The sequence below is a fragment of the Budorcas taxicolor genome, chromosome 15 (assembly GCF_023091745.1).
Source record: "Budorcas taxicolor isolate Tak-1 chromosome 15, Takin1.1, whole genome shotgun sequence".
NCBI classification, from domain to species: Eukaryota; Metazoa; Chordata; class Mammalia; order Artiodactyla; family Bovidae; genus Budorcas; species Budorcas taxicolor.
Window position 1 is genome coordinate 68605275 of NC_068924.1, and position 72089 is coordinate 68677363.

Sequence of the window (72089 nt, forward strand, 5' to 3'; positions counted from 1 at the left end):
AAGCAGAGACATTACTTTCCCAACCAAGGTCCATCTAGTCAAAGCTATGGTTTTCCCAGTGATCATGTATGGATGTGAGAGTTGGACCATAAAGAAATATGACCACTGAAGAATTGATGCTTTTGAACTGTGGTGTGGACAAGATTCTTGAGAGTCCCACGGACTGCAAGGAGATCCAACCAGTCCATCCTAAAGGAGATCAGTCCTGGGTGTTCATTGGAAGGACTGATGCTGAAGCTGAAGTTCCAATACTTTGGCCACCATGAAGAACTGACTCTTTGGATAAGACCCTGATGCTAGCAAAGATTGAAGGAAGGAGGAGAAGGAGACAACAGAGGATGAGATGGTTAGATGGTACCACTGACTCGATGGACATGAGTCTGAGTGAACCCTGGGAGTTGGTGATGGACAGGGAAGCCTGGCATGCTACAGTCCATGGGTCGCAAAGAGTCAGACACAAGTGAGTGACTGAACTGAATTGAAACAACATTCTCAGATATTAACTGTATCATTTATAGAAAGTGGAATCTGGCTCTCCATTTCTTTACTCTTTTGACTTCTAGAACATCACTGTTTCCCCTCAACTTTTTAAGCTAAAATAAAAGTTGCAAGAAAGCAGTTAGTGGTACCTGGAACTTACCTTATCAAAATTTCTCCACAGGTCCTGATCTTCCTGAGAAAATCCAAAAAGGTTAAAGAAGTTTTCTGGATTTCTGTAGATAATGTTTCTTTTATACCTGGAGGAAGATAACATAAATATCATATGTTTAAGTCATACTGTGAAATTGAGAACAAATTGAGGGTTACATATGCCAGCTTGTCATACTCCCCCAATATAATTTATTTCATCATTCATCTTTTTAATATAGATAGACATTGATATAAACGTCAACATATAGATGCAGATACAGTACTGTAGCCCACCAGGCTCCTCCGTCCATGGGATTTTCCAGGCAAAAGTACTGGAATGGGTTGCCATTTCCTTCTCCAGGGGATGTTTCCAACCCTGGGATCAAATCCAGTTCTCCTGCATTGCGGGCAGAGACTTTACCACCTACGTCACCAGAGAAGGGTCCTTGCATTGTATTATTGAAGTGTGTTACCTATCATATGTATTTCATTGAAGAAGTTTTCTATCTATGAATAAATTTTTGTACATAAATCTTGAGAAACTTCTTACTTAAAAAAATGTATGTATTTATTTATTTCCCTTTGCTGGATCTTAGCTGTAGATGCAAGTTCTTTGATCTCTGTTGCTGCATATGAGATCTTTGATTGTGGCATGCAAACTCTTAGTTGTAGCATGTGAGATCTAGTTTCCTGACAAGTGATCAAATCCAAGCCCCCTGTTTTAGGGGTGCAGAGTCTTAGCCACTGGACCACCAGGGATGTCCCAAGAGACTTCTTACTCTTACCTCATCCCCTGTCATGAGCTCAGAACAACAGAGATGATTATCTGTTTATTTTAACCCTAATAGCCAAATGGACATTAAAAAAAAAAGCCTAGAAAATACACACTGTAATTTACAGATTTCTGTTTGATATATCAAAGAAAATAAGTAAATATGGGTGTTGGAGTAATAATCAGGACTAGATTCAATTCATAACCCTACTATAATTAGCTAGGAAATTTTGGGCAAGTATCCAAACCTCTCTGAGTCTTTATCTTTCCATGTATAAAATTAGGAGCTTCGTGCAGAACTGCCTCCAAGTCCTCTCCCATCTTTCAAATCCTGTGATAATTTTCCTTGAGGATCTGGTGTGATGTAGGTAGAATGATCAGAAAGAATTTATGGTTCCAAACCCCTCATGTTTAGATAAAGCCTGAATTTTTCAAAAATTTATTCCAGGTACTCAATTCCTGACTTCTATCTCTGCTGGACAATTAGTTACTTGTAAGTAAATGATACAAAGTTGACTGTAATAAATTATTTTCAGGTTTTTCTATTGAGTAAATCAACAGTGTATCTCATGGAGCTTAACAAAATTGAAATTTTAATTCACAGGATTCATAATCCTCTGGGGCCAGTGACTTAGCTGTCTGTCTTCCTGCTATTCTAACATTGAGAGAAAGAAATCTGAATTCTCTAGAAACTGGGAAGACTAAAGGCTACTTATAAAATCGCTTACATAATTTGACATTATATTACGTGTTCCCTCCATTCCTGTCAGATATCTTCCAAAGGAAAAAATATTTTGGGGAGAAATATTCATATTTAATTGATGTTTCATGTATCATTGTCCTGCAAAAACAATAATTACTAAAACTGAGAATTAAGTAATAACTGAAATTACTATTTATAAGGATAATTTTAAAACTAACCCATGAACATTTTTTGTTGTCATTATTAAAATAATGGATATTAATTTAAAGTCTTTATTTTATAGATTAAGCCTTACAAGTACCCTATGTATCCTGAAATTTTTGATTTATGATTCTCATTTTATAGGTGAAAAAACTGAGGCATGAGTCAATTGCACAAAAAGAGATGATAAGTGGCAGTTAGCAGGCCTGTGTGATCCCAGTGCCTATAGTCCTTACTATGCTATGTACTGTAGTTCTGCGAGCTTGCTGGCTACCCCTAGGCCACCAGATATTTAATTTGAGTAGGTTGTCTCAGTCTGTTATTATCTGAATGCACTGCTAATATTCATCTTTTGACATATGGAGGTCTTATCTGATTTCTCTCTAGGACTATGGTTTTTGTATTTCATTTCTATGTTCATGGGAAAAAAATGCTGCTTTCTCCATCTTGGCCTAAATTTTCTGCCTGGCATTTAGCAGGTTTCAAAGAAATGTGTTGCAAGCAGAATGTTTACTTTGTATGCATGTGACTATAGAGAACTGATCTAGGTGGGGCTGCCTGTAAGGGCAGAGGCATCAGATGTGAAGAAACTCTGGAGTGGGTGTTTGTGAAGAGAAGAACCAGGCAGAGGGTTTGTTGATCAGAAGAAAATGAATCATATCATTACACAAATTCACAGAACGTGGGGCTAGAAGAGGCCTCACTAATCAATCAGTTCAAATTTCATAGTGTGTAGGTGAAGGAAATAAGATACAAGGTGCTTAGGAACTAGGAACCAGGCTTCTGGATTTCTTCCATCCCCCGAACTTCTCCATTGTGACACCAAATCCTTAATTACACATTCATATGCATCTCTTCAAAAAGAAATCCATTATTCTAGGTCTGTATGTATCAGTCCCGCTGTGTGATTTAAGATTCAGCACACTGCTTATGAAAGACTTTGAGGTGAAACCAACATGACCCCTAGGGCCACCCACATCCCTTCCTGTTTGTGGAACTAGAGGAAAGTGACATTCTCTTTCTGGGACAGTTTCCTAATCTGTAAAATAGGGTAAAGAGAGAAGCTCCCTCTCTGTGCTGCTTTGGGGACTAAGTGACAAATTGTTCTGAGACTTTTTTTATCAGGATCTAGCACAGAGCAAGAAAGTATATATAAAAATTTTCATCATCATTGTCATCAGCAGCATTATTTCTCTTACGTGGTGTCTTAAGACATCCTTTGAAAAATGTGTTTTCCTTTTAAATAAAGAAACATCACAATGAAAGGGAACTCTGGATGAAGAACTAAGAAAATTGACTGAAATCACCAGCATGATCAGACTTTAAGTTTCTCATCAGTGAAATGGAAAAGACACTGATCTCCATATATATTTGATATTACATGTGCAATATTCTGAAATAATAGATTCAGAATTTGATCTTTTTGCTGAGGACTGTCCAAATCAGTTGCACTCAAAGCCAGAGGTTCTCATATAAGCTAGACCTTATAACTAAAACAAATGATCTTACATGAGAAAACAAGAGAGAGAAAAAGAGAAAGCCTTATTTTTTTTCTTAATTATAAGTTGGTGTGAAGAGATGTCCATTTGGATTCTGCTGCTACACAGCTCAGTTATGCAATATTCATACAAAAATAGTTCCAAATCAATACAACATGTTTTAAATTTACATTAACATTTAAATTAATGAGAAGCTCAATGCGAATTATGGAGTTTTAGCTGTTTAGGACTATGTTCTTTCTTGCCAACTTGGAACAGGGTCTATTGACTCACCTTCTGAGTCTCATAAACAGCTTCCAGACTTTATATGTTTTCAGTGCCAGAGGACTTTCAGGCTGGTGAAAGCTGCCATATTGACATCACCAGGGAATGAAATTGGCCCTCTCCACCAAAGACAAAAAATGCTTCCAGCAACTACACACACTTTCCCTGAAAGGAAGATTGCCATACATAGTTGTCAAGTCTGGGAATGCCCTAAGATCGGAGCTTACTCCACATCCCCTGGTCTCCATTCATTTATTGACAGATATTTCTAGACCGCCAACAATGGACATAGAACTGCTAAAACAATACAGATTCTTCTTCAAGGAACTCATATTCTATTGAAGGATACAGTCACCTATATAAATATATAAACATTTTTAGGATAATCTGCCATCTTCTATGATAAAAGAAGGTACATAGTGGGTGCAATTAGAGGCATTTGAATTAGATTGGAGGAGAATGAAGAACAGCTTTCTGAAGAAACAAGACTTGAAAGACAGGTTAGAATTAGACAAAAAAAAAAAAAAAGGAGATTATCTAGAAAAGACCTCAAGACTTTGCTTCAATGAACAAGAAGTTCTGAATGATTAGCAAGAAATGTAGGGCAAGGTTGTGTCTGTATGTGTGTGTGTGTGTGTGTGTACACATGCACACAAAGAACTGTGGGTGTCGGAGATTAGCATGCATGGTTAAACATGGACAAGCTCATGAGGTATCTCACATGCCACACTGAGCAGTAGGAACACAATTCTTAAAATGATATAGATGTGGATGGTCTGTTGTATTCTTCTTCTGATAAGCTTGTAGAGAAGTTTCAAGCTCACACAAAAATTGAATGAAAAATACAGAGTTCCCCTATTTTTCCTATCCCTAAACATAAAAATTCATTGGAAGGACTGATGCTGAAGCTGAAACTCCAATACCTTGGCCACCTGATGCAAAGAACTTACTCATTTGAAAAGACCCTGATGATGGGAAAGATCGAAGGCAGTTTGAGAAGGGGAAGACAGAGGATGAGATTGTTGGATGGCATCGCCGACTCAATGGGCATGAGTTTGGGTGAACTCCGGGAGTTGGTGATGGACAGGGAGGCCTGGAGGGCTGTGGTCCATGGGGTCACAAAGTGTGGGACACGACTGAGCGACTGAACTGACTGAAACAGGAAAAACCTCCCACACTATGGACATCCCCCAGAACAGTGATACATTAGTTACAATTAATGACCCTACATCAACACATCTTTATCACTCAAAGCTTATAGTTTGCATTAGAGTTCACTCTTGGTATTGTCTATTTTATGGGTTTGGACAAAAGTGCACTGACACGTGGAGCTTCCCAGGTGGCACAGTGGTAAAGAATCTGTCTGCCAGTGCAGAAGAAGCAGGAGATCTGGGTTCAATACCTAAGTCAGGAACATCCCCTCGAGCAGGAAACAGCAATGCACTGCAGGATTCCTGCCTGGAAAATTCCATGGACAGAGGAGCCTGGCAAGCTACACTCCATAGGGTCTCAAAGAGTTGGACACGAAGCAACTGCACATACACACACATACTGACTTGTATCAACCATTATAGTATCATACAGAGTGGTTTCAGTTCAGTCGCTTAGTCATGTCTGACTCTTTGCGACCCCATGAATCACAGCAGGCCAGGCCTCCCTGTCTATCACCAACTCCTGGAGTTCACTCAAACTCATGTCCATCGAGTCACTGATGCCATCCAGCCATCTCATCCTCTGTCATCCCCTTCTCCTCCTGCCCCCAATCCCTCCCAGCATCAGGGTCTTTGCCAATGAGTCAACTCTTCACATGAGGTGGCCAAAGTACTGGAGTTTCAGCCTCAGCACCAGTCCTTGCAATGAACACCCAGGAATGATCTCCTTCAGAATGGACTGGTTGGATCCCTTGCAGTCCAAGGGACTCTCAGAGTCTTCCCCAACACCACAGTTCAAACGCATCAATTCCTCGGTGCTCAGCCTTCTTTATAGTCCAACTCTCACATCCATACATGACCACTGGAACAACCATAGATGTTTGGCAAAGTAGATGGACCTTTGTTGGCAAAGTAATGTCTTTGCTTTTGAATATGCTATCTAGGTTGGTCATAACTTTCTTTCCAAGGAGTAAGCGTCTTGACTAGATGGACCTTTGTTGGCAAAGTAAAGTCTCTGCTTTTGAATATGCTATCTAGGTTGGTCATAACTTTCTTTCCAAGGAGTAAGTGTCTTAATTTCATGGCTGCAGTCACCATTTGCAGTGATTTTGGAGCCCCCAAAAATAAAGTCTGACACTGTTTCTACTATGTCCCCATCTATTTCCCATGAAGTGATGGGACCAGATGCCATGATCATAGTTTTCTGAATGTTGAGCTTTAAGCCAACTTTTTCATTCTCCTCTTTCACTTTCTTCAAGGGGCTTTTGAGTTCCTCTTTACTTTCTGCTATAAGGGTGGTGTCATCTGCATATCTGAGGCTATTGATATTTCTCCCGGCAATCTTGATTCCAGCTTCTGCTTCTTCCAGCCCAGCGTTTCTCATGATGTACTCTGCATATAAGTTAAATAAGCAGGGTGACAATATACAGCCCTGACATACTCTTTTTCCTATTTGGAACCAGTCTGTTGTTCCATGTCCAGTTCTAACTGTTGCTTCCTGACCTGCATACAGGTTTCTCAAGAGGCAGGTCAGGTGGTCTGGTATTCCCATCTCTTTCAGAATTTTCCACAGTTTATTGTGATCCACACAGTCAAAGGCTTTGGCATAGTCAATAAAGCAGAAATAGATGTTTTTCTGGAACTCTCTTGCTTTTTCCATGATCCAGCGGATGTTGGCAATTGGATCTCTTGTTCCTCTGCCTTTTCTAAATCCAGCTTGAACATCAGGAAGTTCATGGTTCATGTACTGCTGAAGCCTGGCTTGGAGAATTTTGAGCATTACTTTACTAGCATGTGAGATGAGTGCAATTGTGCAGTAGTTTAAACATTCTTTGGCATTGCCTTTCTTTGGGATTGGAATGGAAACTGACCTTTTCCAGTCCTGTGGCCACTGCTGAGCTTTCCAAATTTGCTGGCATATTGAGTGCAGCACTTTCACAGCATTATCTTTCAGGATTTGAAATAGCTCAACTGGAATGCCATCAGCTCCACTAGCTTTGTTTGTAGTGATGCTTTCTAAGGCCCACTTGACTTCACATTCCAGGATGTCTGGCTCTAGGTGAGTGATCACACCATCGTGATTATCTGGGTTGTGAAGCTCTTTTTCGTACAGTTCTGTGTATTCTTGCTACCTCCTCCTAATATCTTCTGCTTCTGTTAGGTCCATACCATTTCTGTCCTTTATCAAGCTCATCTTTACATGAAATATTCCCTTGGTATCTATAATTTTCTTGAAGAGATCTCTATTCTTTCCCATTCTGTTGTTTTCCTGTATTTCTTTGCATTGATTGCTGAGGAAGGCTTTCTTATCTCTCCTTGCTATTCTTTGGAACTCTGCATTCAGATGCTTATATCTTTCCTTTTCTCCTTTGCTTTTCACTTCTCTTCTTTTCACAGCTATTTGTAAGGCCTCCCTGGACAGCTATTTTGCTTTTTTGCATTTCTTTTCCATGGGGTGTTCTTGATCCCTGTCTCCTGTACAATGTCACGAACCTCCATCCATAGTTCTTCAGGTACTCTGTCTATCAGATCTAGTCCCTTAAACCTATTTCTCACTTCCACTGTATAATCATAAGGGATTTGGTTTAGGTCATACCTGAATGGTCTAGTGGTTTCCCTACTTTCTTCAATTTAAGTCTGAATTTGGCAATAAGGAGTTCATGATCTGAGCCACAGTCAGCTCCCAGTCTTGTTTTTGTTGACTATATAGAGCTTCTCCATCTGTGGCTGCAAAGAATATAATTAATCTGATTTCAGTGTTGACCATCTGATGACGTCCATGTGTAGAGTCTTCTCTTGTCTGGTTGGAAGAGGGTGTTTGCTATGACCGGTGTGTTTCCTTGGCAAAACTCTATTAGCCTTTGCCCTGCTTCATTCTGTATTCCAAGGCCAAATTTGCCTATTACCCCAGGTGTTTCTTGACTTCCTACTTCTGCATTCCAGTCCCCTATAATAAAAAGGACATCTTTTTTGGGTGTTAGTTCTAAAAGGTCTTGTAGGTCTTCATAGAACTGTTCAACGTCAGCTTCTTCAGCGTTACTGGTTGGGGCATAGACTAGGATTACTGTGATATTGATTGGTTTGCCTTGGAAACAAACAGAGATCATTCTGTCATTTTTGAGATTGCATCCAAGTACTGCATTTCGGACTCTTGTTGACCATAATGGCTACTCCATTTCTTCTAAGGGATTCCTGCCCGCAGTAGTAGATATAATGGTCATCTGAGTTAAATTCACTCATTCTAGTCCATCTTAGTTCACTGATTCCTAGAATGTCCATGTTCACTCTTTCCATCTCCTGTTTGACCACTTCCAATTTACCTTGATTCATGGACCTGATATTCCAGTTTCCTATGCAATATTGCTCTTTACAGCATTGGACCTTGCTTCTATCACCAGTCACATCCACAACTGGGTATTGTTTTTGCTTTGGCTCCATCCCTTCATTCTTTCTGGAGTTATTTCTCCACTGATCTCCAGTAGCATATTGGGCACCTACCGACCTGGGGAGTTCCCCTTTCATATCCTACCATTTTGCCTTTTCATACTGTTCATGGGGTTCTCAAGGCAAGAAAGTAGTTTAACTACCCTAAAAATCTTTTGTGCTCCATCTATTCATCCCTTTCCCCTCCCCACTGACCCAGGGCAACAAATGACATTTTTTATTGTCTCCTTTGTTTTGACTTTTCCAGAACTTCAAATAGTTGGAATCATATAGTACATAGTCTTTTAAGACTGGCTTCTTTCCCTTAATAATATGCATTCAAATTTCTCCATGTTTTATTTCTGGCTTGATAAGTCATTTCTTTTTAGTGCTGAATAATATTCCATTGTGTAGATGTACAACAGTTTATTTACATATTCACCTATTGAAGGGCATCTTGGTTGCCTCCAAGTTTTGGCAATTATGAGTAAATCTTCTATAAACATCCATGTGCAAGTGTTTGCAGACATAAGTTTTCAACTCCTTTGGGTGAATACCAAGAAGCTTAATTGCTGAATCATATGATAAGAGTATATTCAGTTTCAAAAGAAATCACCAAACTGTCTTTCAAAGTACATGTAAAATTTTGCATTCTCATCAGCAATGAATGAGATTTCTTATTGCTCCACATCCTCACCAACATTTGCTGTTGTCAGTATTTTTAATTTTGGAAATTCTGATAGGTGTGTAGTGGTGTGTTATTGCTGTTTTCATTTGAATTCCTTAATGACATATGATATGGAACATCTGTTCATATATTTATTCATTATTTATATATCTTCTTTGGTATAGTGTCTATTGGGTCTTTGCCCTATTTTTGAATGGGGTTACTTGTTTTCATATTGTTGAAGTTTACATGTTAACCATTTTAGATAACTGTCCATTATCAGATGTGTCTTTTGCAAACATTTTCTCCCCTTCCTTGCATTCTTGACAGTGTCTTTCACAGAGCAGAATTTTTAAAATTTTAATAAACTTTATCAACTATTTCATTCATGGATTATACCTTTGGTGGCATGACTAAATACTCATTGCCATAGCCAATGTCATCTGGAATTTCCTGTATATTAGCAGTTTTATACTTTTGCATTTTATATTTAGGTCTATGGTGCATTTTGAGTTAAATTTTGTGAAAGGTATAAGGTTTGTGTCTAGATTTTTTTTCTTTTTCTACATTGTGAATGTCTACTTGTTTTAGCATGATTTGTTGAAAAGACTTTGCTCCATTGTATTGCCTTTGCTTCTTTGTCAAGACTATGTGAGTCTTTTTCTAGACTCTTTATTCTGTTGCAGTGATATATTTGTCCATTCTTTCACCAATAGCTTCACTGTCATAATTACTGTAGCTGTACGGTAAGTCTTGAAGTCTAGTATTGTCAGTCCTCTGACTTTGTCTCCTTCAATATTTTGCCCCTCCGTGTAAATTTTAGAGGGACTTCTCAGTGGCTCTCCTGCAATGCAGGACATGCAGGTTTGATCCCTGGTTTGGGAAGATCCCCTGGAGAATGAAACAGCAATCCACTCCAGTATTCTTGCTTGTGAAATCCCATGGAATAGAGGAGCCTGGTGGGCTATAGTCCATGTGGTCACAAGAGTCAGACACATCTTAGGGACTAGTGAAATTGGAAGTTGCTCAATCATGTCTGACTCTTTGTGACTCAAATTCTTGAGGCTAGAATACTGGAGTGGGTAGAGGTTCCTTCTCCAGGGGATCGTCCTGACCCAAGGATAGAAACAGTGTCTCCTGCATTACAGGTGGATTTTTTTTTACCAGCTGACCTACCAGGAAAGCCCTTAGAGCAAAAACAAGTAAACGTTATGATTGTTTGTCATTTAACTTGCTGGTATATTTTTTAAATCAGAATTGTCACTGAATCTATAGATTAAATTGGGAAGAATTGACATCTTGACATTACTGAATCTTCTATTCATGAATGTGAAATATTTCTCCATATGTTTACTTCTTCCTTGATAATTTTTACCAAAATTTTGTAGTTCTCCTCATGTACATCTTATACACATTCTGTTAGATTTAAATGTATTTAATTTTTTGTGGTGCTAATATTGGGTTGACCAAAAAGTCCATTCAGGTTTTTCCATAACATATTACAAAAAACCTGAATGGATTTTTGGCTGACCCAGTATAAATAGCAACATGTTGTTAACATCAAATTTTATTTGTTTATTGCTTATATATGGGAAAGAGACTAACTTTTGTGTATTAACTTTATATCCTGCAACTTTGTTATGCTCACTTATTCTAGTAGCTTTTAGTTGATTCTTACAGATTTTCTATACAAACAATGATGTCATTTATGAACAAAAGTTTTATTTCTTTCTCCCTAATCTGTATACCTTTTATTTATGTTTTCTTCTCTTATTGAATTATATAGGATTCTGATGTGTTTAAGTGGGCTTGGTTTAAGAACTATTGCTCCAGCAATATTGCAGAGATGGATGGAAGGTAGCAGTTCCTTCTCCACAACAGATGTCAAAATAGGCCCCAGCAAGTCCTTGACTGAGTTCAAGTGATACCAGATGCAAGACAGGTAGTTGGGATTGTCAGAAAGACTCAGCAATGCCAACCTTCATGGCTTTCTTTTGACTCTGGAGTGATATGGGTCAAGGAGAGAGAGAGAGAGGGAATTTGCAATCCTTTCCTCATGTTCTACCACTCTTATTCATTTTTGCAAAACTATATTTGTTGAACACCAACTATGTTCTAGGATATGTATTAGATTCTGTGATAGAATAATGAGTAAGCCAGCCATTATCATTTGCCCTGAAGAAATTATATTTTGGTGAGAGATGAGAAAAAAAGAGTTAAATGAAAACATTTACAGATTATGGAAAAACTATTAAGAAATAAACAGAATGATGTTATCATACTAGGATGGGGTCAGACAGTGTTTCTTAACTGTCAATAGGGTGAACATTGGACTGAGACTCAATAGATTCAAAGCCCACCTCTGCCACTTCCTCAGTATGTTCTGCTGGCAAGAGTCTTTGTTTCATTTCCTCATCTGTAAAATGAAGGTAAATATTCTAATCCACAGGCTTTCTCTGAGGATTAAATTAGAGAATAAATGGACAGTGATTAGCTTAGTATTTGACAAATAGAAATGCTCAGAATTATTTTAGTTGTGTATATCATTACTGTTCTATGCTTACTGTTACTAATTCTTTGGATAGCTTGGTCAGAAAAAGACTCTTTGAAAGGGTGACATTTGGGCTTTAGCCTGAAGGATGATAAGAGCTGGTATGTGTAGAGCTTTAGGAAGGGTGTTTTTTAATACCATTTCCTAGATAGCGACAACAACACTTAGAAAACTCTTGAAATAATGTTAAAATGTTTTCAAATAACAGATATTACTTCAGTGTTGATAGTATGATATTATATGTTTCAGTTCCTTAAAATTTGACTCCAGGAATAAAAGGGGCTATCTGTTTCAATCAGTAACCCATAATCCAAATGTTATCAGCTAGAATTATATGAGAAATTTCACATTCCAAAGATAGCTACCAAAACTTTCTTTTTTTAAATCTCTTTGTCAACACAAGATCATCAGCTAATTATCACAATTATTAGAAATAAGTAAACTGGTCTGGATACTTGGCATTATAAATGTCTTGATACTTGGCATTAAAATTTATGGAAATGGACCTTTACTGGTGAAATTAAGGATATTCATGATATGTAGGTTGACCTACATATTTGGGGGACACTCCTCATCCATTTTTAAAACTTTGTCTTTATTATTATGGTTTCATAATTGAATGAGACATGAAACTTACATTCTTATGTCAGATTATATACCTGAGGATTGATGCATAAATCATTCACTGCTAAGGCATGAGTTAGAACATTTCACTGGCTGATTCAACTAAAAGGATGTACTGACTCTACCTCTGAAATGCTATCTGCTGAAAGGTGGCATTCAGAGCACCTAAAAGAACAAAAGGTGGAACTTAGTAGCATTTTTAGAACTCTTTTGTGCTTACTTCTTTCTCCCTAATCTATATACCTTTTATTTATGTTTTCTTCTCTTATTGAATTATATAGGATTCTGATGTGTTTAAGTGGGCTTGGTTTAAGAACTATTGCTCCAGCAATATTGCAGAGATGGATGGAAGGTAGCAGTTCCTTCTCCACAACAGATGTCAAAATAGGCCCCAGCAAGTCCTTGGCTGAGTTCAAGTGATACCAGATGCAAGACAGGTAGTTGGGACTGTCAGAAAGACTCAGCAATGCCAACCTTCATGGCTTTCTTTTGACTCTGGAGTGACTCAAGCACGCACATCTAACAAACATTTGCTTGCTTGGCAAAATCAGGTCAGTGACTTTGATTTGCTGTTACTTAGTACTGAAAGGATAGCTAATCCTTATTCAGCTCAGGCTTCTTTGCCTTCTACTATCTCTCAAAGCAAGAAATCCAGTGCCTATATGTTGCTCAGGACCAAAACAACTTAGATCAATTTGCAACACTCAGCCTGTCCAAGGAAAAAAAACAAGAAACTGTTGCATTCTGAGTGTGATAAGAAAGATACTGTTAGAAACTGACATTGGAGAGGTAAACAAGAAGGAAAAATGCAGGGACTTTTAGGTTTTTGGATGATATTTTTGGATTGAATTCTCAGTGTAATAGAGAACATGTAAGATATATAAGAGAGTCTGATCTGCTTTGCATTTTTAAAGATGATATTAAGCAATGTGTAGAAAATAGATTGTGAAGATATGCTTGGGTACAGGGAGGGAAGTTGAGGAACACTGCAAAAATCCAGGCAAGATGGATAAAGGTTTAGATTCAGTGATAGAAATGGGTGTGAGAAATGTGGATGGACTGGGAGACTCTTTTTTTGAAAGGAAGCTAAGTAGGATTTGTATGTGGATTGGAAGTGACAAATAGGACAAGGAAACACTTCCAGATTTGAGGCAGCTGGTGAGAAATCTTCAATGCTGAATGTGGCTACTGGAGAAGGTCTATGCTGGAGGTCAGCTTTGTTGCCAAGGGGTGTCTATAGCAACAGCAGAGGGAAACATATCATAAGCCTTCTGCTGACTTTCACATTACTTTGCTAGTGTGTGAGATGAGTGCTATTGTGCTGTAGTTTGAACATTCTTTGGCATTGCCTTTCTTTGGGATTGGAATGAAAACTGATCTTTTCCAGTCCTGTGGTCACTGCTGAGTTTTCCAAATTTGCTGGCATATTGAGTGCAGCACTTTAATAACAACATCTTTTAGGATTTGAACTAGCTCAACAGGAATTCCATCACCTCCACTAGCTTTGTTTGTAGTGATACTTCCTAAAGCCCACTTGACTTCACATTTCAGGATGTCTGGCTCTAGGTGAGTGATCACACCATCTTGGTTATTTGGGTCATTAAGATCTTTTTTGTACAGTTCTTCTGTGTATTCTTGCCACCTCTTAATATCTTCTGCTTCTGTTAAGTCTGTACCATTTCTGTCCTTTATTGTGCCTATCTTTGCATGGAATATTCCCTTGGTATCTCTAATTTTTTTGAAGAGATCTCTAGTCTTTCCCATTCTGTTGTTTTCCTCTATTTCTTTTGACTGATCCCTGAGGAAGGCTCTCTTATCTCTCTTTGCTATTCTTTGGAACTCTGCATTCAGATGGGTATATCTTTCCTTTACTCCTTTGCCTTTTGCTTCTTTTCTTTCCTCAGCTATTTGTAAGGCCTCCTCAGACAACCATTTTGCCTTTTTTCCATTTCTTTTTCTTCAGGATGGTCCTGATCACCACCTCCTGTACAATGTCATGAAACTCCATCCATAAATCTTCAGGCACTCTGTCTATCAAATCTAATCCCTGGAATCTATTTGTCACTTCCACTGTACAATCGTAAGGTATTTGATTTAAGTCATACCTGAAAGGTCTAGTGGTTTCCCCTACTTTCTTCAATCTAAGTCTGAATTTTGCAATAAGGAATTCATGGTCTGAACCACAGTAAGCTCCAAGTCTTGTTTTTGCTGACTTATAGAGCTTCTCCATCTTTGGCTGCAAAAAATATAATCAATCTGATTTGGCATTGACCATCATGTGATGTCCAGGTGTAGAGTTTTCTTTTGTGTTGTTGGAAGAGGGTGTTTGCTATGACCAGTGTATTCTCTTGATAAAACTCTGTTAACCTTTGCTGTGCTTCATTTTGTACCACAAGGCCAAACTTGCCTGTTACTCCAGGTATCTCTTGACTTCCTACTTTTGCATTCCAATCCCCTACGACGAAATGGACATTTTTTTTTTTTTTTTGGTGTTAGTTCTAGAAGGTCTTAGACAGCATATTAAAAAATAGAGACACTACTCTGCTCACAAACATCCATCTAGTCAAAGCTATGGTTTTTCCAGCAGTCATGTATGGATGTGAGAGTTGGACCATAAAGAAAGCTGAGTGCCAAAGAATTGATGCTTTTGAACTGTGATGTTGGAGAAGACTCTTGAGAGTCCCTTAGACTGCAAAGAGATCAAACCACTCCATCCTCAAGGAAATCAGACCTGAATATTCATTGGAAGGACTGATGCTGAAGCTGAAGCTCCAATATTTTGGCCACCTGATGCAAAGAACTGACTTATTGGAAAAAGCCCTGATGCTGGGAAAGATTGAAGGCAGGAGGAGAAGGGGACGACAGAGGATGAGATGGTTGGATGGTATCACCGACTCAATTGACATGAGTTTGAGTAAGCTCTGGGAGTTGGTGATGGACAGGGAAGCCTGGTGTGCTGCAGTCCATGGGGTCGCAAAAAGTGGGACATGACTGAGTGACTGAACTGCACTGAACTGAACTGACTTCCACATGGATCCATGCAGAAAGTCACTGATTTCTACCACGGGACTTTCAACACAGATCGTTTGTGGAGGTCACATGCCCTATGGGCTCATGTGAGGTGTCTTGTTCACACAGGAAGAACTCTTCTTCATGTCTTTGTAGAAAGAACCAAATGAAAAGTGTCAGTGTTTCAGATTTATTCCAAATTCATTGAGCTTTAGTGTTCTCTGGGAGAAAATGAATGATCAAGAAGAGAGCTTCTATCTTCATTTGCCATCATTAAGAAGATAATATTCATCAAAAACTATACAGCTTCAACATAATTCTTAGCTTAGTTCAGTGTGTGAGTATGTTTTAGTAGTCATTGATTTAGTCAGTCAGTCCATCTGTCAGTTTGCTAGTCAGAGATTCACTGAATAAACACTTCCTATAAATTAGCCACGCACAGGCCAAGTATTGGCGATGAATCTTACATAACTTCCCCTTGGTCTGTATATCTCCTAGATATTTAGTCTGCTAAGCACCAACAAAAAATATCTCAAATGCACTTTATTTATTTTAATTTTTATTAGCATGTAGTTGATTTACAATGTTGTGTTAATTTCAGTTGTATAGCAAAGTGAATCTCTTATATGTGTACATATATTCACTCTTTTTTAGATTCTTTTCCCATATAGGCCATTACAGAGTAGAGAATTTCCTGTGCTATATAGGGGGTCCCTATTAGTTATTTATTATATATATATATTAGTTACAAAAATGTATATATTATTATATATTAGTGTGTATAGGTCAATTGCAATCTTCCAATTTGTCCCTCCCTTCCCTTCCCTTCTGTTAATCATAATTTTCTTTTTTACATCTATCACTCAATATTTGTTTTATAGATAAGTTCATTTGTACCCCCGCTTTTAAAGATTGCTCATACAAGTAACATCATATGATGTTTGTCTTTCTCAGTACTCAGCCAGAAATAAAAGATGAAATAAAGCCATTTGCAGCAACATCGATGGACCTAGAGATTGTCACACTGACTGAAGTAAGTCAGACAAGGCAAGTCAAATGTAATTTAGAAAACTGACTTCACTGCACTGTATATTGACTTTGGTACTACTGTAAAAATTAAGAATTAAACAAACAATAAACTTGACTGTTTCTATATTTGATATATGAAATCTTCACATCCTTTAGAAAATCAGATTTTATTTCATTTTATACTTCCAATTTCTAACTGTGGATATCTTTGAGGGTCTTCTTTTTAAATAATGTGATCAATGCATACATATATACATATATAAGCAATTTCATGATCTTTATACATGTTGATAGGCATGTAATGTAGATATTAACTGGACTTATACACAGACTACTCAAATTGAAATATTTTCACATATATCTTAAAATAAATTAGCTTGCATAGTAAGAATTAACATGAGGCCATTTACACTCAAACTTGATACTTTACTTTTCCGTGGCCTTTATAGCTTTGAAAAGAGACCTTTCAATGCTCTGTGTCATAGTATTTCATCTAAAGTGGAGCTAATACCCTATAGCCACTTTAAAACTATTCTTATTTAACAAGAGAATCAAGACCTGGTGTCCAAGAACTTTTCTAAGCTTTTTGGTTTTCAATCTCAAAATAAACAGAGCATATCATTACTATTATCTATATTAAATAGGTTAAGAAAGCAAGAGGTGAACTGCCGAAAAGAATACATTCACGTTGTTATCAGTTCAGTGACATAGGACAAGAAATCTACATATTGCAGTTTTTTTCTTTTTTTTTTTTTTTAACTGTTGGAGACAACTAAAGTAGTTGACAAGCTACATGTATTTATCAAGCCGTGAAATCACATTTTTTCTTGTACTTCTCTAAGGCAGGCAATAAGAGTCAACTACTGGATTAACATTTAAAAATTGGACATTTTCTGCTGATTCATGACAAGACTGAAAAACCCGGTAGTCTCCAGAACTCCTAAGCAGGAACTCCTTGTTTAAAAATAAATCTTTTAGTTTATTTGTTTCACCAGAGATTAATAAACATAATGATTATTTCTGTCATAAATGAAGGATAGGAGAGAAGTTATATCATTCAAATATGGACTATTTTATAGGCTCTTTAGCTTTTGGAGGGCTTGGAAGAGTAGTAGTTTTAATTTAGACAGTTCACAAATATGAAAGAGGTTACTGGGTAGCACCATGAGGGGGAAACCCCCAAAACTTTCTGTACTAAATTTTGCTTCTTTGCATTCATAGATCTTAATGAATTTTAAGACTTTTCCATAACTCAAAAATAATGAACATTGTTACAAATATGCCTCTTTGTCGGCAAAGAGAAATTAAGACTTCTATGATGAGCCTAAAAGTAAGCTCAGTGAAAAGAGACCGTGGATGATAACAAAATGCTACTCTGTGAGTGAGGCTGATTCTGTCCTCCATACACTCTCATGCTGTATTCTGCTAATGGCACAAGGAAGTGAAAATAACAGTTCTGTAAGAGCTGGGTGCAACATTAAGATTTAATTAAGCCTTGTTTTACTTGGGCAAACTAGTCATACCGTGATTTCATGAGGAACACAGCCCACACTGTGCTGACTAGCAGCAAAAAGGCATGGAGCTGAAATGCCACTGCACACAGTTAATGTAAACAAGATGAGGGAAGCAACTGAAACAGGCCTGTCAACTGAAACCATGTCACATGAGCCACGCTCTAAGAGTATGGAGTCTGCAGAAAGCAAATAGACTTGCAGGATACTGGCCAGGAATCAGGATCCCTGGCTTCTTCTGGTAAAGTGCAATGAAATCTATTTGGTGTGTCCCAAGGCACAGAAAAAACAAGAACCCTATTTGGTAATGACAGGAAATGCAATTTCAGCTTAACGTACGAACAAGTGTCAAGGCCATCAAAACTATCCAAGGGTGGAATAGATTCCTTTGAAATTAGTGAGCTTATTATCATTTGAGTATTCAAGTATAGAGTATACAGTCACTTGGTAGTTACTTTCTTCTTAATATAGTGTCATTCTCTGAATCCAGTGAGTTAGGACAGTTTGGTATTAATAGAAGAGGCAGTTGAATTATGAACATATATGAATTGCCATTGATTGTGTAGTAGAGTTGAAGATGGGATTATCAGCATTGGCCAAGTGCCTTAACTTGTGTACGAACATTGGAGAATTTTTTCTGTTTTTAAAAATTACTTATTTGCCTGTGCCAAGTCTTAGTTGCTGCACATGGCATTTAGTTTCCTGATCAGGGGTCAAACTCTGACTCTCTGCTTTGGGAGCACAGTCTTAGCCACTGGATCACCAGGGAAATTCCCAGAGAAGTTTTTCTAATGAAGTTTTCTCTACATATGTGGCCTTTAAAAATAAAATGCACTTGAGCAGGGTATTAGTTTCCTGGGACTACTATTACAAAGTACCATTAAAAAGGTTGGATTTAACTGACTGAAATTTTTTTTCTCACAGTTATGGAAGTTAGAAGCTCAAAATCAAGATGTGGGGAGTGATGTAACATCAACAAAATGGCAATGAGATGTTTCTCACACATATTCTCCCCTTAGCAACAATAATTTGGCATCCATCCACAGACAAAAGTGCCTTCAAGGGAGCTCTGGGACTCAGGAGGAGATTGTGAAACCCCTAAAGTCCAAGACCATGAAGAGCCAGTCAGATTTGCAAAAAGTTAACTATGATCCTTTGAAACTGACTGCGATCCTGGATGCAAAAACACAAATGTCTCAGGACCCCTGAGAACTTAGCAATAGCTTGGGGTCTGTCGCCATCCCCATGCACCAAGAGACCTGGAAAAGACCATGTCCACCTTTGCAGTGGGAAACAGACGTATGGACACTTAGTCCTGACCACGGACCCTGAAGTGTCCCGCAAACCAACTTCAGACCTTCTTGGCCTCTATCTGTTGAGTCTCTGAAAGTGGGCCCACCAAATTCAGTCAATCTGTCAGTTCTGAAAGTATCTTGTAACCAAGCTCCAGCCTGTCCCAGCCACAGTCTATGAATATTCTAGGTGACACAGGGACTTTGTAAGAAACACTCCTGCAAAGATCCTGAATTAGTCTTCTACTCAGCATCAGCTCCTGCTGAACAGCAGCCTCATGAGCTAGAAAATAGACACAGGATCAAACAAGAGAACCTCCCATGTATCTCTCAAGATCCTAAAAGGCCCCTATATGCTTATCCAGTTTCCTCATAGCCACAGTCAGCCAGTCCAGCAGCAGGAGTTATTCTCCTCTGTGCTCTTGGAGAGCCTGGGTCCTATACTCAGCTTCAACCCCTCCAGCCATTTCCAGAGATCAGTCCAGTTGACCTAGGGCCCTGGCAGGAGACATTACAACTGATCCTACATAAATAGGAAGGACTTAGCAACTCAACAAGAACAACAACATAAAGACACTGGTCATTGAATTTAGAGCCCACCCTAACCCAATGGGACTTCAGCTTAACGTAATCACAGTTGCAAAGTACTATTTCCAAATAAAATCACATTCACAGCTATCAGGGGATAAGATTCCAACATGTGTTTCTGGGAAATACAATTCATACTACAACAAGAAATTTAACATCTTTTACATCAGCAGCACTTATGTGTGAATTAAAGTATCTGATTTTTCCTTTTAATGGTCTCCCTTTCCAGGGATTCAATTTCCAAAATCTTATCACTTTTACTTTACAGTTTAACAAAACTGAAGCACATCTCATTCCTTGAAAATATCATTTTCTTTCATATCACTGTTCATGGACTAGAGTTTCCTGCTCTGTCCACCTGACAACTCTCTTCTTCTTGTTCAGTTGCTTACTCATGTCTGACTCTTTGCAACCCCATGGACCACAGCTCGCCAGGCTGTCCTGTCCTTCACTGTCTCCAGGAACTTGCTCAAACTCATGTCCATTGAGTCAGTGATGTCATCCAACCATCTCATCCTCTGTAGCCTCTGCTCCTCCTGCCCTCAATCTTTCCCAGCATCAGGGTCTTTTCCAACGAGTCACTTCACATCAGGTGGCCAAATATTGGAGCTTCAGCATCAGTCCTTCCAGTGAATATTCAAGGCTGATTTCCTTTAGGATTGACTGGTTTAATCTCCTTTCTGTCCAAGGGACTCTCAAGACTCCTCCAGCTTGAGTTTGAAAGCATCAATTCTTCAGCACTCATTATGGCCCAACTCTCACATCCATAAATGACTACTGGAAAAACCATAGCTTTGAATATATGGACTGTTGTCGTCAAAGTGATGTGTCTGATTCTTAATACACTATCTAGGTTTGTTGTAAGTATTCTTATAAGGAGCTAGCTTCTTTTAATTTCATGGCACTGCTGAATTTCCACATTTGCAGGTATACTGAGTGCAGTACTTAATAGAATAATCTTCTGGATTTGAAATAGCTGGAATTCCATCACCTCCACTAGCTTTGTTCATAGTAATGTTTGCTAAGGCCCACTTGACCTCACACTCCATGATATCTGGCTCTAGGTGAGTGAGCATAGCATCTTGTGGTCAACTTTCTAGTTGTTCTTTAAATTTTAGCACCATCTTCACTTTTTTATATCAGCTGGGAAAAATTGAATGTTCTTCTCGTTGTTTCTAATATACCATATACATATATTTCCACTAAACCAATCATCAGACCATATTATGAACATTTCTTTATATATACATATTTCTTCATATATTATATATATATATATATTACATATATCAGTTCAATTCAGTTCAGTCACTCTGTCGTGTCTGACTCTTTGACTCTATGTGAGCCCATGGATTACAGCTTGCCAGGCTTCCCTGTCCATCACCAACTCCGGGAGCTTACTCAAATTCATGTCCATCGAGTTGGTGATGCCATCCAAACATCTCGTACTCTGGCATCCCCTTCTCCTCCTGCTTTTAATCTTTCCCAGAATCAGGGTTTTTTCAAATGAGTCAGTTCTTCACATTAGGTGGCCAAAGTACTGGAGTTTCAGCTTCAGCATCAGTCCTTCCAATGGATATTCAGGACTGATTTCCTTTAGGATGGACAGGTAAGATCTCCTTGCAGTTCAAAAGCATCAATTCTTCTATGCTCAGCTATCTTTATAGTCCAAGTCTCACATCCATATGTAACTACTGGAAAAACCATAGCTTTTACCAGAAGGTCCTTTGATGGTGAAGTAATGTTTCTGCTTTTTAATATGCTGTCTAGGCTTGTCATAACTTTTCTCCCAAGGAGAAAGTGTCTTTTAATTTCACAGGTGCAGTCATCATCTGCAGTGATTTTGTAGCCCCCCAGAATAAAGTTTGTCACTGTTTCCATTGTTTCTTCATCTGTTTGCCATGAAGTAATGGGACCAGATGCCATGATCTTAGTTTTCTGAATGTTGAGTTTAAAGCTAACTTTTTCACTTTCCTCTTTCACTTTCATCAAAAAGCTCTTCAGTTCTTTGCTTTCTGCCATAAGCGTGGTGTCATCTGCACATCTGAGGTTATTGATCTTTTTCCCGGCAATCTTGATTCCAGCTTGTGCTTCTTCCAGCCCAGCATTTCTCATAATGTACTCTGCATATAAGTTAAATAAGCAGGGTGACAATATATAGCCTTGAAGTACTCCTTTCCGATTTAGAACCAGCTTATTGTTCCATGTCCATTTCTAACTGTTGCTTCTTGACCTGCATACAGATTTTTCAGGAGGCAGATCAGGTGGTCTGGTATTCCCATCTTTTTAAGAATTTTCCACATTTTGTGCTGATCCACACAGTCAAAGTCTTTGGCATAGTCAATAAAGCAGAAGTAGATATATAAAACCATGTATATTTATTTATAAAATAAGCCAAAAATTGCTTTTTTATGTAGTTACTGCAGGCTTGGTGCTCAAGTTGAAAAAGACTAACAGCATTTGGGCACATTCTGTTTTAGTGTGTACAGAGAAAATTCCCCAGGGGATCTTGTTTCATTTTCTATGGAGGGACACCTATCATGCTTTTAAAAGTATTTGAAGAAGATCCTTACATGAGTTCTAAATATCAAGTTTGTACCTACTTTGAACCTTCACTTATTAAGGAAGAGCATACTATCGGGTACCTTTTTCCATATAGATAATAGGATAGAGTTTAGGAATAAGTTGAGGACATAATTAAATATTTTAAAAGCAGCTGGTATCAGTGCTTCCCAGTAATATACCACAAAATATGGGTAGTGAAGGAAGGTGGCGACATTTTATTTGGCTACCTACATGCTATCTCACTGGGAGTATGCACTCATAACTGGTTACTTGCAAGAATCCAGCATTATAAGCATATTAATTAATGAGCAAAGCATTAAGCAGAATACTGAAATCACCAGATATATACAAATATACATATACTACTCACAGGTGTAAACATATGTAAATAATATAGCCAGCCAGTCAGCAGTTATGAAAAAGCATTGACATAGTCAGCCGCTATGGGAAACAGTATGGAGTTTCCTTAAAAAACTAAAGATAAAGCTACCATATTATCCTGCAATCCCAATCCTGGGCTTATATCTGGAGAAAACCATAATTTGAAAAGCTATCTGTACGTATGTTCACTGCAGCACTATTTACAATAGGTAAGACATGGAAACAAGCGAAATGTCCATTAACAGATGAATGGATAAAGATATGGAATATATACACAAAGGAATATTACATAGCCTTACAAAAGGATGAAAGTATGCCATGGGCAGCAACACAGATAGACCTAGAGATTATCATACCAAGTGACGTAAGCCACAGACAAATATCATGATATCACTTACATGTGGAATCTAAAAAAATGATACAAATGAACTTACATATCAAACAGAAACAGACCAACCAACATATAAAACAAACATGGTTATCACAGGGGAAAGGAGGATGGGATAAATTGGGAGATTGGGATTAACATATACACAGTACTATACATAAAATAAATAACCAACGTGGACCTACTACAGAGCACAGGGAAATCTACTCGGTATTTTGTAATAACCTATACGAAAAAAGAATCTGAAAAAATAGACATATATATGTATGTATAACTGAATCACTTTGCTGTAAACCTGAAAGTAACACAAAATTGGAAATCAAACGATACTCCAATTTTAAAAAAATTAGAATTATCTATCACAAGTTTTTACTTTATTTCTTTTTATCATTCTCTATCTCTCCCTCACTGCTTTCATTTCTTCCCTTTTTTAAAAAATTTCATTATTTTCTCTGTAACAGATCACCAGCTTTAACTCAAGAAAATATAATGTGAAAGCCTTGTCGAAAACATTTGCTCTGAGCTCACTCTTCAGTATTATGGCTACTTTCAAAAATGGTAATTATATCTTGGCTATGACAATACTTGGAAAATACTAGTGAAAGTAGTTTTCATCCTCGCCTAATTTTGAAAGAATTAGATCTTTTCTCAGATGCAAGACTTTCAGAAAAGTCAATACTAGTGACATATAGTTTAATGATCCTAAGTCCTTCTACATTTCATATCCCAAGCAAAATTATGAGAGAAAATCAGCAAGAATAAAACAAAAAATCAAAATGACAAGAATTAGGATAACAATGATTTGGCCACTGGAAATCATTGAGATCACAGACACCATTAAATACTGGTAATTATCAATGTTTTTTGAGAATTGTTAGTTAATGTATATCTGGTTGATCCATAAAATCCTATGTATCCGTAACTTTTAAAATAACTAGGCAACTATAGACTTTTCATTCATAAATATTGTGTTTTATACTACTTTTTAAATATACAGGAAATATCTAGGGACCTTATGAATGGAAAAGTTTTATACATTGTAGTGTCTTAGAATTATTCTGGTTTCCTAAGTTACATTTTTGGTGCAGAAACCATTACCATAAACAGAGAAGTTACAATGTGAACTGCGTCTGTTCTGGAAGAAAGATTACTGTACACATATTTATACTATGTAAAGAAGGAGATGGGTTTTTGTGAATGACATTTAAAGGCATATCACAAAAATAGTTTTCTGAATTAGAATTTAGGCTTAACATTTTTCCTTCAGTCTATAAACCACATACATAAGTCTTCTATTATTAGGATGTAAAACAGAAGGTGAACTTTCTCATTAAAGGGTTTCCAAGCAACATTCCCAGTAAAATAGCAAAAAAAGAAAAATAAAAGATAAGAAAAATAAAGGAATTAAGATTTTTAATAAAAATGGAATGGATTCCAAGTGCATTTACTTTGCTACAGCATGAAATGTATTACCAGAGCAGGATGGGGAAACAGAGAATCTTAGATTGAACTTGGGATAATCACTGAATGTGCCTAGTTCAGTTCAGTTCAGTTCAGTCTCTCAGTCATGTCCGACTTTTTGCGACCCCATGAACCACAGCACACCAGGCCTCCCTGTCCATCACCAGCTCCTGGAGTTTGCCTAGCTCAGATGTCTACATAGAGAGGAATATCTTTTTCATTCTTCTTATGTGATGCCATTCTGCCTCAGAATATATTGGCAGCAAGGAAAAACTTACCTTTTATGAGGGTGCCCAACCTAGACAGAATGGACTTCCTAAACTTTTGGAAATTTCTTGCTAGTGTAGTTATTCATTCAATAAATAACTAGAGTATCACTGTTTAAAGCAGTTAAGAACATGAGCTCAAGAGCCAGATAAACTGAATTCATGTCTCTTCTCTGACTTTCACTATCTCTATAACCTCAGGAAACACTGTCTCTGTGTCCATAAAATATGATAATAATGATACCTACCATAGCTGGTCATTTTGCAAACTCATACTGACATGAGTGTGATATTTTTTATTATATTTATTTACTTTTAGTTGAGTATGTACAGTAAATCAGGCACTGTCCTAGGTGATGGGGATACTATTGTGTAGTGTAGTTGCTAGGTTGTGTCCAACTCTTTTGTGACCGCATGTACTGTAGCCCCCCAGGCTCTTCTGTCCATGGGATTTTCCAAGCAAGAATACTGCAGTGGGTTGCCATTTCCTTCTCCAGGGGATATTCCCGATCCAGGGGTCAAACTCACATCTCCTGCACTAGCAGTTGGATTATTTACCACTGAACCACCTGGGAAGCCTGATAAGGATATACTAGTATTCAGACTATAATCATGTCTTATGAAATTTACCTTCTAATTTGAGCAATGTGGCAGAATCTAGGTAGTTATTTGCCAAACCTCTTTATTCTTCCTTCTTTAAATAATTAATTAATCTATTTGAGATATAATTAACATATTAGCTTCAGGAGTACAACATAATTTTATATATATATATATATATATATATATATAGTGAAATGATCACTACAATAAATCTACTTAACAGCCATAACCATATAGTTACAATTTTTTTTTTCTGCTTTCACTGACAGCTGAACCATATTTACTTATCTTTCCAATGGTGATGTGTGTCCCTAGGACTAAGTTCTAGCAAAAGGAATGTGGAAGGCAGTGATATATACTGTTTTAAGGTCTGGTTCATCAATATTTTCCATATACCATCCCTTCTCTTCCATTGCCTGTTGGTTACAATGAAGATTCAGGATGAACTTGAGAGCAATGGGTCGAATGTGTCCATCTTCATTCTCAAATGACTTTGGGCACACCCTGAGTTCCATCTCCCTGCTGCCAATGACATTCAAATTTGTACAAACAGGAAAATGATATGCTACTGTATCACAAGATTTATCTCTTGTAGCATTATTATTTCCATTAATATGAAGAGAATAGAAACAAATATAGGCATACCTCATTTTATTGCATTTTGTTTTACTGTGTTTCACAGATATTGCTTTTTTTTCCTCCAGAAATTGAAGGTTGGTGGCAACCCGGGAGTCAAGTAAGTTGGCACTTTTTTCCCAACAGCATTTGCTCACTTCATGTCTCTCTGTCACATTTTGATAATTCTCTCACTAATTCAAAATTTTTGTTCTTATTATATTTACTATAGTGATCTGTAATCAGTGATCCTTGATGTTCACAATATGACTTGCTGAGGGTTCAGTATAATAGCATTTTTTAGCAATAAAAATATTTTAAAATAAAATATATTTTAAATAAGATATATTTCAATTACAATATGTACATTTTTTAAGATATAATACTACTGCACAATTAATGTGCTCAGTAGTTCAGTCATGTCTGACTCTTTGAAGTCCTCATGGCCTGTAGCCTGCCAGACTCCTCTGTTCATAGGATTTTCCAGGCAAGAATACTGGAGTGGGTTGCCAGTTCCTACTCCAGGGGATCTTCCCGACCCAGGGATCGAACTCACCTTTCTTGTGTCTTCTTTTTTTTTTAATATAAATTTATTTATTTTAATTAGAGGTTAATTACTTTACAATATTGTATTGGTTTTGCCATACATCAACATGAATCTGTGGCAGGTATACACGTGTTCCCCATCCTGAACCCCTCTCCCTCCTCCCTCCCCGTACCATCCCTCTGGGTCGTCCCAGTGCACCAGCCCCAAGCATCCAGTATCATGCATCGAACCTGGACTGGCAATTCGTTTCATATATGATATTATACATGTAGGCAGTTTCTTTGCCACCAGTGCCACCTGGGAACCCCCACACCCTTAATAGGTGACAGTATAGTGTAAACATAACTTTCATATGCAGTGGGAAGCCACCAATTTGTGTGACTCACTTTAATATGATATTCCCTGCACAGTGGTGATCTGAAACCAAACCACACAGCTCAGGTATGCCTGCAAAGGTAAAACATCAATCAGCTAGGACTCAGTGTTTGGTAGAAAAGATGCACAGTGAGTGAGTAGAGGGCAGAGCAAATTGGTCAGGGAAGTTCTCATTTAGAAGACATCTGCAGAGGTCTTGAGTAAATGAAGGCATGAAACACAAGCACAGCTACTGAATAAAGCCCTGCAGGCAATGGAAATTCTAAGATCAAAGACTCTGATGTAGGAGTGTGCTTAGGGTTTTGGAACCTTCATGAGAAAATCTGTGTGGGCTGGAGTCAAATATGAAATGGGTTCAGGAGCAACCAGGGGACACATTAGTCATAGTTTACAGATCATGGTTAGGACTGTGGGTTTTCAATATGGAGGTGATACAGCACCATTTGCATTTTAAAATAATCACTCTAGCATTTGTGTAAAGGCTGAGTTAGGGGAAGACTGAAAGCTGACGTATCAGCTATGGAGCCATTAGAGCAGCATTGAAGACAGCAAAAATGACAGCCCTCAGCCTCCTCATGTCAATGTTTTTGATCCCTAGATGTTTCTGTCCATTCGTCATATAACAAAACTTACAGGTCATTCACCATCCTGTTTATTCCTCCCCTGGAAGCTCCTGAATTTGACACTATCTTTCTTAAATTCACCCAGAATTAAGTCATTCTCCACATATCCTCCACAACTCAGACCTGCCTAGAGCTGGACATTGCACTGCTGAATAAGTTATCAAACAATAAAATTTTGTTTTACATTTTCTTTCCTTAAACATTATCACATTCATTTTATATTTCTGCAATTGATATTATTTTAAAAGCTTTAATTAAAAAAAACAGAGCTAGTGCAGCTTAGTTATTAACTATAATTTCCATATGAACATGTGGATATTTAGGAACTTAGCTTGACTTCTTTGTGTCATAAAAATTTAGCTGAGGCCTTCAAAGAAACATGTTCTAATAGGAGTGCGTAAGTTTGATATGAAGAAAAGGGCCTCCAATTATAGAATCATTGCCCTATCAAAAGTTCATCAGATCCCATTTTAAGGGCAGTTTGGAGGATTTAAACCCTGATTTTATGCACCATGACCCTTTATGAGGGGAGATAACATGTGGAGAATTTATCAAGCTTAACTGATTACAGAAGCCCCTCTTCTCCCTTTTTATAGAACATTTCAAAGAACCAATTTTACTGAATACATGCTACTGACTTTTAGAAGACAGTCTAATGTTACACAAAATTTAATTTACAGTTGTCTAATAGCGGCCAATGTGATCCAAATCATCACTGAAATGAAGTAAGAATTAGCACTTAGCCTGCACATCCAATACTAACCATTCTTCAGAAGATGTGACAATATCGCCATGATGAAACCATTTGGAAAATGATTTTTAAAATGAAAATGACTCTAGTTAAGTAAATATCACCTAAACTTTCTCCAGAGATCTGTATAGAATGTACATAAATCTCACTCATTCAGAGTTATTTTCATTATAAATAAAAGTATGTGGAGCCTGACAGAAGAAAAACCTTGATACTATTTCGAGCCACCAAATTATAAGGAGAGAAAGAGGCTCCTGTTGTTACAGGGTTGCTACAGAGCAGAGGTATGACTCATCCAGTAACTGAAGGGGCTGCAGAAAGCTGTGAACAAATATTCCTCGCTTGGCATTCATATTCATCCTGTTCTTATTCTTGTTTCAAGAGGTGTAACTAGTTACGAAGGACCAAAGGGTGTTTTTGCACCTTTTCCTCCTCTTGATTAAGGTAGACTTCACAGCCCAGTGTCACGGGTAGTGTTTCCGTACTGGAGTCCTCACAGGAACATATTATCTATCTCTGTAGGAGCTGGAGGCTTTAGATTGGTTCGGGGTTGACACACACTACTTTGCCATCCACTTTCTTTGTACCCAGAAAAGAAAGTGGTGTCAAGTGTGTAATATTTTTTTTGGATGGTCAATAGGAGTTGTCTCAAACTACAGAACACCATACCTTTCAAAAATACAATGGAAATAGCCTGGGTTTTAGAATAAAAACACTTCAATTTCACATCTGTTAGTTGGAAAAAGTGCTCAATGTATGTGAGCCTGTTTTGTAATATTTAAAGTGGTTTAAAAAAAATCAACTCATTTCATGGAGCTGTCATGTGAATTAATATGCTTTAATATTCTACAATATAAATCTGGAAAAGCAGGTACCTTAACTATATTTTCTCTCTCTCACTCCAATGTCCTAGAACAGCATTCTGAATAAAATTGGCACTTAATATATTTTTTAAATTGTACTGATTGAACATATTCATAATACTGCACAGTTTTAAACCCAGGTCCCAACAAAAACAGAATCACACAGAGATACAATCTGGTTTTGGGCAAAACCTTTTTATTCATCATAAAGTAGTACTTTTAATATTGGAAGTACTTAAGGTAAACCAGCTGGAGAGTTGAAAAGAGCTTATCAATTGTAATTCTATTCATTTATTCTCCTCCATTTTTATGAACATTTTCTATAGAACAAGTAAAGAATAACTCCACGGTTTTGAATGATTATAAAATATAAAGGTAATTTTAATACTTTGATTATAAAAAAACAAAAACTAGTATTTACTAAGAAATTTGGCACACATGGTTCCAGGACAGTAAAACCTAAGGACTTTGAGGATGTATGACTTTTGTCACTCTTTCCTGCTATGTTTTAAAATGAATAACTGAAAATTTTATTTGATAAACATTCATTAATACTTCTTATATATATTTTTTCTTTTAACTGATTTTTGGTTTCATATCATTGTTTGGAAATGATGGTTGGATATAATTTAACTCTTCTTGAATTTATTGAGACATTTTGTGTGGCATAACATGTGATCTATTCTGGAGAATGTTTCATATGCACTTGAGAAGAATGTTTTTTTCTGCTTTAGCGTGGAATATTCTGTATATATCTTTTAAGTGTGTACAGTATCAGTTCAGTTCAGTTCAGTCACTCAGTCGTGTCCGACTCTTTGCAACCCCATGGACTGCAGCACACCAGGCTTCCCTGTCCATCACCAACTCCCAGAGCTTGCCTAAACTCACATCCATTGAGTTGGTGATGCCATCTAATCATCTCATCCTCTGTCATCTCCTTCTCCTCCTGCCTTAATCTTTCCCAGCATCAGGGTCTTTTCTAAGGAGTCAGTCCTTTGCATCAGGTGGCCAAAGTACTGGGGCTTCAGCTTCAGCATCAGACCTTCCAATGAATATTCAGGACTGATCTCCTTTAGGATGGACTGGTTGGATCTCCTTGCTGTCCAAGGGACTCTCAAGTCTTCTCCAACACCACAGTTCAAAAGCATCAATTCTTTGACACTCAGCTTTTTTATTGTCCAACTCTCACATCCATACATGACTACTGGAAAAACCAGAGCTTTGACTAGATAGACCTTTGCTGGCAAAGTAATGTCTTCATTTTTTAATATGCTGTCCAGGTTGGTTATAGCTTTTCTTCCAAGGAGCAAGGATCTTTTAATTTCATGGCTGCAGTCATTATCTGCAGTGATTTTGGAGCCTCCAAAAAAGTCTGTCAGTGTTTCCATTGTTTCCCCATCTATTTGACATGAAATGATGGTATAATATATAGTTAAAAGCTGCCACCTATTTACTGATTTTCTGTCTAGATGATATACCTGCTGATGTAAATGAAGTTTTAAATTCCCCTAATATTATTGTATTACTGTCAATTATCCCCTTTAGGTCTATTAATTATTGCTTTGTATATTTAGGTACTCCTATATTAGATGCACATATGTTTACAAATGTTATATCCTCTTCTTGGATTAAACTTGTTATCATTATATAATGCCTTTCTTTGTCTTTGTTACAGTCTTTGTTTTGAAGCATATATATATATATATATATATATATATATATATTTAATTATACAGTTCAGTTCAGTTCAGTTGCTCAGTCATGTCCGACTCTTTGCGACCCCATGAATCACAGCACACCAGGCCTCCCTGTCCATCACCAACTCCCGGAGTTCACTCAGACTCATATCCTTCGAGTCCGTGATGCCATCCAGCCATCTCATCCTCGGTCGTCCCCTTCTCCTCCTGCCCCCAGTCCCTCCCAGCATCAGAGTCTTTTCCAATGAGTCAGCTTTTCGCATGAGGTGGCTAAAGTACTGGAGCTTCAGCTTTAGCATCATTCCTTCCAAAGAAATCCCAGGGTTGATCTCCTTCAGAATGGACTGGTTGGATCTCCTTGCAGTCCAAGGGACCCTCAAGAGTATTCTCCAACACCACAGTTCAAATGCATCAATTCTTTGGCGCTCAGCCTTCTTCAAAGTCCAACTCTCACATCCATACATGACCACAAGAGAAACCATAGCCTTGACTAGACGGACCTTAGTCGGCCAAGTAATGTCTCTGCTTTTGAATATACTATCTAGGTTGATCATAACTTTTCTTCCAAGGAGTAAGTGTCTTTTAATTTCATGGCTGCAGTCACCGTCTGCAGTGATTTTGGAGCCCAAAAAAATAAAGTCTGACACTGTTTCTACTGTTTTCCCATCTATTTCCCATGAAGTGATGGGATGGGATGCCATGATCTTCGTTTTCTGACTGTTGAGCTTTAAGCCAACTTTTTCGCTCTCTTCTTTCACTTTCATCACGAGGCTTTTTAGCTCCTCTTCACCTTCTGCCATAATTATACAAGCCTTCCTTTTTGTTTCCATTTTCATGGAATATCTCCATTGTTTCATTTTTAGTCTGCCTGTATCCTTATTTCTTCAGTGAGTTTCTTGTAGATGAGTCCTTTCTTTTTTAGTTTATTCAGCAACTCAGTCTTTTCATTTGGAGAATTTAGTCCATCTACATTTAAAGTAATTATTGATAGATAAGTATTTACTGTCATTTTGTTAATTTTTTTACTGGCTGTTAGTTCCTTTCTGTTCCTTTCTGAGAGAAGCCATAATTTTTATTGACTGATTACCTTGTGCAAATACTCTGACCAAAGTGCATTGCAACACTCTCTTACTTATTTTTCTCAGTGTCACAATATAAAAAATTTTAACTTTATTTTACAAAAAAAAAAAAAAAGTATATTATAGATGAGAGAAGTTAAGCCAGTTGTTTAATATTGTGATGCTAAAGCATAGCAGATGTGAGGTAAGTCTCTGGTCTGTTTATTCTGGCTCCCCTTCACTAAGGACAAATGTGAGTCATTTTTCGTAAACACAAAGAAAAGGAATAAAATTGCAAAAGCCTAAAATTAAGCCTGTATGATGACTTATCTATGGTGAGAGAAGATTTAAAGATGGAAATTCTATCACTAGAGATAAATTCACAATTTTCTATACTCCTGTTGAAGAAGTAACATTTCAATGGTTGACACAGCATAAAACAAACTAATAAAACCTTGAAGCTTCCATGGATCCGTTGCAAGTTGTCTGTTAGTGTCATAGAATTAAAGGCTGCTGGGAGGAAGATCAACAGTTGAAAACCCTAAAAAAAAGTGATAGCTGATGTTTCTCATTTCTTTCTTCAACTTAAGTATATGAATTTTAAAAAACTTTTAAATTTATATTAATTTGGTTGCCTTATCTTCTTACAGTGTTCAAAAGACAGAAGCAAAGACAGACATCACAGTTGATACATCACTTTTCATATTTTGTCTTTTCTTTGCCTGAGTGGCAAGGTTAGAGTCAATTGCAAAAAGAAATATAAATTGATGTTCCTTGTGTTTGGAAAATATTGGAATGTCATTGAATATTTGAACCTTAATATGGAGTCTTTTCTGAGGTTTTCTTCAAAAATCATAGCTCAGTATTAAGCTTTGGGTTCTGCTATAGAATATGTTATGGTATCTTTAAAGCAGGACCATTAAATCATTCTAAAAGCAAATACATAGCAGAACTTGTCTGTATCTAAGACATATATTTGGAAAATTCAAGAGCATTATTATGCAAAATTAACAACACTCGGATTTATCCATAATATATTAGTGCATATGGTTGGAGCAATTTTAATTCTTGAAAATTCAATTTAAGCACTCTAAAAAGTAAAGGGTCATATGTTATAAATCAGTGAAGGAAATACTTGTGACTCAATGGAAAAATGGGTGAAGAAAATGGAGAACCATTTGATAAATAAATACAAAGTTTTCAAAAACCCATGAAAAACTATATAGCATCACTATTTCAAAGAATTAATTGATAAATGAAATACTAGCTTCATTTATAAGTTTTGTAACTTTCTTTTGGATATGATCATTAAAGTCTCAGTTAAAACCAGCTCTTCAAAGAGTTGGCCTCCCTGGTGGCTCAGAGGTTAAAGCATCTGCCTCCAATGCAGGAGACCTGGGTTCAGTCCCTGGGTTGGGAAGATGCCCTGAAGAAGAGAATGGTAACCCACTCCAGTATTCTTGCCTGGAGAATCCCATGGACGGAGAAGCCTAGTAGGCTACAGTTCACCGGGTCACAAAAAGTCGGACACAACTGAGCAACTTCAACTTCACCTTCAAAAAGACTAGTTGTATTTAAAATGGCTCCTTTTCCAAGTTACTTTGTTACCTTATCTATATATTAATATTGCTCATCATATGGCATAATTCCCCTTTTATATCTATCTATTCTTCATCATCTGCCCATCCATCTACCTTTTTATCTCTCCATGTCTCCATTTATCCATCTATTTTTTGGTGCTACGTATCTTTTGTCGGGCAGAGTGTGGGTTCCATTCATCCTGCATGTTTGCCTTACTTGCTGCCTCATCCCCTGCCTAGCATAGTGCCTTAAACTTAACTGGTGCTCAGCAAGTGGTCACTGGAGCAATGAGTACACGCTACAGAGTAAAAAGCTGTGTAAGTAAACAGACTCACCACTCTTAGAAATGAATTAATAAAGCCTGATATATTTTGGCAGAGGTGCACAGCAGTGAAGTTTTGTATATAGAGGAACACGTAATGCAGTAATATTTGTGGCAGTGAAATTTGGAGTTAACCTAAATTTGTTAGTAGGAAGGTGGCAGAGCAAATTTCTTGGTATGACAAGGATACTAATAACTATTAAAACCAATATGGTTGTTTATATAAGATGATATCTGAAACACTCTAAGTTTTATTTCTCATTATTAGAAGGCTAGATGTAGCACAGTTTGTCTGTAATACTTTTTTGTTTAAAACTTTTACATATGTGGGTAACATTTTATATATACACACGTGTATAGATAGATACCTATAAGATATCTATAAGAATTGGAATTTTCTGGAAGGAAAATTTATATATAATAGTTACATTTGGAAAGTGTGAGTTTGGGGAAGGGATGGAAAAGACACTCTTCATTCTAGATTTTTTTTTTAGCACTGTTTAAGTGTATTATTATGTTTATATGTTTTTCTAATGGTAATGCTGATGATAGCAATAAAATAACATCTGAAAAAAGTATGATATAGACCTACATCTGCTATTTAAAATGGTATTGTAACATAAGAATTTAAGTAAAAATCAAGTTGTAGAAAAAATTCAGTTAAGCAAAAGGATGCCAGAAACCAAAAGTAAGAAAGAACTCATATGCATAAGACAGAAATGTCTATTTAGAGATATATACTGAAATCTATCAGTCCTAGAAGACTGCTCATCAAGAGTTAACCACAATACATTTTGGAAAATTGGTTGTAAGTGAGGAGGATGGAGAAATTTTTATGTTGTCTTTATACTATACCTGCTTGAATGTTTTGATAGGGAGGATGTATACATACATTACTTTGTAACTAAAAAGAAAAAAATATAAAGGGAGGGATTAAAGTCTTAATTATATATAAAAACCAGATATTAACAGATTTTCAGTGTGCTATTTCTTTTTTGGAAATAAAAAGAAGCTACTTAAGGCAAGGTAAATTGAGAGGTAAATATTAAATGAAACATGGGGTCAGAAGTTCAAATTTAGTACTTTGATGGCTTCAGCCAGAAGTGAACAGTCTACTCATGTCAGATTACTTCCTATTAAACTAGGCTCTTGGGATTTACACTTAGCTAGTCTACCTAGAATTTCCATACTTCCTTTTATATTAGCACTAAGATGTCTCTATCTGATAGTTCTGATAGATGTCTCTTGGTTGGTAGATAATGTCTCTACCAACAAAGGTCCCTCTAGTCAGAGCTATGGTTTTTAGATCAGTCATGTATGGATGTGAGAGTTGGACTATAAAGAAGAATTGATATTTTTGAACTGTGTTGAAGACTCTTGAGAGTTCATTGGACTGCAAGGAGATCCAACTAGTCCATCCTAAAGGAAATCAGTCCTGAATATTCATTGGAAGGACTGATGCTGAAGCTGAAACTCCAATACTTGGGCCACCTGATGCAAAGAAATGACTCATTGGAAAAGATTCTGATGCTGGGAAAGGTTGAAGGTGGGAGGAGACAGGGACGACAGAGGATGAGATGGTTGGATGGCATTCCTACGCAGTGGACACTAGTTTGAGTAAGTTCTGGGAGTTGGTGATGGACAGGGAAGCCTGGCATGCTGCAGTCTATGGGGTCGCAGAGATTCAGACACAACTGAGCAAATGAACTGAGCTGAACTGAACTGATCTGATAATCTCTAACATTTCAGGGAAGAATTACTCATTCCATATTCTGGATTACTCCAGTATTTATTACAGTTATCTATGCATGACCCTTTAGCTTTATGGTCTCTGAGTCTTTTGAAGTCAAGGACTATATGAGGAATCTCCTGAAATCCCCAGCTCCCTGCAAAGTCTCATATATAAGTTCTCAATATTTATTTGGTTATGTTGTATCTGATTCTTGACCTTAGAAAGTGAAGACTACCACGTGAGTGTAGCAGCCGTGCTCTCTGCTCACAGTATTGACCTGCTATTACTTGTATACCACTTCCTAGTTCGTACTTCTTACATTCCATTATCATTTTCAAGTATCATCTCAAGCCAGAAAAATAGGTATTACCACTCTTCACATTCTAGTGTTGAGGAAACAGACAGCATATTTATTTTCCCACCGGCCCCACAGCTCACAAGTGGCAAAGCTGAACCTGGCTCTCAGGTCATTTAAATCCAAAACCAACAACTGACTAATGTAAAGTGGGTGGTGAGATGACAGTGCCCTGGAGCTGATGTACTTTTGGGAGCTGAGACACAGCAGTCTTGTGCAGACATAAGTAAAGGTTGGTAAGAGCTCTCTACCGCTGCCACTCCTCTCTTACAGACTTTTTTTCCTTTGCAGCAGGGATGGGGACATTGCTACAAATGGCATGTCTACCCCAGCTCCCAACAGCTTAGACTACAGCCAGTGTTAAACTATACTGCTTCCTCCCTCCACTGAACCTTTTGCATACTGAAGAGACTTGGTGATCCAAATTTGTAGCTAATGATTTCAATGTATTGTGTGAATAATAATACTGCTACTGCTGCTGCTAAGTCACTTCAGTCGTGTTCGACTCTGTGCTACCCCATAGACGGCAGCCCACCAGGCTCCCCCGTCCCTGGGATTCTCCAGGCAAGAACACTGGAGTGGGTTGCCATTTCCTTCTCCAGTGCATGAAAGTGAAAAGTAAAAGTGAAGACATTCAGTCCTATCCAACTCTTAGCGACCCCGTGGACTGCAGCCTACCAGGCTCCTCCGTCCATGGGATTTTCCAGGCAAGAGTACTGGAGTGGGTTGCCATTGCCTTCTCTGAGTTGGCCAAAAAGTTTGTTTGGGTTTCTGTATGATGTTACAGAAAAACTCGAATGAACTTTTTGGCCAACTCAATAATAACAATAATGATAATATAGTTCCTGCCTATACACCCAAGGTCACAACCTGAGATTAAGGGAGAAATGGGGAGAAGAGAGAAAGAGGAAGATAGCAGTGCAGTGAGGGAGGTGCCTTTCTCAATGTTAAGCATAGCTGACACTTTTGAGCATTTAATATGCAGTGTTTAAAAGACATCGTATCATAATACAGAGGTTAAGTGAAGAAACTGAGAAGTCAGACGGCATGGGTCTGAATGTCACCTCTGGCACTCACTATAACTCTTATTTTTCCAGTGTCTTAGCTGTCCACTGGAGTTGACTCTAGCAGCCCCTGCCTCACAGGGTTGTTCAGTGATGTGGCATCTGCCTATTCCTACAGTGTACACACCAGTACTCGTGCGTATTAGAAATTACCAACAGTTTGACAAAACAGCTCACAAAATTCTTGACTATTTAATAACTGGCTGTCAGGAGCCAGACTGAGGGTTCTAGCACACTCTTGTCATTATCATGATTAAATGAATTAATATCATAAGCGTGTAGAGGTCTGAGATCTAGTACACGTTATAGTAGGTACTTTTAAAGAGACACATAACTTATATTAACTCTTCTATTTCTCACAATTATCCTGTGAGATTAATGTTATTATTATTGTAATTTTGGGGTAGGTTGATGAGATAGAAAAGCACTTCGATGTGTATATGATAAGGAAAGAATTGGGACTTGAGCAACCTGCAGACCATATTGCTTTCTTGCCTGGGTCATTAGGAGATCACATCTTGGTGGGGATCACTCGGTCCATGCAAGAATTTGACTGTGGTTGCTCACAGGTGAAAGAAAATTAAAGAATCTTTGTACTATTATACAATGAGAAGTACCAGCATCAGCTCTAGAGGTCCAGTGATTTTTCTATTGTCTTTGAGGCAAATGATTTATCATACAATGAGAAAATACATATTAATATGTATCCTCAAGAATGGTGCAGAACATAATGACAGCTTCCATTCCTTGAGCAGTCACTGTGTGCTTGACATTTTGTTTACCACCTAAAATAAATTATCTTATGCAATAAAAATAGCAACCATCTAAAGTAGGATTATTATTGTAGATAATAATGCAGATGAAGAAAGTGAAGTGTTAAGTAACTTGCTCAAGGGTACAAAGCAGTCATTAAACATTAGTTCTGTTTGAATCCTGTCTATGGATACACTGAAAACGATACGCTCAACTGCCATCTCTTAAATTCATGCTCCCCTGTCCATGGGATTCTTTAGGCAAGAATACTGCAGTGGATTGCCTTTCCCTCCTCCAGAGGATCTTCCCAACCCAGGGATAGAACCCCGGACTCCTGCAATGCAGGCAGATTCTTTACCATTTGAGCAACAGGGAAGTCCCTTAAATTCGTGATGAATAACACAAAATTCTTTTCAATACCCCATATTGCCACTTATATGTGGAATTTAAAAGACTAAAGCAAACAAATGAATATAACAAAGCAGAAAGACTCATAAGAGAACAAGCTAGTGGTTACCAGTGTGGAGAGCAGAGGTGCAAGATAGGTAGAAGTTATTAAGAGATATGAACTACTATGTATAAAACAGATAAGCAAGAAGGATATACTTTATAACACAGGGAAATAGAGTCATTATTTTACAACTTTAAATGGAGTATAACCTATAAAAATGTTGAAATGCTATACTGTATACCTGAAACTAATATAATATTGCAAATCAACTATACTTCAACTAAAAACATATTAATACATATATTTTGCTGTCAACATCCCTTTGCTTTACTTTGAGTGTATATATAGCTTTGAGGCTGTAGGAGGACAGGAAAAGAATTCTGTGCCTATCAAAGAAAGTCATATTAGGAGACGTGTAAGGGTCAAATTCAGGCTACTGTACGTTCTGCTTGGCACCTTCATTGTAGTGAAGAAAAAAGAATTAATTGGTTCATTTAGTCTTTGACTTAATTCAGGCTTTTATTGTGCACTTCAGTTCTCACCCAAATGAACAGAGACAGTGCAAGAAACAGAATACTTTTAATGTGGCTCTCAAGACGCGTGGTTGTTGCTCTTGCTTCTTTAAAAGACACAAACCATTTACTTCCTTCTGTAAAACTCCATTACCCAGCAAAAAGCGGAACTACTTAACAAATGTATATCTTACCAGAAAAGGAAAACTCATATCTTCTCATATGCACAGTCATGGACACACATTCACTGTGTATCTACACACAGCAAGCCTGCCCACAAAGCATTCCCCACCTTTATCATGTTGAGGACATAACGTCCTGAGCATAAAACAGCATAACTATGAATTAGAAGTAGTATGGCCCTTAGCTCAAATTACATCTAGTCTTCCCATTTCCAGGTTAAGGGGAAGTGAGGCTTGAAGGGGTAAGGTGATCAAGCAAGTGGGTCAAGCAGGTGGTCATTGGGGAATACAAATCAAATTCCCATCTCCCAACTCTATGTATAGCCTTGTCTCTCCTGCTCCAGTACATGCATGCTAACTTGCTTCAGTCACGTCTAACTCTTTGTGAACCTGTGGACTGTAGCCCACCAGGCTCTTCTCTCCATGAGATTATCCAGGTAAGAACACTGGAGTGGGTTTCCATGCCTCCTCCAGGGGATCTTCCTGACCCGCGGACTGAATCCATGTCTCATGTCTACTAAAATTGGCAGGCAGGTTATTTATCACTAGTGCCACCGGGGAAACTCTCTCCTATTCTAGGCTTCTTGCTTAATATCGATCATTACCATGGTCCCAAAGATTAATCTCCTTCAAAGTTTATTATCCAATCCTTTCCGAAAATGCATGTGCACCTTGTGGAGAATCCCTGTCCCACATTTCTGCTTCCACATTTTGGGTTGGCTAAAAAATTCATTTGTGTTTTTCCAAGCATCTTATGGAAAACCTAGAATTACCCCCCTCCACCCCCAACCCAGGACAAATATTTCCCCTTCCCTTTCAGAAAACACATTGTGCTTCTCTTTTGGATGGTGATTATCTTTTGAGACCTGGCCTTGGGAAAGCTTCCCAGGTGGTAAAGAATTCACTGCCAATGCAGGAGATGTAAGAGCCCTGGGTTTGATCCGTGGGTAAGGAAGATCCCCTAGAGGAGGAAATGGCAACCCACTCCAGTATTCCTGCTGGCAGAAACTCATGGACGGAGGAGCCTGGCTAACTACAGTCTGTGGGGTCACCAAGAGTCAGACACAACTGAGCACCTAAACACACATGAGAAAACACCAAGAAGTCAATTTCATTTTTTTTTTTTTTTCCAAACAAAAGCTCTCAAATACGAGCTAGTGACTGGTTTCAGTTTGTAGTGATTCTCTTGCACATATTTCTTCCCACACAAACATAAACACATTTCTTGACTCATGCTAATGATTTTCACCAGCTTAAAGGGCCAGTTTAATTAATCTTCTGTTTAACAAAAAACAATTCGATCTGATAAAATGTTGAGGAGGAAAACTAAAGCTAGTGCTTTTCCTCCAGGTAATATGTTAGGTAGGCTTAAGGAAATATGTTGGCAAGTGATACAGAAGAAGTAATTCATTATTGAAAAGTGATCTAGAGATGTGTGATCAGCTAGAAAGCTCAGCGTTCACTAAGTGGCCTTCATTTAATCACAAGTTGGCACATTCTGTAAGCCAAACATCTCATCTTCTGTGCCAAAGACAGAGCAGCCTCTGTTCTAGGGAACAGATCCAGGTGGTAGAAGTTCATGTCACATCCCAGTTGCTTGGGAAATAAGCTGTCATTTCATTTTGAACTTCGCAGTACTGTGAGTTCAGTTTCCTCAGTAGAGATAACATCCCCCATCCCCCAACCAAAGCCACCAGTATTTACAGTGGAGACTCAGTGTTAATTTCATTGCTTGTCAGTTAAGCTCATCCCTTAATTTAATTGGGATGTGTATACAAAACATCGCAGTGCTAATTCTAGTCCTTAATTCATGCTTAGAATAAGCTATATGCTCCAAGCATCTTTTCCTCCAATCTTCCCATCTCAATTTATTTTATGGCTGATTAATCCTTTTATGCATAGGTTTAATGAGGCCATCATCCTGCTTCAAAATCTCTTGGAGTCCCACTCACTACAGAGTAGAATCCAAGTTCTCTAACAAAAGCAGTGAAGGCTGCAAATGACCTGAATCAACCCACCTGACCAGCCCATCTCTCCTACATCATTTCGACGAATGCTGAATGCTTTATGTCACCTAAAACTTGTCTCATTGAAAATTAAAGTGAAAGTTGTTCAGTCGTGTCTCACTCTTTGTGACCCCATGGACTATACAGTCAGTGGAATTCTACATGGCAGAATACTGGAGTGAGTAGCCTTTCCCTTCTTCAGAGGATCTTCCCAACCCAGGGATTTAACCCAGATCTCCCTCATTGCAGGCGGATTCTTTATCAGCTGGCCACAAGGGAAGCCCATTGAATATTAAAGCCAGGATTAAAAGAACATCTGACCAGTAGCCTTGCAATAGCCTCTTCCAATCTGATACAATAGAGCCCAAGAAACTTAGTGGGAAATTCAGTTCAGTTCAGTCGCTCAGTCATGTCCGACTCTTTGCGACCCTGTGAATCGCAGCACGCCAGGCCTCCCTGTCAATCACCATCTCCCGGAGTTCACTCAGACTCACATCCATCGAGTCCGTGATGCCATCCAGCCATCTCATCCTCGGTCGTCCCCTTCTCCTCCTGCCCCCAGTCCCTCCCAGCATCAGAGTCTTTTCCAATGAGTCAGCTGTTCGCATGAGGTGGCCAAAGTACTGGAGCTTCAGCTTTAGCATCATTCCCTCCAAAGAAATCCCAGGGTTGATCTCCTTCAGAATGGACTGGTTGGATCTCCTTGCAGTCCAAGGGACCCTCAAGAGTATTCTCCAACACCACAGTTCAAAAGCATCAATTCTTCGGTACTCAGCCTTCTTCACAGTCCAACTCTCACATCCATACATGACCACAGGAAAAACCATAGCCTTGACTAGACGGACCTTAGTCGGCCAAGTAATGTCTCTGCTTTTGAATATACTATCTAGGTTGGTCATAACTTTTCTTCCAAGGAGTAAGCATCTTTTAATTTCATGGCTGCAGTCACCATCTACAGTGATTTTGGAGCCCAGAAAAATAAAGTCTGACACTGTTTCCACTGTTTCCCCATCTATTTCCCATGAAGTGATGGGATGGGATGCCATGATCTTCATTTTCTGAATGTTGAGCTTTCAGCCAACTTTTTCACTCTCCTCTTTCACTTTCATCAAGAGGCTTTTTAGCTCCCCTTCACTTTCTGCCATAAGGGTGATGTCATCTGCATATCTGAGGTTATTGATATTTCTCCTGGCAATCTTGATTCCAGCTTGTGTTTCTTCCAGCCCAGCGTTTCTCATGATGTACTCTGCATATAAGTTAAATAAGCAGGGTGACGATATACAGCCTTGACGTACTCCTTTTCCTATTTGGAACCAGTCTGTTGTTCCATGTCCAGTTCTAACTGTTGCTTCCTGAACTGCATACAGATTTCTCAAGAGGCAGGTCAGGTGGTCTGGTATTCCCATCTCCTTCAGAATTGTCCACAGTTTATTGTGATCCACACAGTCAAAGGCTTTGGCATAGTCAATAAAGCAGAAATAGATGTTTTTCTAGAACTCTCTTGCTTTTTCCATGATCTAGCGGATGTTGGCAATTTGATCTCTGGTTCCTCTGCCTTTTCTAAAACCAGCTTGAACATCAGGGAGTTCACAGTTCACGTATTGCTGAAGTCTGGCTTGGAGAATTTTGAGCATTACTTTACTAGCATGTGAGATGAGTGGAATTGTGCGGTAGTTTGAGCATTCTTTGGCATTGCCTTTCTTTGGGATTGGAATGAAAACTGACCTTTTCCAGTCCTGTGGCCACTGCTGAGTTTTTCAAACTTGCTGGCATATTGAGTGCAGCACTTTCACAGCATTATCTTTCAGGATTTGAAAGAGCTCAACTGGAATTCCATCACCTCCACTAGCTTTGTTCGTAGTGATGCTTTCTAAGGCCCACTTGACTTAACATTCCAAGATGTCTGGTTAGTGGAAAAAGTGACATGATATTCACACCTCACCCATACCGAGTAGGACACAATTTTTAGAGCCTCCTGAATGACAGTTAAAGATAAATTAAAGCAATACATGCTGAAAATTAAGCTAGCTACTCTCTAGATTTAAAAAATAATAATAACAAATATTCAAGATTAAACACTTTATGCGCCCATAACAATCAAGAGAATTCAGCAAATAAAGCTGAAGAAAGTATATGAAACACTGTGCTGTGGACTGAATGTTCATTTTTAACCCTCATTTCAAATTCTTATGCTGAATCCTGACCCTCAGTGTGATGGTATTTGGAGACAGAGTCTTTGGGAGGTAATTATGTTTAGGTGAAGTCATAGGGGTTAAGCCCTCATGATAGATGGTATTCTTTTAAATGAAGGAAGAGCCCAGAGCTCTCCATTCACAGTGTATGAGAGTACAATAAGGAAGCTGACTTTCTGCAACCCAGAAAAGGGCCTCATCATAACCTGACTATGCTACCACCCTGCTCTCAGATGTTCAGCTTCTAGAATTGGGAAAAATATATTTTTGTTATACACAGACCACCCAGACTATGCTACTTTGTTATGGCAGCATACACTAAGCCAAAATGGTTTTCAGGCATTGGACTATGAACATGGACATTATAAGACACCGACTTCTGAACGAAGCTCAAAATAAAGACATGATGATGATGACTATCCTAACTGATCACTGAGAGAGAGACTTTAGGCCCCAGTGCAAGGAGAAGGAATTTGAACAAGCTTACTGTTTCTTCTGAGTTGAGGAGACAGTGTTTAATGTTTGGGGAGGCAAAAATGCCTAGAATTTGAGGGGCAGAATACAAGAGAGGAAAGATTAGTAGCATGTAAGAATCCAGAGATTTGATAAGATTTCCAATCAACTCTTTAGATGACCAGTACATAACTATAAGGAAACTAATAGGTCTTGAAAAATAGAAAGAGGCAAGTGGACAAATCCCTGGTGCTCACACAGGATGTGGAAAATTTCATTTTTTAACCAGACTGAATGGAAAGACTTTCTAACAGATGGATCATTGAAAAGGGACCTCAGATCATATTGCCTCAGTAGAGAGTTCAAATAAGATATAGACCAATGGCTGCTATGATTGCTAAACTTCAAAGAAAAATCCAAAGAAATTAAATAGTACCAGGTAACTTAATTGCATACAAAAACAAAGGTCAAATATTTTGGAAGAAACAATAACAGAAAGAATCCAGCAACCATTAACAGAAATTTTATAGCATCTGAAATTTAGTTAAAAAAAATCACCAGGCATGCAAAAAAGCAGGAACATATGGCCTACAATTATATATATATGTGTATATATATACACACACACACACACATATTTATATACACACCTATATATATCAATTAATAGTCAGACTTTAAGTGGACAATGATGAAAGAGTTAATAGAAATGTTTATTACTATAAATAAACTTCATATATTAAGAAAGTAGATGAAAAGCATGAACAAGTTTAGAGATATAGAAAATATAAAAATGACCCAAATTAAACTTCAAAAGACAGAAAATGTATTGTCTTGGATGAAAAATATACTAGGTAGGATTAAAAACAGATTAGACACTCCAGATGCAAGTATAATTTGAAGACACAGGGGGAAAAAAAAAATCCAGAATGAAACCTAGGTTTAAAAAGACTAGTGAAGAGCTGACTCACTGGAAAAGACCCTGATGCTGGGAAAGACTGAAGGCAAAAGAAGTGGGTGGGAGATGGTGAGGTAGTTAGAAAACATCACCGACTCATGAATTTTAGCAAACTCCAGGAGACAGTGAAGGGCAGAGGAGTCTTGCATGCTGCAGTTCACAGGGTATATAATAGAGACTGAACGCCAACACACTGTTGCTTTACAATGCTGTGTTAGTTTCTACCATACAGCCAAGTGAATCAGCTCTATGTATACATATATCCCCTCCTTTCTGGATTTCTGTTCCATTTATGCTATCACAGAGCAGTGAGTAGAGCTCCCTATGATATACAGTAGGTTTTCAGTAGTTATCTATTTTATGAAGTGAAAGTGAAAGTGTTGTAGTTGCTTAGTTGTGTCCGACCTTTGCAACTCCAAGGACTATAGCCTGCCAGACTTCGCAGTTCATGGAATTCTTCAGGTGAGAATATTGGAGTAGGTAGCTATTCCCTTCTCCAGAAGATCTTCCTGACGCAGGGATCAGACCCAAGTCTCCTTCTTTGAAGGCAGATTCTTTGTTGTCTGAGCCACCAGGGAAACCTGTCTATTTTATACATAGTATCATTAATGTTTATATGTCAATCTCAATCTACTAATTCATCCCACCCACTCACCCTCTTTCCCCCTTGATATCCGTACATTTTTTTTTTCTGTTCATCTGTGTCTTCATTTCTGCTTTGTAAATGAGATCATCTATACCAACTGTTTTTTCAGGGATTTATTGGGGAAAATGCAAGTCAGAAATAAGTGAAGCAGCATATGCAAAGTACTAATAAAAGGAAAACTAACAAATATTGTCAAGCGAGAATTCTATAGCCAGCAAAATTATCTTTTCAAGTAAAGGCAAAATAACATCATTTTCAGAAATACAAAATCTGAGAGTGTTGGTCACCATCAGACAGGCACCACAAGAAATGTTAAAGGATGTATTTTAGGCAGAAATGAAGATGGTTCCAGATGGAAACCTGGATCTACACAATGGAATGGAGTATACAGGAAATGGGGGAAATGTGGGGAAATTTAAAATTCAATTGACTGTTCAAAGCACTGAAATATCTCTCATTTATACACCAAAATAAATTACAATATTAAAATATATAGAATAAGATCTCACCCATAATCTAATCATCTGTTATGTTTTGCTGATTTCATCTCTATGAAGACATGTATCTTAAAAATTTGAAGTTAGGAGTCTGAATTCCCAATTCTATTTCCAATTATGTTAGCTTAGAGAAGGTGCTTTCTCATTCTGTGCCCCCATTTCTCATGTGTAAAAGAGGCATGAGCCTTTATTATATCTGTGGATCTTTTACTCCATGGTATAACTTTCTTAATGTCTATTGACAAACTCCTGCCACATGGATTCTAAGAGAAAACTGAAGGCAAGTTTGGTCAGGAGTCTGTCGACAAACTCCCGCCCACAAAATTTCTAAGAGAAAACTGAAGGCAAGTTTGGGGAGTCTCAGAGGAGATTTTTAAGTAAGGTGATGTATTAATTCATTAAAAAGGATGAGGGCTAAACTTTTTCTTTTTACAATAGTATGTTAAGAGATGAAGCAAATGTCATGGGTGATGACTCAAGCTGATGATTGTCAGATATTCACAATGCAGAACAAAAATGCCAATTTTGACATGGTGAGAACAATTAATTTCATTGTCATTGTGGTTATTCAACTATTTATTCTATTTAAAGTACCTGAGTGGGTTGTATGCAGTATAGACATAGCTCAATTTTACTTTTTATATCCGGCTTTGCAGGCCGATACAAACTATCAGTAATATTTTAAATCAGTCTCAGTAGGAACATACCTTACATACACTCTCATACACACACTATGAAGTTCAGTTCAGGTCAACAAAATTTATTGAATACTAACTGAGGAATGCAACATAGCTTATCAGAATTTTATGAGACCAGGATTCTAATCTCAATATAACCAACTAGCTTCAATACCTAGAAAAAAATGTTATTTAACTTTGTAAAAACATTTTGTCTTCTATAATACAAGAAGATTTAATTAGATTATTCTAATTAATTACGGAATTAGATTATTAAAGTTATTTCTGGTTATAAACACTGCATACTCTATGTGTCCATGTACTCACAAATGTAATAGAAACTGAGTAGGAATCAAACTAGTATAAAATAAGTTTCCTACCCTTGAGAAAATTATGATTTAATTGAGTAAAAAATGGTACACGATTTAACTCAGAATTAATTACCAGAATGTTTATTATGTTCTAGGTTTGGTACAGTTTGAAATGATTAGAATAGGCTTACAGTTTTAGAGAGATATGGCCAGTCAGGATTTTTGAAACAGCCTTGTAAAGAAGTTGAAGTTTAGGATGAAATTTGTAGAATGAATGATATTAAACTAAGAGTATTATAAAAATATGCATCAGGAAAATGGTAAGTTTACAGAGAAAAATGTTTAAAAAATATTTTACCCATATTATATATATGTATATACACACACACATATATATATATACATGTATATAATATAGGTTATATATATATATATAAAGTTTACAATAGATAGGGGTTACTTAAAATTATTACATGTGGGCAGATATGTACATATAAGTACATCCACAAGTATTTCTCAACCAAGCCAACTAACTATGAGAAAGAAAGGGAAGACAGATGAAATGGGATGATCCGGTCCGTATAGCACCCAGACGTTCTCAAGTCCAAACACTGCAACTAACAATATACATCTCTGATTTTTTGCAAGTCTCTCTACATTTCTCAGCATTATTAGCTCTGCAATATAAAGATGGGCATTAGGTGGACTAGATGAGTTCTGACATCACTGCTAACTCTGTCCTTACATACTGAAAATTTAAACTGAGTTACTACCCCCTGTGATCACTGCACTATATCTGGTTTTGAGATACAGAGATACATAGGTCCTTCCATGAGATCCTTATCTGGTTTGGGAACCAAGACATAGAAATAAAATTGAAACTACAAATGTTGATTTAATACCTTACATCTTTATTATACACTTTATCTCCATTTAGGCAGCAGTCATATCTGCTTTGTTTTATAATGTATTTCTAGTACTTAGCGCAGAACCAACTACACTGAAGACATTAACTTCTTCCATAAACCATGAATTAATAAATTTATGAGAAAAACAAAAGATAACTAGTCCTGCATTTAGAACTTAACCAGCTGTTCATGTCTACTGATATAGAACGACACAGGTTCCTAGCAGCTCACACATACTCCTTTTTCTATCTTGTCTGCTTCATTTGCTGCAAAGAACTTCAACTGCTAATCCATATTCAGTTCATAATAGAAGGATCTATTACTAAACCACATCATGTGCAACACATTGATGTAACATTTTTTGAAAAGATTGTCATCATTATTTCCATCTTTCTACATTGAAATGTACTGGGGCCATGCTGGCAATCTGGATAAGAACTAAGAGAAGAGTAGCAAAGTGGCATTAGCTAGAAAGGGACACATGAGAAGAAATTACCCTAAAAGACACGTATTATATTTAAAGGTCTTCAGGTATCTTTCAAGTCATGAAGTCCTTTTTCTTTTCTGAGCAGGTAGATATCCACATATATTGACTCCTCACCAGCTTTAATACTTTGGTAACATGTCATATTATCAGGGTGCCCTTCCTTCCCATTCCTATTTAAAATTATAGTCATCCCTCCCCCACACTTCTCTGATTTCCTTTCCTTCATAGCTATTATTTTCTAGAATATTATGTGAGCTACAAAAGTATTTGGTTATTATGTGGCTTCTCCTACTGGATTGTAATATTTCTAAGGGCATAATTCTGTCTGAATTTACGTCTGTATCCCTGGTCTATAGTATAGGGTCTTCTACACAGAAAAATCCCAGTTCAGTTCAGTTACTCAGTAGTGTCTGACTCTTTGTGACCCCATGGACTACAGCGTGCCAGGCTTCCCTGTCTATCACCAACTATCAGAGCTTACTCAAACTCTTGATTGCAGTCACTCTTGATTGGCTCATGTCAAAGAAGATTATATTAATAGAGGTGGCAAGAAGCAGAAGATATTAAGAAGAGGTGGCAAGAATACATGGAAGAACATACAAAAAAGATCTTAGTGACCCAGATAACCACAATGGTGTGATCACTAACCTAGAGTAAGACATCCTGGACTGTGAAGTCAAGTGGCCTTAGGAAACATTACCATGAACAAAGTTAGTAGAGGTGATGGAATTCCACCTGAGCTATTTCAAATCCTAAAAAATGATGCTATTAAAGTGCTTCACTCAATATGCCAGCAAATTTGGAAAATTCAGCAGTAGCCACAGGATTTCAAAAGGTCAGTTTTCATCCCAATCCCAAAGAAGGGAAATGCTAGAGAATGTTTAAACTACTGCACAATTTCACTCATTTCACATGCTAGCAAGGTAATGCTCAAAATCCTTCAAGCCAGGCTTCAACAATAGATGAACCAGAACTTCCAAATGTACAAACTGGATTTAGAAAAGGCAGAGGAACCAGAGATCAAATTGCCACTATCCGTTGGATCATAGAAAAAGCAAGAGAATTGCAGAAAATACATATACTTCTGCTTCATTGACTACACTAAAGCCTTTTACTGCATGGATCACAACAAACTGTGGAAAAATCTTAAAGAGATGGGACTACCAAACCCCCTTACCTGCCTCCTGCCTCCTGAGAAGCCTGTATACAAGTCAAAAAGCAACAGTTAGAACCAGACATGAAACAATAGACTGGGTCCAAATTGGGAAAAGAGTTTGTCAAGGCTGTATATTGTAACCCTGCTTATTCATCTTATATGTAGAATATATCATGAGAAATGACAGACCGGATGAAGCACAAGGTGGATTCTAGATTGCAGGGAGAAATATTAATAACGTCAGAATTGCAGATGACACTACACTTATGGCAGAAAGTGAAGAGGAACAAAAAGCTTCTTCATAAAGGTGAAAAAAGCTGGCTTAAAACTCAACATTCAAACAATTAAGATCATGGCATCCAGTCCCTTCACTTCATGGAGATAAATGGGGAAGCACTGGAAATAGTGTCAGAATTTATTTTCTTGGGCTCTGAAATTTCTGTGGATGGTGACTACAGCCCTGAAATTAAAAGATGCTTGCCTGTTGGAAGGAAAGCTATGACAAACCCAGAGAGTGTTTTGTAAAGCAGAGATATTACTTTGCCAACAAAAATCCTTATTGTCAAAACTATGGTTTTTCTAGTAGTCATGTACGGATGTGAGAGTTGGACTGTAAACAAGGCTGAGCTCCAAACAATGGATGCTTCTGAACTGTGGTGCTGGTGAAGACTCTTGGGAGTCCCTTGGACAGAAAGGAGAGCAAATCAGTCAATCCTAAAGGGTGTCAACATTGAATATTCTTTGGAAGGACTGACGCTGAAGCTGAAGCCGCAATACTTCGGCCCGCTGATGTGAAGAGCCAATTCATTAGAAAAGACCCTGATGCTGGGAAAGATTGAAGGCAGGAGGAGAAGGGGGTAATGGAGGATGAGATGTTTGAATAGTATCATTGACTCAATGGACATGAGTTTGAGCAAACTCCAGGTGATAGTGAAGGACAGGGAAGCCTGGCATGCTGCACTCCATGGGGTCGCAAAGTGTTGGACACAACTAAGCAACTGAACAACAACCATCCTGAAGGTTGCCCATACATTTCTATTAATTTATAGAGTGGGAAAAATAGATACTTTAAAAATCAACGCACATAAATAAATGGTTGTAAACTGTACTAAAGTGCCACAAAAAATGACAGATTATGATAAATAATAGTTGGGAGGCAATTTACATCAGAAAGATCTGAGATCTTTTGGAAGTAATAGCTTCTGAGTGCAGTCTCTAAAAGTAAGATGACTTTCTTATGGAAAGTTCATCTTCTTTTAATCCTAGTCAGTGACTCCTTAATGTTCAGACTGGGGCAAGTGAGATCTTCTGTGCAAGCCTGAATCATTTTTTCTTGTATCACTATGAAATTTCCCCTCAATGTCCTTCATACAGGGACACTTTTTACATTTATTTGTATGATTATTCAATTAATTCCTGTATTCTCACTAGCTTGAAAGCTTTATAAGGGAATGATCTCAGTTCCTGGACTCTCCCAATTCCTGGTTTCAGCTTCCCTTGAAGTATGGTTTCTTATTTGTGCTTGGGTTTCAGAATATAACTGTGCGTTCTTATAAAAAAATTTATATAATTATTTCATAAGCAAACCCAAGTGAGTTTCTCTTCTGTGCAAAAAAGAGCTTTGTAAGATATGATGTTTTGTTCTACAAAAATAAGTGTGCCTTTAGGAGTGCTAATGTGAACGACACAGCTGTCTCATAGGCTCTGAGTATAGACTAACCAGGTTTCCAATCTGTGTTCTACCATTGAATGGGTATACACCTTGCACCAGTCTTTAAATCACTCTGAGCTACAGTCCCCTAATCTGCAATAGTGTGATAATAATGCCTATCTCAAGGGATGTTGTAAGATTAATTAGATATTGTAAATAAAGTATCTCCACTCTCTAGCAAATAGATGAGGCTCATAAAATGGTTAATGTGATAACAAGAGAGTGGTTAATGCATAATAAGAGAAATATACAGGGCTGTTATTTACTACATTCATCCAACATAAATCTATTGATAATTATTATATACCAATTTTGTGCTTAGTTGTATAGTGGAACAGTCACAACCAGGACATAAGCCTGTCACCAAGGTGAAAACCAGTTGACTCCACATGAGAATGTATGATGACAAGAGTTGAAATCAACTCTGTCTCCTGCTATGGAATTGCTGGCCCTTTTCTTCAACTGCCAGGGAGCAATAAATTTTAAGGACTTCAGCTACATTTTCCCTAATATATCCTTTATTTTATGATGCCATTTTATTCTGTAATATCTAAGCAGCTAGCAGAATGATTAAGAGGAAGAAAATACCAAAATGTCATTTCAAAAATTTTAATTTAAAACAAGATGTACATATCAAATAGAAAAAGTAGCAGACTTGCCAAATGTTTTTTAGACACCCCATAGTGATCAAGTTATTTCCACTGTTTATTGGAGAGAGAACATGAAGAAATCACTTTAAAACAAAATGGGACTTCATAGGTTCCCGAAAGAAGACCTGCATTGGCAAGAAGTTAAGAGAAGAGGTTACCTTTAGAATTCATAAATCTGGAATAGATAAAGAAGACATAATATATAGTATCTATATTTTCAATATGTATGCATATATATATATATTTGTTGTTGTCCAGTTGCTAAGTTATGTACAACTGTTTGCGACCCCCATGGACTGCAGCATGCCAAGGCTTCCCTGTCCTTCACTATCTACCAGAGTTTGTTCAAGTTCATTCTACTATATATAGTGGAATACTACACTCAGCCATAAAAAAGAATGAAATAATGCCATTTTCAGCAACATGAATAGACCTAGAGATTATCATACTAAGGAAGTCATATATAGATAAATATCATATGACATGCTTATATGTGGAGTCAAAAATGATAAAAATAAACTTATATACAAAACAGAAATAGACTCAGACATAGGAAACAAACTTATGGTCACCAAAAGGGAAAGGAAGGGAAGAGACACATTTGGAGTTTGAGATTAACAGATACTGATTACTATATATAAACAAGATAGCCAACAAGGATCTCCTGTATAGCAGAGGGAACTACATTCAATATCTTATAATAACCTATAATGGAAAAGAATCTGAATCACTTTGCTGTAAAGCTTTGTAAATCAACCATACTTCAATTAAAAAGAAAACATTTAAAAAAAAAAACCAACCAAGCAAACAATAAGAAAAAGAATTCTTATATCTGAATAAGGATGCAGGGATTTTATTGGCCCTTTGAGATAACTCTAGGCCAAAGGGACACACAATTCAGTTCACCCGTACATATAATGTTCCCAGCTGGCAAGAAGGTTTCACCAACCTTCGTCAGATGATTGGACGTGACAGACAGACAGCACGCAAAATGCCAACCTGATGCCTAGGGTGGAAGCTTATATAGCATCTGAAACACTTAAGATGCTCACAGAAACCACTGCTGTAGATAGTACAGGCAGCTCTTTATCTCATCATTAGGGCCAATGACTAGGAAATATATTTTGAGAAAGTTTTATAGTTAAACCAATCTTCAGAAGTTATTTTAGGAAAAGGGGTAAAAGAAAGTAGAACACAACAACAGCAACAAGAGTGCCTTTACTGAAAAAGTATTATAAATGTTAACAAAAAATATCAAGGTTGAAGAAAGTCCTTACAGCAAACCAGTTAAGACTGAGGGTCATCAAGCTGTGATTCAAAAAACGCAAGAACACAGAATCAAGCAACATATTGAGAGGGCTTCTGCCTGCCCACATTCTGGATCAAGAGGTAAAACAAAGCTGGCAAATGTTTTAGCAAAATCATCCTAGCATGGGGTTTCAAAGGGAAAAAGAAATAAATACTGCTCATCAAGGGTTTATTTTCCAAGAGATGGGAAATTGTTTCCAAAATAAAACTCTCCTAAAAATCTGAAAATAAAAACTTTAGCATAAAAACTTGTTTCATTGTTTCAATTCATTGCAGAATTTCTAGATGTTTATTGGCTCACCTTTTAAAATGAATCCCTTGTAAGCTGATTTTAGCAAATTCTTTGCAAAGTTTTAATGTGGGATGAGTCATATTTAATTGCCACTGTACATTGGCTTTTTGAAAAATCCTGTCTAAATACAACCCTCAGACACAGAAACACTCATTTTTGCATAAGTGTTGCTTGCTAAATCACAACAACATGAATGAAAAAAATGCAGAAAATACTCACATTATGGGCACTCTTCCTACAAAAACTCAGGCATAGGATTATTACTTTTCATACTTCTCATTTTCTAGCTTAAAAGTTCCATAGACAGTTGCATCTGAACTTGTTAATTTGTTTTTTTCAGTTTTTCAACTGCAAGGAATTCTCCAATATTATAAACTGCAGTTTATAGTATTCAAGCTTGTCCAGCTGGGGTAATAAATGTTTTGGCTACACCTGCTCTGTAAAGTTGAAGAGATGGTTCTTTGCAATTAGGAAGGTCTTAACACTACATTTCTTATACCTCTGACAATGCGGTTGGCTGGGAAATTATTTCCTTCAGAGCCAGAGCTAAGGACTTTGCAGCTTTAGCTCAAGTAACTATATATTATTTTAATGATCAATTATTTATTACAAACTACCAATTTCTAGATTCTTAGTGTTAGTTGCTCAGTTATGTCTGACTCTTTGAGACCCCATGAACTGTACTCACCAAGCTCCTCTGTCCATGGAATTCTCCAGGCAAGAATACTGGAGTGGGTTGCCACTTCTTACTCCAAATGGGTTGTCATTTCCTACTCCATTTCCTACTAAATTCCTAATTAGAGTGCAAAAGATGATAGACCATGGTAGACTCTTTCATTTTTGCCCTTAGGCCTCTCTGAATTAAACAAACACTTGGACACATTAAACTGCCTCTTCATTTGATGGCTTCAGAGAAATTTGCAGAGAAATATAGAAACATGATCAGCTCTAAGACAGATATATATGCAAAGTACTATGGGAATACTGAGATACAAATGGATCAGAACAAAGACACAATGAAGTTTGAGGCTCCCAACTGGAGGACATGGTTTAGAAAAATAGCTCTCTTTCATTGAAGCCAGATCAGCTCATAGAACTCATGGTTAGATAGGTGGGAAAGGGGTAAGGAGAGAAAGAGAGAGAAAGAGAGGAAAGAGGTTGGATTAAGAAATAGAAACATAAAAGTCTTAGAAGCATGCCTAGAAATCTAAGACCTATACGAAGGACATGGGCTAGGCTTTTGGCTTGTGGGATCAAATAGGCTTTTAAAGCAGTTGTACTGTCAGAGAAACTTCCAATCAATCAGCAGGAAACAGGCTAAAGGACTGTTCATTTCTAAAGGAGGTCAAATTCTTCAATGCCCATTTCTGATATGGTCATGGAAGATAACAGAGGAGAAAAAAAAATATTCTGGAATGAAGAGACAAGGACCCCAACCAGACAGCAACACTAGAGTCTAAGCAGAGGCTATTCAGGATCGTCTTCATGTCTGTCCAAGGGGAATTCAGAAATCCCTGTTAGAAAATGCGCCCTAGACAAGGAAACACACGCAAGTGTGCTCTGGATCATCACCCTATTCTTTCTCTCTGGAGACATCGTTTTGCTTTCATGGGCTTCTTGGATTACACGGAGCCCATTCAGATAATCCAGGATCTTTGTTTTAAGGTTACTAATCTTAATTACATTTGCAAAGCTTCTTCCAACATGTAACAAAACATGTTTATACTTTCCAGATTTTAGAGCAGAAATATAGCAGGTGAGCAGTGGAGAGTGACGTGGGGAGGGGATCTATCCAGTCTACCGTACCAGTAATACTGGACTTTGTGCTTGATGCCATATGCCTGGATATAATTATTGGATTGTCTTCCTTAGAGAGAGAGAGAGAGAGAGTGCAACATGTTGCTAAAAGAAGGGACAGTAAAAATGTTTGGTGACCATAAAAGCTGACAAATTTTCATTAGACCTTTTTGCCAAGAATTTCTGACCTTTCAATTGCATGATGGAGTAGAATATTTGGCTCTTGAGTGACTGAATAGAGACATTTAAACAATTCTATCAGACATTTCCTGAAGACCCCAAATGGGATGACTTTAAGCCAGAGGATTTGGAAGTTTTTTATTACAGTAGATTGAATGTGATTTTGCCATATGCAACAACTTGCATAGACCTAGAGGGTATTATGTTTAGCAAAATGTCAGACAGAGAAGGGGCTTGCAAAGAACCCACTTGCCAATACAGGAGACATAAGGGATGCAGCTTCAAACCCTGGGTCAGGAAGATCCCTTGGAGGAGGTAGTGGCAACCCACTCCAGTATTCTTGCCTCAAGAATCCCATGGACAGAGGAGCCTGGCAGGCTATAGTCCATGGGGTTGCAAATAATTGGATGCAACTGACAGACTAAGACTTAACTAAGAACAATAATACAAGTTAGACCAAAAGGATATGTTATTATCTCTTCACAAGGTTGCCCAGAATTTTAAAAAAATTTAACAATAAGCATTGACCAGGAGGTTAACCAATAGTAATGCTCGTCCATTGGTTGTGGGTATGAGAATCATACAACAGTTTTGTGATGAGGAATGGAATGTGTTAATATTCATGAAAGGTACTAAATTAACATTCATTTTTGTGGTTGTAGTTCTGGTGATTGTGGTTGTTATTCTCGGGCTTTTCCTGACTTTATGGATAACATTTGTCATATTCTTTCACTCAGTATCCATTCATCATTTTCTATTTTGTGCCACATATTGTGGTAGATTCTAAAAATGCAGACATGGATGAAAAATTCTTATAGTTTCTGAGCTCAAATTGCATAGTGTTTAGTGGAAGTTAATCAGTTCTCTCTTTTTTTTTTCTATTTTTGATCTTATTTCTTCATACAATTTCATATCTTAAACTTGCTAATATCTATAACTTTTTAAATAATTAATATGTGCCAGGAAAACAGAGAAGATGTCAGCAAAAATAAAGAGATTCTGGGAAAGCATAAAAGTTTAAGGATTATTAACAAGTTCTTCCATATTCCTGTCACATTTTACTCTGAAATTTCAGACATTCTTTTTTTTTTTTTTTTTTTGGAAGAGTTCGTTTCATACAGAAAGCATAGCAAAATGAAGGAAAATCAGAAAGAAGGAAGTTTGCTAAATCTCTCAAAGACTCCTCTTCATCCTGTACAAAATATTACTATGTTATTAATCAGGTACTATATTTACCTCTCTAAGTGCCTCATTTATCATCAGGCAATGAATTTCAGCATCCTTTGAATTTTAATGATGGGAGGAAAATAAAATCCCAAATACTTTGAGATGGCTTCTTCATTCTCATGTTACAAATGAGAAAACCTGAAGCAAAAGGAGGCTTAGTGGGTCTGAAGTTACAAAGCTGACAAAGCAGCTATGTTTAAACTCCATGCGTGTGTGCATTCTCAGCTGTACTCTTTGCCATTTGCACGTACTCTTCGCATGTCTGACTCTTTGCGACCCCGTGGACTGTAGTGCGCCAGGCTCCGCTGTCCATGGGACTTTCCAAGTAAGAATATTGGAGTCCTTGGTTGCCATTTCCATCTCCAGGGCAATTTTCCCAACCCATGGATCAAAACCTGGGTGTCCTGCATTGGCAGGTAGATTATTTACAACTGGGCCACCTGTGAAGCCCTTAAACTCTTTCTGCGTACATGCATGTTAAGTTGCTTCAGTTCTGTCCAACTCTTGGTAACCCTATGGACTACAGCCCACCAGGCTCCTCTGTCCATGGGATTTTCCAGGCAAGAATACTGAAGTCGGTCACCATTTCCTTCTCCAGGGGATCTTCCCAACCCCTGGATCAAACGGGTGTCTCCTGGGTCTCCCACATGGGCAGATGAAATTTTTATCACTCAGTCAACTGTGCAGCCCTTAAAGTCTTTGTACTCTTTTGCTGATTTTTGAAAAATTGCAAGAATTATTTATATGGGCCCCTTTGACTGTGTGGATCAGAACAAACTGTGGAAAATTCTTAAAAGGATGGAAATATCAAAGCACCTTACCTGCCTCCTGAGAAATCTGCATGAAGGTTGAGAAGCAACAGTTACAACTGGACATGGAACAACAGATGGGTTCCAAATCAGGAAAGGAGTACATAAAGGTTTTATTTATATTGTCACCTTGCTTATTTAACTTATATGCAGAGTACATCATGAGAAATGCTGGGCTGTTTGAAGCACAAGCTGGAATCAAGATTGCTAGGAGAAATATCAATAACCTCAGATATGCAGATGACACCACCCTTATGGCAGAAAGCGAAGAAGAACTAAAGAGCCTCTCGATGAAAGTGAAAGAGAAGAATGAAAAAGTTGGCTTAAAACTCAACATTCAGAAAACGAAGATCATGGCATCTGGTCCTATCACTTCACGGCAAATAGATGGGAAAACAATGGAAATGGTGTCAGACTTTATTTTCTTGGGGTTCAAAATAACTGCAGATGGTGACTGAAGCCATGAAATTAAAAGACGCTTGCTCCTTGGAAGAAAAGCTACGATCAACCTAGACAGCTTATTAAAGAGAAGAGACATTACTTTACCAACAAAGTCCATCTAGTCAAAGCTATGGTTTTTCCAGTAGTCATTTTTGGATGTAAAAGTTGGATTATAAAGAAAGCTGAGCACCGAAGAGCTGATGCTTTTGAACTGTGGTGTTGGAGATGATTCTTGAGAGTCCTTTGGACTGCAAGGAGATCAAAGCAGTCAATCCTCAAGGAAATCAGTCCTGAATATTCATTGGAAGGACTGATGCTGAAGCTCCAATGTTTTGGCCACCTGATATGAAGAACTGATCTGAAAAGAACCTGATGCTGGGAGAGATTGAAGATGGGAGGAGAAGGGGGTGACAGAGGATGAGGTGGCTGCATGGCATCACCAACTCGATGGACATGAGTTTGAGTAAGCTCCGGGAGTTGCTGATGGACAAGAACGCCTGGTGTGCCGAGTCCATGGGGTTGCAAAGAGTTGGACGTGACTGAGTGATCAAACTGACTGAGTGAGATTGCTAAGATATTTTCTTGTTGAGCAAAAGTTTCTGGTGATAGAATCAGGTGACAGATTGGTTTCTAAGCCAAGTAGCTGACCAAGTTATTAAATATTAACTTTAAGTCTCTACTGTCTTACTTTGTAACATACTTTCCATTTTATTAGCAACATATCATCCTAGAAATGGAAAAATAACACTGGGAAACAGATCCTAATACCCCATCCTCAAGAGCAATAATTACACTGAAGTACTCTCTGTAAAGGGGCTTCCAGGTGGCTCAGTCATAAAGAATCTGCCTGCAATGCAGGAGACACAGGGGATGTGGGTTCAGTCCATGCAAGGGGAAGATCCCCTGGAGGAGAAAATGGCAACCCACTCCAGTATTCTTGTCTGGAGAATCCCATGGACAGAGGAGACTGGCGGGCTAGAGTCCATGGGGTCACAAAAGAATAGGACACAACTTAGTGACTAAATAACACCACCACTCCCTGTAAATGAAATAGAGGGAGTGTCCTTCATCCAAAGAGATAAGGTGCCAGGTATTTGGAGAATCTAATTAAGGTGGAAAGTGAAACTTCTAAAGAGGAATAATGACAAAGTACAAATCAACAAACCCTCCCTGACACTGCACAGTATTTGGATGAAATAAGTATAGCTCACAAAGTTAGCTTAATGACTTCATCTTTTTCCTTTTAAGAAGCACAAGATCTACTGTAGTAAAATGCAACAATTTTGGCTAAGGTATGATATTCTGTAGTAAAAAACTAGGTTAGATCCATGTGGATGTAGAAAATCAAGTTTTCAAATCTGCAGCAGGTTCTTGTAAAATATAAGTATTTCAGATATAATGTTGTATTATGACTCCACCAAAATAAAGTAAAATTTCTGGAAAAATTTTGATCTCTCATGTGATCATGCATAACTGCACACAGAGACAGACCCACATGAATGCACAGAAACAGTTCCTGTCCTCACCAAACTGACCATCACCTGGGAGTAGAGATGCAGCATAGCATGGATGTTGAGTGGGAAATCTCTACAACTAAGCAGCTTGGTTTCAAATACCAGTCTTTACTCCTCAGCTATTAACATTAGTCAAATCACTTAATCTCTGGGTGCCTCAGTTACCTTTAAAATAAGGAAAATAAAAATAACCTGTTCAGTGTTGTTTAATCTTGAATGATTCAATTTCTTTAAAGCTTTTAGGACAGTCTTGGAAGGTTGTTGAGTATAACTGTTACTATTATCAATTAATACTCTTAAAGAGAGATATGAACCAAATAATATTAACATGACAAAGATAATTAAGGGTATGCTTTGTCATTTTGCTTCTCACATCTATATTTATAAATATACTTCATCTTAAGAATCTTGGTTTAAAAATATTCAAAAAAAATTAAAATAGTACAATATCCATTCGTGATAACCTCATTTGTCAGCCTTTCAAAGGCTGAAATGGAGCTGTAGACAACAGCCTCAAACATAGTAAACACAGAAGTTTTCCAGGTCAATATCTTATAGATCTGGTTCTCTGGTGCATCTATATGGAAACACATAAAGGAATAGAGCAGAGCAGAAAAGAAATATATTTGAATTTCTCTGGAGTGTGAGAAGACTTGAGAAATGGCAGAAACATACTCCAGCTTCAAAAAAAAAAAAAAAAGCTATTGGAATTTAAAGACATCTGGTTTTGCCATATTTTTTATATGATTGTTAGTCATGGATTTAAACCAATAAACTCCCAGAGAGATTAAACAGCTTTGCAGCCAGATGCTGAGCTTGGTGCTTGGCGTGTAGTAACTTGATGAAGTTACCAACTCTGAAGTGAGCAGGGGAGTCTGCTAGCATGCCTTAGCACCTAGAAATGAAAACAGGGAGTGTGAGTGTTTCTGTGCTTCTTGTGTGTGTGTGTGTCCATGTGTCTTATCGTTTCTTTGTGTGTGTCTGGGGAGGGAGAGTTAAATATCTTTTAGCTACACAGTGTTTTGCATCCTTAGGCTAACTGGCAATATAAGCATATAGCTAATGAAAGATCCATGGGAGAAAATTAGGAGATTCCCTGAGAAACAGAACAAATGCGTGCTAGAACGGTCATGGTTTCCAACTCATATATCACGTTGGTTTGCTCTTGATTTTCCTTTTCTCTAAATACAAATGTCATAACCACTGGACAGGACTGAAGCCCACCAGGCTTCTCTGTTCATGGAGTTCTCCAGGTAAGACTATTGGAGTGGGTAGTCATTCCCTTCTCCAGGGGATCTTCCTGACCCAGGGACTGAACCTGGGTCTCCCACATAGCAGACAGATTCTTTACTGTCTGAACTACCAGGAAAGCCCTTATATTATTGGGTTGGTCAAAAGGTTCATTCACATCCAGAACGAACCTTTTGGCCAAACCATATATTCGTTAGGAAATCTTCTTTTCCAATATTACATTTATGAATCCTCACCATGTCTCTAATGTTTCATAAATAGCATAGCACAAAAGAGGCCCATGAGAATGCAAGCCCATGAGAAGACATAAGAACAAAAATATAGGAGAGGTTGTTCAAATCGTGGCTTATGCTAGAGCTGATGGACTTTGAGGCCAGTAATGTAGCCTTGATTTGAAAATTCTACTCAGTATTATGTAATAAGCTATATGGGGGAAAAAAATCTGAAGAAGCCTAAATGTATGTATGTGCATAACTGTATCACTTTGCTGTACACCTGAAACTAACATGACATTGTGAATCAACTCTGCTCCACTATAAAGTAAAATAAAAGAAGGAAAATTCTTAGTAAAACTTAATGACGCACAATGCTTGCTATCAGAAGCTCTTCTTCTTACTCTTGACTGAGTCGCTCCATGTCAACAACTACACAGTAGGAAAAAGATGCAGCTCATTATCTGATAATGGTGATGACAGTAGGATGTGTTGTACAGTGTATATCATTCTGATGAGACCTATTATTTGGCACCATCTGAACTGTGGATAACTTATGTCATCAACAATATTTCTCCCAGCCATGTTTGGGTTACTTCCTGTTTTCCTTAAGGTTGGTGTACACTTCTCTGTAGGCCATATATGTAACACTTCTCTTAAGCTGCATGGTGTGATTTAATTTTGTTATAGTTCGGAGAGGGCGAGGACTATGGTGGTCTACCAAGTTTGATTAATTTCAGATTCACAGCTCTTATTTCAGTGAGATGAATCTAACTTTTGGCATTTTCTCTACTAGAATAATCTGCAGACTAGAATAATATCATTATTTCTTTCTCCCGGGAGAAATTATGATATATACATCTGAAAGATTCCCAGGGAAAGAAAGAATATATTGCAAAAAGTATCTGGAGGCTTTCTGAGAGGAAAGGAAACAAGTGGACCCACCATTCTTTAAGAATTTTACCACCAACAGCAAAAATTATCAGTGTTTGGAAACATTTTCAGTTATTAGGACTGAGGGAGTGCTGCTTTCCCAGGTGGTGCAGTGGTAGAGAATCCACCTGGGTAGAGAAGATCCCCTGGAAGTGGAAATGGCAAGCCACTCCAGTATTCTTGCCTGGAGAATCCCTCGGACAGAGGAGCCTGGCAGGCTACAGTCCATGAGGTCACAGAGTCGGACATAGCTGGGCACCCCCACACAATGAAAGTTATAGGCGATCCTCACACAACATTTGAGGAGGGACACATCCTACAGGGTCTAAAGTGACGTATACCCCATCAGTCATTTTGGTCACTGAAATAAAACATATCAATCCAGCTCTAATACAAAATGTGGAACTATTTTATTGAAGAACATCAATTAATTGATTTGATTTCATGTAGGCTCAGACAACTATTTTAAATCTAGCTTCCATTAAATTAATATTCAAGTCTAATTCCTATCATGTGATGTTTACTTCACCAAAATATAACAAACAAATTCTGGATAAATACATCAAAGCACCTAAAGACTCAAAGCAGAAGGTACAGAAATCTGAAGCTCCTTTATTCATTCCAGGCTAAAAGTTTGCCTTTCTGCTTCCTAATCTCAGTCTGAAATAACTGATGAGGGAGATTGGAGAGAAAGACAAAATCTCAAATATATTTTTGTAATTTCTTCTGATGCTCTAGTCTATCTGAGTGGGAGTCAGTTTCATAGCTGATGGTTAAGAGTTCATTACTCTTCATACTAAAAACGGAGCATCAATTTTTTTTCTCAGGAATGAAGGCCACAAAGTAAGATGCTTCTTTAACATGTGTTCATGTGTCAGCTGATACATAAGTGGTTCTGCTATTGTGGTCTGGGCCCGCAGTATCAATACCAGCTGTGAACTTGTTAGAAATGCACATCCGTGGGCTCCATCTTAGACCTACTGGATTAGAATCTCTGCGTGGCAGGGCTCAGCAATCTGTGTTTTAAAGAGTATCAGGTGATTCTGGTACATTCTGAAGTTCAAGAACCATTGTGTTATGTAGATTAAAAAACGGCCTCTGACTCCATAAAATCTACAGACTCAAAGGAAAATAAATGGGAAAGCATTTATGTTTCAGTGAAGCCATGTGCAAGATACAAGGGGAAAATAATACGTTTTTCTTAGATCAGGAGAGACTTCACCGAGGACGCTGCATTTCAATTACAACTTGAGACAGTAGGAATTTTTCAGAAAAAGTACAACAGGCTTTCGAGATAGAGATAACTTTAATCAGAAGATCAGAATCTACAGCAATTAGGCAAGGACTTTGTGGTGGTTGAGGTCCTAGAATCCTAGCCCTTGATCTAGTTTTCAGAACTTCATGGTGAAAGGTTGTTATTGAATCATGCAAAGACACTGGGATTCTTGGCCCCCAGAGAAGAAGAATGCAATCCGGGGCCAGAGACGAGGCTTGATCACTCAGAGCTTTTGTGTAATAAAGTTTTATTAAAGTATACAGGAGATAGAGAAATCTTCTGACATAGGCATCAGAAGGGGGCAGAAAGAGTACCCCCTTGCTAGTCTTCAGCTGGATATTATATAGTCACTAGCAGTCTGTTAATGAAAGAAAGGAATGTCTTAAAACTCAGAATGGCACCAGGCCTCTCACCCATAAGATGTATTTTGGGATAATCTTGGCACCAAATGGTTCATCCTGGGCCATAAAATGATTAACTTGAATCTTGAAGAAGGGCAGATCACCATACAAATAGTTTCATTTGCATAGATTAGAGGAAAAATATCTGAGTAAAACATACTGGTTTGTCAAGTAGGTTCTGAGCCAAAAGGCAGAACCGACTTGAAGGCAGAGTTTGGGGTAAATGCATAGTACATTAGCGTAGCTTAAGACAAACATTTCCATAAGAAAAAGGCATTGGTTAACTTCAGGTGAAACCAGGTGTCATTATGGCAACACAGTATTTTAAGAGAAACTTGCTGTTAACTTTGTATAGAGAAGGAAAAAATATCGCTAGTTTGTTTCCTCCTGCTGCTTAAGAGAGATAAAAATGTCTGACACTTGCAGGTTAATTCCTCCCTTTAGATATCCTTGGCCTTCCTGCCTGTTACCCTCTCAATGGTTAAATGTGTATCTGTTTGAAGCATTGACTATATACTAGGAATATCTAGAAAACAAAGCAAGGAAGCCAGACTCTATAGGACAGCAGTATAATATAGTAGCTTAAAGTCTGATTCAGAGAAAGAATGGAGCACAAATATTAATTTTTGTGCACTTGGTTCTTAATATGTGTGTATGTGTTCAGTTGCATCAATTCTTTGTACCCCACGGACTATAGCCCATCAGACTCTTCTGTCCATGGAATTTTCCAGGCAAGAATACTGGAGGCAGTTGCCATTCCTACTCCATGTTTCTTAATATTTAGGTATAATTAATACGTGTGTGTCTACAGATAAGTTGCTTCATTTCTATGATTTAATTTTCTTACATGTAAGTGGAGACAAGATTACCTCCACTACAGGGCTATGGCTGTTTGGAATGGTTACTTGAGATAATACATGCAAAATATCTGTCTTTTAATTTGTAAGTTTCTCTGCCGATTTTACATTAGAATAAATATCTTCAATAATAGTATCTGTTACACACTTCATGGAAAAATTATCAAACCATTAAAACATAACATACTATCACTGTGAACAGAAAGCAGGATAATCATTTAAGGAAAATGAAATCTGTGTTCACATACATGTATACATGCAAATACTTACACTCACGGATGCATAATTAGTAATGCCCTTGAAAGAGAAAAAAGATCTTCCATCTACCTGACAGATTTTACAAACTGACTGACAGCTATTGTGCGTATGTGTGTGTGAGTGTGTGTGTGTGTACATGTAGCTCAATATTACAAAAGACTGGATATTCACATTGTTTTCCTGACAACCATTCAAGCATTGTCTAAGTATCCCATGGCTATGAATGATTGTACAATACATATTTAATCCCATGGTTAAAAGAATGAAAATCCACAAGCCTGAATCAATGGATTAATTTGATTTGAGGGACGAATTAGTCTCTGCTGGGGAATGCATAACCACTTAGTAATGTGCTAGGGTAGCTAAAGCTGATTTTAAAAAGAAAATAAATAAATTTAAAAGTCTTAATGATAAGGAAGTAGAAAAAATGTGACCATTCTGAAGGACACAATTGATTTGGGCAGTTTGTAATCATAAATTTGTCATAAACCTGTAGTGTCTTTCTTTAAGTTCTATTCCATAAACCTGCTATAGAACAACTGCCATTCAGGTGAAATTAAATGCAACAATACATTTATTGTGAAGGTAGGCGATTGTAGCATGCTGAAATCTGCTATTAACTTTCAACATTTCTTATACCTGTCAAATATACATTGGCTCCAGTCTTAAAAACTGACTGGATAATTTCATGTCAAAACAAGTATTTCATGACAGCAGGTAAAGAAGATAAGCAAATCTCAGTCTATGGGGCATAAACTGATCGTTTAGAGATCACAAAATTATGCAGTGTAGGCAGTAGGCTGCTCTCTCTGACCTTGGAAACCTGAGTCTGCCCTCATTTGCTGATGACTAAACCATCTCTATGGGCTTCTCTGGTGGTTTGGTTAGTAAAGAATTCGCCTGCAATGCAGGAGACCCAGGTTCGATCCCTGTGTCTGGAAGATCCCCTGGAGAAGGAAATGGCAAGCTACTCTAGTATTCTTGTCTGGAAAATCCCATGGACAAGGGAACATAGTGGGTTACAGTCCATGGGGCCATAAGAGTTGGACACAACTTAGTGAATAAACCACCACCAACAACCCATCTCTATGGCAACAGTAGTTCTCTCCTGGTGAGCTGCTATCTTTCTATCATGGGCCAGGCATTGCACTGAACCTAGTTTTTCTGCACAATTCAGCCTTTGGCACTGGGATACTGAATTAAGGTCCTGACGTCTTCAACAATATAGAATTAGAAATTATTTATGTGTCAATGATCAGTTTCTTATTCTACAATTTTAGAGAAAAAATTAGTGACGCCCCAAATAAACTACCATGCCATTTGGACAAAATGGTTCTCAGCTATTGTGTGCTTTTAGAATTGTTACATTATCTGATGGGAATCTCCTAGGAATATCTTTGCTCTACAGTGTTATGGGAATGTAGAGTGGGTGGCAGTGGAAACAGGAATTCTTAGGAACAAAATTAGGGGAAGAGAGGAGTGGGGGAAAAAGAAAAACTGCAAAAAATCTTTTGGTTTGTTAAAATATTGCATATTACTATAGTTAAAATTTATTGGTAAATGCTAGAAATTATTTGATCTTATTTGATCTTGTCTTATGAAGTAGGTACTAGTTATCCCTACTATGCAGATTTTAAAAATGAATTTAGACAAATTAAATAGTTTTGCAAGGTCATGTCCCTAACATATAGGAGGATCAGGATTCACCGTCATGCCTGATGGGTCCAACACTCAAACTGTTCTTACTATACTATTCTGTTGGAAAACCATCTGGCAGGAATACTAAGATTCTCCTAAAATTAGACACCTCAGACCCGATGAAAAAATAGACTTCCTATGCTTGATCATTTTTTTCAGCTCTTACATTTCTTCTCTCTAGAGTCAGACCATATTGGTTGGTATATTCTCAACCTTTCTTTCCTCTTTTTTTTTTCCTTTTTGGTCACCAGGGATTGTTTTAATCAAATTAGAAATCCATTCCTGACAGGTTTATTATATTTTTCTATAAACAATTCATTACCTACTAGATTTCCACTGGGCTCCTTTTAATAAATTCTGGAAATTCCCAAGCAAAGTAAACCACTAGTGGTACACCCCCAGTGTTAAAAACCTTAAACAACAACAACAACAACAAAAACTATTACCACATTCTTTTGTATATTTGTGTATTACTTCATGTATTAATTAGGTGTATTTCTAAAAATTGTCAGCATGATACAGATAAACAAACATATTTAATTATACCATCTGTTCAACAATACTTCAGTATAAACTCCTACAGCTCTGAACTCAAAGTTATTTTCAGAGGCAGGGCTGGGTTTCCACAGACATGGGATTCTAATATATGCTCACGTGGGCAACAGATGCATGTTCTTGCCATTTCAGGGATGTCTGTAAAGTCTTCCCTCTGACGCTGAGAATGAAATCTAAGAGAACAATGATTCATTCTTTTTACTGGGGAAAAATTAAGTCATCTCAAGCAGAGCTATATCAGTAATCAAACACTGGTTAAAAAACAGAGAAAACTTTTTCCTCTGCTTAGGGAGCTCCCGTTGGAGCTGTCAAGCCCTATCTATCTAACTCAAGTCATTTTGAACATGTATCAGATGGATTAAGATTCAGGGACATTTAGAAAATTGAAAACCTGCAGGAGTGACTTATTTCACATGGCAGCAAATAAGGATATCCAAATGGTCTCTAAGGTGTTCTCAGCATCTCAATCCAGCATTTAACAATATCTTGAAAAATGCAGCTGTGTTGGGAGCAAGGAGAAGGTAATGAAAACTTCTTGAACTTGAGAATCAGACTGACCTGGGTCAAATTCCAGTGCTTTCACTGAGCAGTCACTGCACTTTGGCTGATTTTGTTAATCCTCCCAGAGTTGGCTCTTTATCTGTAATGTGGAGGCAAGAATTCCTACCTTATAGGAGTGTAGTGAAGATTAAATGAAATACTTGTAAAATAACTTGGTGAGTTTATTCAGTTACATTGGGTCATCCTCTATTGCCACTAGTATTTCTGGTAGGCTGCAGGTTACTATAGGCACCCCAAAGGAAATTTGAATTAGCAATTATTTGCAACTATTATTCTTTCTATCACTTATTCTTTTTTCTTTCATTCTTATTCTCTCTTTAGTTTTCCTCCCTTTTATTTTATGATATCAGAAGTGCCAACGTCTCAGTATAACACTTTAGGCTCTTTGAAGTAAAAATATTATATAAGTGTAAATAATAAACCAATATGTGATAATGATAGCAAAATATCTCTTACCAGCGGAGGCTTACCAGCTACTCTTCAATTGGAAATCTCACATACATAATTCTAATGTGGGTCACTTCCTTGGGTTAATCATCCTAGAAAGCCCTTAAGTTCCACTGGAGATAATTAAACTCTTCTATATTATCATGTCATGTATATCTGCGTCTGTTGACTCACTGGTTCAATTCAATGTGCAATTAGTCATGAGGAACTTTATTACCCAGCAACAGCTGACGTACTTTGAATATTGTTATTGGTATACATTCTGTTTCATAATAAAATCCTGCATTTGACCATAGTATGAAAGAGAGCTGAAGAAACAAAAGCACATAAAATTTACCTTTTTAAAATTTTATTCTTTCTCTCAGATTTTCTCCCTTTTAAAATCCCATGGACGGAGGAGCCTGGTAGGCTGCAGTCCATGGGATCGCTAGGAGTCGGACACGATTGAGTGACTTCACTTTCACTTTTCACTTTCATGCATTGGAGAAGGAAATGGCAACCCACTCCAGTGTTCTTGCCTGGAGAATCCCAGGGACAGGGTAGCCTGGTGGGCTGCCGTCTCTGGGGTCGCACAGAGTCAGACACGACTGAAGTGACTTAGCAGCAGCATATATACTAATAAGGGAAACCCTGGTGACTCAGACAGTAAAAGAATCTGCTTGCAATGCAGGAGACATGGATTCGATTTCTGGGTCAGAACGATCCCCCTGAGAAGGAAATGGCAACCCACTCCAGCCTTGCCTGAAGAATTCTATGGACAGAGGAGCCTGGTGGGTTACAGTCCTTGGGGTCACAAAGAGTCAGACATGACTGAGTGACCAACACACTACAATACACTAATGCACAATCCATGTACAATAAAACCATTTAATAATACTAAAAAGACAAGAGATTTCTGATCTGGGTGTGAATGAGTCACCTCTCCTAATAAAATATCCCCAATTCCTAATGGAGCTACTCATTAAAAGAGGTGAAAAGTTTAACTCAGATACCACAGATTTCTTAAGACACTTGTCACTTTCTTCTGACACTTCTTTAGCAGGAATTACAAAATAGTGACCTAATGATAGACACAGTCATGTGTTCCTTTAAGTTTTTTTTTTTTTTTTTGTAAAAGGTTCATTCATTTCCCCCTTATGTTGCTTTTATTTCTAACTTTTTATTTACTCCCTTAATTTAGTCCTTTAGGAGGGGGCCCGTTGTAGCGATTGCTGTAGACATAGGAAGTGAATTTAAGGTCGTTTATTCCCATGACAGTGACAGCTTCTCCAAGGCCATGGTGATATTTGGACCAAAAGGAATAGTGCCTATGTCAGAAAAAGGTGTGGGGAACAAATTAGCTGTGATTTCACTGGCAGCACCATAGTAGTTCAAGTTAAAGGAATATGTTCTCTCTTTTGACCAAAGTAACTTTGTAAATGGTTGGTATAATATTTGCATTTGTTGTCCTTGTAGAATGCTGACCTTCAAATCTGCAGTTGGACTGGCTGTTGGCAGCATTTTGTTTTTTAAAGGCTCTTTTGAGGCCAAGTTAATTTCCACCGAGATTTCCTTTTGCCTCAAACATTCCATCTCATTTTACCTCCTGCGCTTGGCACTCATTACAGCATGATTGACTCCAGGATGAAATATGGCTGCTCATAAAGGTATTTTTTATCCCCCTAATAAACCTCCTCAACCCTTGATCTGATTTTATACATATAGTAAAATATGCATGGAAAAAAATAGCTTACAGATGATCTGCTTCTGAGTGTTCCTGACTGATTTAACCTTCATGTGAAAAGGCAGACTTTTCCAAATTAGATGCATTCCCAGGTATAAAAGCGGGTGAAAGAGGAGGCTCAGGTAAGCTGTATTATCAATCTGTCTCTTGATCCGTCAGAAATCCCTTGGGGCCTTTCCAAAAGTGACACCTTTTTTAAAGAAGAAACTATGTCAAGTTCAATTGCCCTGGTTTTATTGAGCTCATGGCGCCCATAAGTACACTATAAAAGGGTAATGGGCTGATGTGGTCAGTGACAAAAGCCATTACCAGGGCTAAGAAGGTGGACATTCAGGATGATCACTTTGAAAAAACTCTTCCTGACTGTCCTTTCCCAAAACTCTCATTCAGAATCACAGGAGAGCCTAAACATCTTGTGGAGGAAAGAATTCACTGGGAACCTGATGCCGCTGCTGCCAATTTTATATTTGAGTGAGGGAGTATCACAACGTGTGTAAGGGACCAGTCAAGGAATACCCAGGTACCAAGTTTTCAATGCTGGCAGTCTGCATTTCATTAACATACTAATAGCAATCTGCTAACCAGGCCAGATGGGAGGTGGGAGGCAACCTGAATTGATCCTAGGAAATTGTGCAAATTGCCAAATAAATTTACTGTGCACGTTGAATCAGCTTGAGACTGTTATTTACGCCACCAAGTCTCACTTGTATGTTTTCAGCTTTGTGTCAACTCAGGTATTTCCTGAAATTCAAAGGACAAGGTACTGTACAGTCTAGATTTCAGCTTTTCTCTGTTTCTTAAGTGACTGTAAGATGCTCACTATGTTTATTTTGTATTTTTTACTCATAGATTCACCTGCTTTGCTTTCATCCTAGTACCATCCTTCAATTTCTCAGGGTTTGAGAGAGGAGAGCTGAAGCTAGTTTTTTTTTTTTTCTTTTCCTTGAGAAGTACATTGAGTACTAACTACTGGATGTGAATGAAAGGAGAAAGAAAGAATGGATCATTAATAATTTAGTAAACTGAAGTTAGGCAAGAAAGAAGTTGGAGCTGCAGGAGGATTTTTGAAACGGGAGATAAATCAGAGATCCTGGCAGTCTCGCTAAACATGGGAGAGCTTACCGGGGCCACTAGAAAGCAAAGTGATCGAGCCCCTTTAGGGCACAGATGAAAAGTACACTGTCGTTGAGAACAGAGGAGGGAGTCATTCGTTCCTGACCACACGCACCTCTGCACTACATTCATCTGCTTAGAATACGGGGGGTGGGTTGGTCATCATAGACATGGTTGGTGACGCGTGGTTATTTTCCCATGTACTGAATGTGTATAAATTATCTCATGCATGCCTCAAAAATAATCTTGGAGTACTGTTGTGTTGTCTGTGCTTCATCTTAGAGCACCGTGACCCCCTTAAAATAATAAACTAATTTACTTGTCCAAGATTATACCTTATAAGCACCAGAGGTGGAATTTTAATCCAGATAGAACAGTATCTTACTGTAGGCATAAGGAGTTGGTAATAGTCATCATGCTGCCTGCCTTGTTAACACCCCGAGTATAGGCTTCTAAGGACTAGAAGGTAAGATCCTCTAATAAGACGCGTCAGACTGGACCACACTGCTAGACTCTGTGTTTTACTGATGTCTGTCTCCTAGCGCTCAGCAGAACCTTGTTCTAGGTGTCTGGGACATATGTACAGTTAGGAGTAGGGCAAGAATCCAAACATGTAGCTAAGCAGGGATTTTTCTTTTCAATTTTTATAATAAGATGAGAAGAAAGTAGTAGAATCTCTGCATGGAGAATCGCTGGCTTATAGCTTGTTAAGAGACAGAAGTCGCCCCCACTGCCCTGTTCTAGCTCAGGGTCATTATATTTTTTCCAGGATCAAAGGATCCCAAATGGCAATTTATAACTGCATCCATGAGAATTTATAATTTATGCGTATTTATAGGGAGTTATCACAAGGCTAAAATATCCACTCTGATCTTAGAGCTGACATGTTGAGAAATCAAAACACATCAGCTCATGCCATGAATAATCTCTATTTAAACAGTAAAGCAAATAACCTTTGATTAGTATGGCTGGCATTAATTTAGACATCATACTTCTGTCACTGTTTAGCAGTACAAGACAGTTATAGAGCATCAAGCGTGTCTCTTTAAATAAAACAAGGAATTCAACTAAATCTTGAGTGTTAAACTAAATTAACTGAATCCAAAATAGACTTCTGATTTGTTGATCCCGAGCTCACAACTGGTTCAGAATATCCTGAACTTGTAATTATCTCTCTAAGGCTCGAAGCCCTGTGAATAGGAAACTTGAAAAATCAGTTGTTTCTTACAACCTAAAATGTGTCTAAACTATCTGATGAAAATCCACAGGTTAACAGAAATAGCTAATTTTTTTAAAACACTTATGGTGTGTTGCATGTGTGCATGCTAAGTAGCTCCAGTTGTGTCCAACTCTTTGCGACCCCATGGACTATAGCTTGCCAGTCTCCTCTGTCTGTGGGATTCTGCAGGCAAGAATACTGAGGTGGGTTGCCATGCCCTCCACAAGGGCATCTTTCTGACCCTGGGATCGAACCCAAGTCTCTTAAGTCTCCTGTATTGGCAGGGGTGTTCTTTACCACTAACAC